General features: G+C 37.5%; 2 protein-coding genes across 9 annotated transcripts in view; one reads left to right on the forward strand and one right to left on the reverse strand.

Annotated features, from left to right (window-relative positions):
• The window catches only part of BLZF1 (basic leucine zipper nuclear factor 1), a 30,977-nt gene extending 3,475 nt beyond the window's left edge, over positions 1-27,502 (forward strand). The window contains exons 1-6 of one of the 3 annotated variants that reach the window (XM_029934988.1): positions 1,517-1,594; positions 7,256-7,695; positions 10,092-10,291; positions 12,333-12,461; positions 15,225-15,444; positions 26,160-27,502. In XM_029934988.1, coding sequence (XP_029790848.1) covers positions 7,297-7,695; positions 10,092-10,291; positions 12,333-12,461; positions 15,225-15,444; positions 26,160-26,345 — 1,134 coding nt within the window. In that variant the 5' untranslated portion in view covers positions 1,517-1,594; positions 7,256-7,296 and the 3' untranslated portion in view covers positions 26,346-27,502. Of the gene's footprint in view, positions 1-1,516; positions 1,595-7,255; positions 7,696-10,091; positions 10,292-12,332; positions 12,462-15,224; positions 15,445-26,159 lie in introns of those variants that run through there. The other 2 variants (XM_029934989.1, XM_029934987.1) reach the window with 2 other exon arrangements.
• A 3,727-nt stretch (positions 27,503-31,229) lies between these two features.
• Positions 31,230-59,610, reverse strand: CCDC181 (coiled-coil domain containing 181). Of its 6 annotated transcripts, none has more exons than XM_029933058.1 (7): positions 59,506-59,610; positions 54,659-54,798; positions 50,916-51,857; positions 50,306-50,446; positions 38,861-39,007; positions 33,546-33,697; positions 31,230-31,578 (listed from the first exon to the last, which is right to left on the reverse strand). In XM_029933058.1, exons 2-7 carry the CDS (start codon positions 54,773-54,775, stop codon positions 31,419-31,421), a joined length of 1,659 nt encoding a protein of 552 aa, XP_029788918.1. In that variant the 5' UTR covers positions 54,776-54,798; positions 59,506-59,610; the 3' UTR covers positions 31,230-31,418. The 6 variants fall into 6 exon arrangements, with proteins under 6 accessions (XP_029788918.1, XP_029788916.1, XP_029788917.1 ...); XM_029933056.1 differs by having other exon boundaries at positions 33,546-33,700; XM_029933057.1 differs by lacking the exon at positions 59,506-59,610 and adding an exon at positions 59,318-59,401 and having other exon boundaries at positions 33,546-33,700.
• Positions 59,611-72,089: the final 12,479 nt, after the last annotated feature.

Raw genomic sequence — 72,089 nt, forward strand, 5'->3', positions numbered from 1 at the left:
ACAAGAAAGCATTGGAATAAGCAAACCAGAGAACATAATGAAAGTAAAGAGGTGTAGAGCAATTAAATGGTAGCTAAGGTGAAAGTCATTAGCATGGTGCATGTCAAAAAGCAAAACCTGAATGTAATATTATCATCAGATTAAAAGTTAGTTATTGCAAGGCCTCTGTGAAAGTAAATTATTTATTATTTGTTTTTACCTGGCTGTATTGAGCATCAGAGTTACAAAACACTTTCACATACACTATTTCATTTGATCTTCGTTTTACCTTCATTTTACAAGGTAATACCTAGTTCAGCTATTACATAATTCAGCTGTTGGCTTTATTCCTACTTCATGTAATGTTAACTGGTGTTAGTGAACAAAAGTTACTTGTATGCATGGCCTAGAAACAGGTGCGTTTACATGGTTGATATTTGTCAGTTGCCTGCACTTCCTGTAACTGCCTCACAAGAGAAGCAGCATTGGTTCATAGAGTCAACTTCCTCGCATCGGATGTTTGAGCGATACCATTGTCAGGAGAGGGGTTGCTGCTAGGGCCTCATTTGAACGAGAAACACACAATAAAGCGAGACTATTTGAAAATTAGAATTTGAATCCAAAACTTCCTGGAGAGCAAGATTAAAATTAAGAGTATTAAAACCAGAGTGTTTAGTACAAGTAAATCAAGTAGGAAAATCTGAGACATTTAAACACTTGCAATTCCATCAGATAGTCTAACTTTAACACTCATTTTGTAGAATAACAGGTATTAGGTGAAAAAGGAACCCACGGGCAGATGAATTAGGGAAGTTCTGGATTAAAGGAGCGATTATGCTAGAGGGCCTCCCAGAGCCTTTAACATCCGTGCGCGATGTGAACCTGCAGAGAGAGTACACGGCATGGCCCGCACTTCTTTGATCAGAAAACTCTTTGTTCCTGGAGTCTGTGACAAAGAGAATGATTCCTTGTCAATAAAATGTGGCCTAACCCTTAAGTCCACTGTCTATAACGTAGACATTTTAATTTAATTGTAACTAAACCTTATTAAATGATACTGGTGACATTTAAAAAGAATATTGATTTAAAATTAGTGAGACACCTGGGTGGCTCAGTTAGTTAAGCATCGGACTTCGGCTCAGGTCATAATCTCACAGTCCATGGGTTTGAGCCCCACATCAGGCTCTGTGCTGACAGCTCAGAGCCTAGAGCCTGCTTCGGATTCTGCGTGTCCCTTTCTCTCTGCCCCTCCCCAGCTCACTCTCTGTCTCTCTGTCTCAAAAAAATAAAGACATAAAAAATTTTGTTTTAAATTACTGAGTGACAATCCCTAATTTATTTAACAGTTTGGTAGCTGAATCTGTGTATATTCTGAAACATCTGTCAGATTATAAGTGAGTTTAGGAATTAATGCTTTAGGGTAGAGGGGAAAAAAAGTAGGCGGTTTTTCAGTGAGTTAGTTATTGGCTGTTAAAATGAAATCTCAGTGGCGGGTTAACACTGATGAACTTAAGTGCTTACACATCTTTTCTACGTCAAGCACCGTTTTGTTAAGCTGACCGAACAAAGATTAAGAGGCAGACCCTGCCCTGAGGAGCTCCCAACAGTCCAGTCGGTGAGAGAAACAAATTATGTTAAAACACTCCCGATATTTGCCCCATTCTGAGAGCACCGAGGGGTGAGAGGAGAGTCAGGGTAAGCGATCTGCCCAAAGTCACAGGCATGTGGCAGGAGGGGCTTCAGGTATTTGGACCCAGAGTCTGCTGTTCTTTCTATCACGCCATCCCACAGACTTGGAGTATCTGTCTTCTTGGACTTATGGTTTTATGGGAAAAGGGGAAATGTATAATGACAGACCATAAAATCCTTTTTTCTCAGCATTTTAGAGCAAGGGTTGGCAAGTTCTGGCCCTCAGCCTCCTAAGAATATTTACAAATCCGTTTGATGACAGGGAACACTGACTTTGAATCCCACTTGGGCCAAGCGTTATCCAAATAAAAAAGAGTTCTGTGCTTCTCATTATCAGACCTATATTATGTGGGGGGAACAACTTAATTTTTTATTAAAGTTTCATCTTTGAAATTTGGTTTTTTTTCCTTCCTTGTAGAAGTACCTATATAGTATCCTCAATTTTGCCTCATGGTCCATAAACCTAAAATATTTCTCATCTGGCCCTTTATGGAAAAAGTTTGCCAACTCCTATTGTAGAATATTATTTATTCTTTGCCTACACTTCAGTGATCTTTGGGTAAGGCATTAAGGAAGAGCCATGAACTAGAGATACGTTTTCATTCTTTGATAGCTGATCACAAGCAGAAACAATGTTGATGAGTAACTGAAGAATCATTCTGTTGGTTCCCTTAGAGAGTAGAGCAGAGGGAAGGATGTTTTGCTTCACATAAACATTACTCATAATTATGGAGCTCATACCACAGATCCTTGTCTTCCCACCTGAGAGAAGAGAATTGCTCACGAATGTGTCCTGAATTGTGCTTAGTATGTATGTAATAAAGGTTTCAATGTGTGTCATAAGGGAAGGTAGAATTATGAAAAGTACCTCACCAGGTGAGAAAATGAAGAGCCCGGACTCCCGCCTGGCTCCGTGCCCGAGCACATTAGCAACAAGCATAGTTTTCACAGAGCCGTTCTAGCTGCCATGTCACATTAGTGCACAGCTCTCGTTCACATAAATGCTTCAGTAAGAAAAACAGTTTAAGTAAAACTAAGTAAACTGAGGCTGAACCAAGTTGATACAACTTCTTGATTGGAATTTTTGATAGATTTTGTTTGAAAAAAAGATTTAAATACCCGTTAATGTTCCTTTGCCTTTCAGATTTAGCAGTTATTATTTATGATTGTTTCTTGAATCTCCATGACCTACAATACCACCTCTAAAATGTTAAGACTTGCCTAAAAGTCCTATTTCCTCACAGCAGGTGTCACACCTGCTTCTTGTTTCTTCAGCTTCGGGGGACCTGAATGGTATAGCTCTAGTTTGTCTTTTTGTTGTTTTGTTAATTAAGCCATAGTTAATTCATGATTCTACAGAACTTCTTCAATGACACAGTGTCTTAGAGACAAAATTAAAATTTACATTAGGAAAAGTTAGGACTTTCTGAAAGCAGATTTTAAGAACACAGGAGCAGGCCTTTACTTTGCAAGCAAGCCATTGGAAGGTCTCCTGAGTGCTCAGGCGCTCCAGCCTGACCTGAGATAAGAACTCTTCCATTCTCGTTCTGAAATCTACTTTGTTCGTCTTTTGGAACGTTGAGTTAGTCCTAAGGCCTACCTTGACATACAATATAGAAATGACAAAATATTTTATTCTTGAAAAATGTTTTGTAAAATGGAATACATTATACACCAGATGCCTTTCCACCTCCTCTAACATAACTCAAGATTCCCAGTACATTGATACATCTATAGGGAAAATTCCCCCAAAAAGTCTGTTAAATGAAAACAGTTTTAAAGTCTAGTGACAAACTTTTCTACGACTTGAACATAAGAAAATAAAAGTTAGAATTGTATTTCATGACATGACTTAAGCTCTCTTTCTCCCCTGAATCAAGATCCAAAGTTTATTATTCGTTTTTTTAAAGAGTAACAACAAAGGCAACCGAAGCTAACATTTAGTGAGTGCTTACTGTGCCAAACACCGTGCTAAACACGTCACATGTGTTCTTAGTTAAGTATTGCATTAAATCATCGGTGGTGGGCATGCAAAAAAATAAATAAATAAGATGAAATAAGAACATAAGATATAGATCTCCTGACACTTTGCTAGAGTTATTTGGTGAAGCAGTTTGACTTTACAGATCTTCACCTAGCACATTAATTCCATTCTTGGGAGTTATTCAAAAGAAATAATTGAGAAGTTGAGAAAAATCTGTAGGCATTATTCACTAAAGCATTACTATAGAGAAAAATTAGAAAAAGTCCAAATATCCAACAATAGAATAATAAGTAAGTAATGCTATATTAATTTGAAGGAATAATATAGCCATAAAATGAACAATATGAAGAATATAGCAAAATAGAAAAACAACTTAAGCTTCTAAAGTTAATTATGAGTACAGTCATATTAAAATAGTGAAGAAATTTGAAGTAATGAAAAATTATTTTAGAGTGATGAGAATATAGATATTTTTTCTTCTTAATAGCTTTTAATACTCTAATGTTAAAAACCAGAAGATATGTGTATGACTGTATTTGAACTACTCCGGAGCTTCTGTATCTATGTAACAAAGTTTATGAAGAAGAAAACCATGCTCATTAAAAATAGAAACCTAATAAATAAACCTAAGGAGAGCATTCTTGTTAGGTATTTCCCTTCCTGTAAAATGACTTTATAGGTATATTTTTGTGTATTTTTTTTAAACATTATCCTGAGCAAGCTTACCATTTCCTATAGCTCTTTGCTGGAGAATTCCATTTCTAGGATGAGAAATTGGGAATCAAGGTGACAAGTCATTGTTTGATAGAATGTATGTATATTATGTAATTCTTTTTTTAAATATGGCTTTGTACCTCAGAAACTCTTAAGAAAGCTTTGGTTTTAATAAGACCTTACTGTTGCTCTTACCAAATTGTTTTCCTAACTTCCTGGGTTATAGTGAAAAGTGATTAATATTTAAGTAATAATAATTAAAGATTAATATTTAACTGATCAAGATGTACAGATATCTAAAAGTAATTGAAGCTGAGGACATACTTTGGTTTTTTTTTTTGTTTGGTTTTAACTAAGAATTCTGTTTCCTGTCTTTGCCTTAGAAGGTATAAATATAAAAATATAATAGTAATGAATTCATTCAAGACTGGTCCATGATTATTCTTAGTTAACATTTCTATAGAAATAAAATTTCAGTAGAACTACTTCTGCACCACTGATTGCACTCTTATTATATATTACTTTGTAATATATGTTCTCTTTTTATAATACAATATCCTAAACTAGATAGTAATTTCTTGAACATAGTAGTCCCCACTACCTCATACAATATCTGGTCAATATTAGGCACCAGCAGTATTCATTTATTGTTTATCCACTAAAGAATACTGGGAGCAAGGCCATTACTGAAAATATAGTGGTAAACAAGAGACACAGAGTCCCTACACTCATGGGACTTATATCCTAGAGGAAGGCACAGACATTATATAACTAGTTACACTGAAAAAAAGTCAATTTACTACTTTGATAAATAGAGAAAAGAAGAAATGCAGAGTCTGTTGCAGGTGCATAAAAAAGGAACCCAGTTTCATCCGGAAAAGTTAGAGAAAGGCTTCCCTTAGGAAAGGTTGTAACTAAGATTAGGAGGATGAGAAGTAATTAGCTAAAGGGAAGAGAGTCAGGAAGAATATCCTCGGCAGAGAAATCCACAGAGGAAGGAGTTTTTAAGGCACTGAAACAAAACAAGTAAGGCAGGCATAGAGTGTGAAGAAGTAAATGCCGGAAGTTGAGACCCAGGAGACAGGGGGGCCTGAACGCCATAGTAGAGATCTGGGTCTTCATTCTTCCTGATGGGAAACCGTGCACGCACGCGTTTGCTGCAGATGAGAGCTGCTTTTAACTTAATGCTCACTAGGACTGTTATGTAAATTCCCTGGGCTTTTGCGGCCTGACAAAAAGCCCTGTTAGCAGAGGCAATACTTCAGATTGATGAGGCAATATTTCTGGTTTGTGGAAAGCTTCCCAGACTAATTAACAGCTCAGCTCCGGAGTCAGCTTTGGACTCAAATCCCAGTTTGACACTGATGATTTGGACAAGCTATTAAACTTGTCAAAGCCTCTGCCTTTCTAAAAAAAGTGGGTAGTATCATGCTTACCTCCATGAGACAGTTGTAAAGATTAAATAGAATGCATCTGAAGGACTTAGAGGAATCCTTGGCACATGACAAATTTAATACAAATTCATTATTACCATGCATAGGCTGTGGCTTCCACTTTCTCAAATGTATGCTGGACTTTGGACTTGTAAAGTGTCAAGAAATATAACGTGTAGCTCAAAGGGATGTTACTGGATGTACTAATTCAAGAACTCCGTGTAGCTTAAGTATCCTCTCAGCTGCCTCCTTCTGCCTCTTCTACTTACCTACCAGGACAAGTTCCTGGACCACTTTGTGCCTCATTTTCTTCATCTATAAAATAGAACTAATCATACCTACCTCGAGAGGTGAGTTATATGTAAAGCATTTAGAATAGTGTTTGGCACATGGTAAGTCTTTTGTAAGTGTTGGTTGTTACTTAAAATTTTCTCATTGAAGACATAAGATATGGGTATAGATATCTATTAAATTCATCTTGTGGAGGTTAAAACCGAGGCTGAGATAACTACAGGATTTTGTCCATGTTGCACAGGTAGTAATGTGGAAATAAGATTCAAAACCACATCTGGTTGATCGCAGAGTTCACAGCATTTCTCTAATACCATGCTCCTTCCACCTGTTTGGCGCCTGCTGCCTGCCCTTGTGTGCTTATCAGACTCAGGGGGAAAGTGAATTAGCATGTGCAAAATCCATAAAATGATAATTAAAGTTCATGATTAAGTTTTGAACTAAATATTTGAAATAGTAAGTGCTTTAGGCATTCAGAGAGTGCACTGGGACAATTGGGAGGATTTAATGCAAAGGGTGGACCTAAAGGTAACTTCTTACGGGCAAGTTAGCATCACAAATCACAGTGAGTGGCAAAAGAAGCCATTTAAGAGAATAAGAAGTGGCAGGAACAAGGGTCTGTCAGGGCCTAGAGGAAAGGGTATTGGGTAGTCCAGTTAGGTAGCTTGCCAGGGGTTCACAAGAAGATGAATCTGTTTTGAGGTAGATGGCCCAAGAGTGCACATCTATAGCTTGTGATTATGTTTATATTTAACTAACGTTATCAAGTGCCTACAGTGTGCGAGGTGCTTGACCTTAGTATATTCTTTCTTGCCACACCCTGTAGCATTGTTGTTATTTCCATTTGGCAGAATATGAATTAGAGATTCATGGAGGGTTAAATTATTTACCCAGGGTCATTCTAGGAAATAGAAGTCAGAACCAAATACCCTGATTCCAAATCTGCATTTTCTACCAAGAGAAACCATTTATGTAGGAAAGTTTTATCCCGTAAGACTTTCCTCATCTTCTATTGACACCTGATTGTTTTTGAAACAATATTTACTCTGAATTTTTTGTGTTCTTTTTACTGTCAGTAATTCTGAATGCAGGATAAAGCGTGTCTTGGCATTTTTGTGGCATTTCTTTTTAGCAAGTAGCTTACGTTCTGTTTTCCCTTTTATAGTCACCCCTACTCCAGCCCCAATCCGAGGAGCAGGAGATGGAATGGAAACTGAGGAGCCACCTAAAGCTGTCGAAGTTACGTCTGGAATCCAACCCATAAAGCATCACATCCTTCAGAGTCCACGAAAGAAAGCAGCTCCAGGAGAGAGCCCAGGAGTTCTTCAGCTGGGGAAGATTCTCACTGACAAGGCAGTGGAAGTCGAAGCCGTAAGAATATTAGTTCCCAAAGCTGCTATAACCCATGATATACCCCACAAAAATGCAAAGGCTAAGTCTCTGGGACATCATAGAGGAGAATTCCTTGGTCAGTCAGAGGGAGTTGTAGAACCCAGAAAGGAACTATCAGAGGTAAAGAGTATACTGGAAAAGCTCAAGAACTCTGAAAGAAGGTTACTGCAGGACAAAGAAGGTCTCTCAAACCAGCTCAGAGTACAGACAGAGGTAAGAACAAACAGATTTCATGAGCACTGCCCGTTATACCTGGATCTTCCAAGCCTGCGTGTTAGAAAACTATACTTCCTCTTGGAATGCCATTTATTCTGGCTTGTCTTTGCCTTAAAAAGTTTTCTTTTAAATTTCTCTTTCTCGGCCCCTCTAGTAAACTAGTATATGTTGGGAACTTCTACTCTAAACCTGGTTGAAGATACGAAGGTGAGGTACCTTGGACAGGACCACCTATAAGGTGTAAAGGAAGTCACAGTTATAAAATTCCAGACCCAAAACTGACTGAGTTAGACTTTGAAATTGACTAGGTAACAATTTCTGTTTTAAGAATCCACTAAGTTCCAAGTGTTTTTGTTTATGCATACCTAATACTTGGGATGAAGAGAATGGTGGGGTAAGCATTGGTATCCTCGTTGTAATTGGAAAAGCAATCGATTGTGTTTCTTTAGCCTTGACACCGCCTTACTCCTCAGTCTTTGTTTCCCTGTTGTACTCTTAATCTTTTTGCTAGATGTTGTTAGTCTTTGTAAGTGACGCTACGATTAATGGTTCTTATCCAAATATATCTTTAATATTTTTAATATAACTAATTTCTAATTACAAAAGTAGTACATACTTATTTGTAAATATTTTAGAAAATACAAAACAGTGAAAATAGCACCAACTATAATTATACCATCCAGCTATATAAATGCATAATTACACATATTGAGTTCATTTTTGCCTTAGAACCCCCAGTTTTCATTATATTTTCCAGTGTCCAGAATATTCTATTACAGTGTCACTTTTTTTCATTATAGTATACTCTTTTACTTACATATTCAAAACTGAAAAACAAGTCCTGTCCCCTGTCCTTGACTAATTTAATGGAACAGGAAGTTACAGAAAATAAACATGTTTTTAATTATTTGTTTTTCTATATCCCATACCTATGATGGATGGTGCAACACAAGAATGTCTTACAAATCACACATAAATTAATAGTAGAAGAAATTTTGCATTAATCATCTTCAAAAATAGCTGGTTACAGTTATCTAGTACCTCCCCCCCCCACCCCCCTTTCAACTTCCCGTGTATTTCAGTCCTACTTAAAGCAAGACTGATGTGACAGAGAAAAACCACAGCTGTGCCTGCGGCAGGATTTTTCAAATGGTGGCAGCAAAGAATAAAACTTTAATTTTCTGAATATTCTTTATTTCAACCACCTACCTGTACAGTTCTCTTGTGAGTTCTAGGATTCTTCTCCTAGAAGATTGCTTCTAGGAGATTCTAGGAGATGCTGCTTCTCCCTCACAACTTCTGGAAATAAATTCCACATGAAACCAGAAGTCTTTACCCTCCTACCCGGCAGACACTTAAAAACCAAGGGTAGAGAAAAAATTCAATTATGTAAAAAAAATGTAAGGAAATCCATAAAAGCTGAATATCTCAGCAGATAACTATGCTTGAAGTACACATTTGTCTTTACAAATGTATCTCTACACATGTCCTCTGTATTTCTCCGTCACCCAACTCCTCTAGCCCCCACTTAAATGAAAACCACCAGCCAAACAATTCAAAATGTGTACCTCTCATTGATTCCTTGTCTTGGTCAAAGCATCTCTATTTACCTAGTTACGTGCATTTTGGATTTATCCTGAACCACTTCCTTTCACCCCCTGTGCCAGTATCCATGTCCTCTGAGTCAGACAGTAAGCTCTTGGTTTCCCTCCTGACGAACAAATTTTAGGATCTTTTTCTCTATTCTCTAGTATTAGGTACTCAGAATAGTTTTCCCCTGGCCTGCTGCCCCAGCTCCCTGACCTGACTCACTTCCTAGAACCTTGTCTCCCGTCATACAATATCATTTTTAGTAGTAACACTGTTCTTCCATTGCTGTACTATATAGATCAGTACCTACTGTTGGACATTTATGCTTTAACTTTTCACATTTTAGATAAAGTGAAGAACATGCTTATAAATATTCTGAATTGCTTTCTTTGCTTAAATTCCTTAAAATCCTATGACACAAAGAAATTGATTTTTAAACACTGAAAGAGATTTTTAAAAAGACATAAAACATTGTCATTTTTTGGCAAAATTTATTGATTTAGTTTTCTAATATTTTGCCTTTAAATGTTAACTGGAAACAGTGTAATTTTTATGATAATGATTGGTACTCTCATTAGAAGAGGCTTAGTTTATAATCACTTGGACTATAGATACACATATATAGAGATAGATATGGTTTGTATGGATTATGAAACTTAAATATTTAATCAATGCTTTTTGATATACACTTTAAGTAATAGAAGTCCAAATACATGAAACCCGGCTTCTCTTTTTTCATTTTGCTACACTGAATGTCAGGGAAGTTACTTTGAGCTCATTGTAACAGTCATGTTTTCTTCTAGGTTAATCGTGAGTTAAAAAAGCTGCTAGTGGCTTCTGTTGGGGATGATCTTCAGTATCATTTTGAACGTCTAGCCCGTGAGAAAAATCAGCTTATTTTAGAAAATGAAGTCCTAGCTCAAAACACAGCTCAACTTTCTGAACAATTAGAGCGTATGTCAATACAGTGTGATGTATGGCGAAGTAAATTCCTTGCAAGCAGGTATTTTCTGTTTTAAATAGTATTTCATTTCCTAGTGTTTGCTCTGTCAGACTCTTTACCTCTAACCTAAGAAAGTAGTTTAGAGTGTGAGAATCTCTGACGCAGACTGTCAGAGTACTTCATGTATTTAAAGAGATGGCCTCCCTTTCCCTGGGTGGTCTCACAGTCTCCCTAAACGGAAAAGTGGTATCATAGGATTCTCCCTCCTTCCGAATTCTAGGTATCTCGTGAGAGTGGAAATCATTCCTCAGACAGTGTTTAAGAACCAAAACAAAAGTGTAAACTCAGATATCTGATAAATAAAATAAAATCACACACACATACAAGAAACTATTTCTCCCCACCTTATATCTGGAAAATTCACATATTATTTCTCTCCTGTGCTGTGTCCTCATAGCTCTTTTGACTGTATAAACTATATAAGAGAGCTTCCCAACCTTTTTCTCTCTGTGCACAAACAAAATCTTTTGCATCGCATACTGACTGAGGCCACTCTCCAACAGAGCTGAAACCCCCAGGCCCACGGACAGTTGGGAATCTCTGCTGTCTGTTGTGATTCTTTGTCTTAACCCCCTCCTCCCAGCTCCCAGCTCCGAGTGACTGGAGAACAGGGTAGGGGGGTTATCCACATGTGCATTTCCAGTGCTTGCCCACGTGCCTCATACATAACATGTTAATAACTGGTGATGTATATTCCGTCCTCTGGAGATTTCACACATAATACCAGACATTTCCAGGCTGTACTATAAGAATCACTGGTTGTGATACAGAAATTTGTGGGGAAGTGTTTCTTCATGGCTTAATATATGTGATAATTTCCATTAATTGATTATTCTCTCTTTTTTTTTCCTTTGGTAAGTTCTTATTAGGAAAATTTTATTTTTTACTTTATTTTATTTTATGTAATTTATTGTCAAATTGGCTAACATACAGTGTGTACAGTGTGCTCTTGATTATTCTCTTCAAGTCCTTACTTTGTTTCCTAATTGTGCTTGTATAGGATGGTGTCTGGGAAATGCATGTACTATTTATTGATTTACAATGAAAGATCATTCTCATTGAACACGTAAAGAGGCAATCACACATGCGTCATACAGGTTATTGCCATATGCAACTTTCTTAACATCCTTATGTTAGTAACATCCTAAGGGCAATTAAACTTAAACTTGACTTTATTGATATTTTAACTGATTTAATCTTTGGTCAGTAGCCACTATGGTCCAAGACTTTAGTTTTAGTTTTAAGATTTTTTAGCTGAATGAGCAAGCATACTTTAAAATTTTTACTTCAATTCCATTAATAGACAACCGGTTAAATAAATTTTGGTACATCCAATCATGAAGCTGTTGCTTTTTAAAAAGGGAAAGTGATGTGTACTATATGCACTAATATGAAAAAAAAAATCACCACGATAAATTATTAGGTTGAAAAAAAAACAAAGCATAGAAAAGTTTGTATTATATAATCCCCTTTTTTGTAAATAAAGTGGATGTATTTATTTTTCGACATAGTCTTTTATGTTGACATATACATAAATTTTTTTTCCCAGAGAAACATGTAAGAAACTTTATTGGTTATAAAAGAAAGATGAGGATGTTGGACAAGAGGAAAGACTCACTTCCCCTTGTCCATAAGCCTTTGTATCTTATTTGAATATTTTTCTAAAGACAATCAGGTAACTGAATGATAGGAAAAGAACTCATTTTTGTTTTCCTCTAAAATTTTCATTAATTTTTTTTTAATTTGGTCTATCTGGAATAAGATTGAGGTACATTCCAAGGAGTCACTCTATAGGAAAGTTAAATAACTTTTCTTTTGTCATTCTGTAAACATATTTTTAAAATCTCTTTAATGAGTTCTAAGATCATGTATATTTTGAATGCTTTTTAAAAAGTGAAGATATAAAAACTGAGAAGTAACTTGACAGTGTTAAATTTGTAAGCTTTTGAAAATGACAGTTACAAAGATAGTACGTGAACTTCTATAGAGTCAGAGAATTTATTATCAGAGAATTTTTATGTGATATTTTCATCTTTTCCAGAGTGATGGCAGATGAATTAACCAACTCCAGGGCAGGATTACAGCGTCAAAACCGTGATGCCCAGAGTGCTATTCAAGATCTCCTGAGCGAACGGGAACAGTTTCGTCAGGAAATGATAGCTACCGAGAAGTATGGCGCTTGTTTCCACTCTGAACTCTTCTTCCTTCTCTTGCAATTTTTGTTATTGTGATAGCTCTCACGTTTAGTAACTTACTGAGCCTGTACTTTGAATAGCATTTTTAAATAGATGCCCAGAGGGAGGAAGGTTGAGGAAGGCTAAAAAACTAAGACCACTTGCGTCTTACATCCTTAGTTAGGAGAGAATTAATTATAGCTATAATAGAAGTAATCTTTAGCTTTAAAAGTGGCTTTTCTTTATAGTTATAGAAGTTTTGTATAATTTTTGATAGCGGCCAAAAAGTGCACCTGTCTCTTCTTTGGAAGATCTTTTTGAGGACTGTTCTTCAGCATTAGAGTTTTTTTCAGGTCCATATGCTCCAGAACTATCAAAATTGATGGTCTTCCTCAAAAGCACTTCGTACTCTATACACACATCTTCCTCAACTTAAAGTGGGGTTATGTCCCAGTAAACTCATCACAAGTTGAACATATGTCAAAAATTAATTTAATACACCCAATCTACTGAACATCACGACTTAGACTCGGCTACCTTAAACATGCACAGAACACTTACACTAGCCTATAGTTGGGCAAACTTATCTAATACAAAGTCCATTGTCATAAAGTGTTGAAAATCTCAGGATTTGAGCACAACAGTGAGAATAAGAAACGGAATGCTTGTTCAGGCACAGAATTTTGTAAGTGATTGGTTATTTACCCCACAATCACGTACCTTGCTGGGAGCTGTGACTCACTACTGCCCAGCAAATGAGAAAGTATGGTGCTGCCTACTGCTAGACCAGGAATAGATGAAGATTCAAAATTCTAAGTACAGTTTTTGTTAAATGTTACTGCTTTTGCACCATCATATAGTCAAAAAATCATTCATCAAACCATTGTAAATCACGGACTATAATTGGTATATTACAAATCAAATCAGTAAGGATTAAAGAAGAAATCACAGGGGAAATTGTAAGAATGAAAATGTAATACATATGACCCTTGAACAACATGAGGAGAGGGAGACTGACTCCCCCACACAGGTTAAAATCCATGTATAACTTTTGACTCCTCAAAAATGTAACTACTTATAGCCTACTCTTGATCAGAAGCCTTCCCAATAACATACATTGTTAATACATAGTTAATATTTTATATGTTGTATGTATATATATGTGTGTGTGTGTGTATGTGTGTGTTCTTCTAATAAAGTAGAAAGTCATTGTAATCTTTAAAGTAAGCTAGAGAAAAGAAACTATTATTAAAAATTATAAGGAAGAGAAAATACATCTACAGTACTATACTGTATTTACTGGGGAAAAAAATGAGCATATTAGTTGACCTGCATAGTTCAAACCCATGTTGTCCAAGGGTAAACCATATATCAAAATACCACTTTTGTGGGAGGCAACTAAAGCAATGTTTAGAGGGAAATTTATAGCTTTAAACACTTATTTTAGAAAAGGAGAAAGGTCCTGTCAGTATTTTAGGCTTCTTCTTTAAGAATTACAAAGAGCAAATTAAGCAGAAGGAAGAAAATAATAAGAATGAGACCAGAAATAAATGCAATGGCAAAATTCTAGTTTTTGAAGAGATAAATTTAAGAAACGTCTAGGCAGTATAATCAGGAAGGGGCCGGGGGGGGGGCGGGGGGAGAGAAAGAAACATATTGCCAGTCTCAGGAATTAGGAAGGGCATACATTACCTAAATTTGATAAACAAGATGATATGGGGATGTTGTGAACAACCATATGCCAATAAATTCAACAACTCAATGAAATGGTCAAAGTCCTTAAAAGACACAAAATAACCAAAGGGTACTCACTCAAGAACAAATAATCTGAATAGCCTTAACCTAGTAAAGCAATTAAATTTTCCGTTAAAAACCTTCTAATAAAGGAAACTCCAGGCCTAGATGAATTTACTGATAAATACCAGCAAACAACTAAGAAAGAAAGAAAGCCAAATTTACACAAACTCTTCTCGAAAACAGAAGTAGGGAACACTTTCCAACTCACTTTTTAGGCCAGCATTACCTTGATAACCAAAACCAGAGGTATTATAAGAAAACTACAGACCAGTATCTCCAATGAACATAGATGCCAAAGACCTAACCAGAATTTTAGTGAATCAAATCCAATAATATAGAAAAAGGTTTATACGTCATAGCCAAGTACATTTCATCCTAGGAATTATAAGTTGGTTTATCATTCAAAAATCAATTAATGTAACTCATGAAAAAAGAAATAATGGGTATAGGTAGTCTGTACTACTAGATGAGTGTAATAGTATATTGTATCTATACTAAAATATGAGAAATAAAAAAGTACTTCTTGTTGAATGACTTCCAGATAATAACCAATATATAAATGCTTTCTGTAGTCTTATTTTTTATTAATTTTTTTTAGTGTTTTATTTATTCTTGAGAGAGAGAGAAAATGAGTGGGGGAGGGGCAGAGCAAGAGAGGGACACAGAATCTGAAGCAGGCTCCAGGCTCTGAGCTATCAGCACAGAGCCTGACGTGGGGCTTGAACTCACAAGCCATGAGATCATGACCTGAGCCGAAGCCGGATGCCTAACTGACTGAGCACCTAGGCACCCCTCTGTAGTCTTATTTTAACTAGAATTTCCAATTTATTGAACTCTGAGAAAAAGATATAGAAGAAAGATACTATATGATTTCAGAAGAATGTGTCACATTTCTTTAGTCTTCTTGATTTTTATGTTTTATCCGCTTATTAATATTCAGTGTTCCTGTGTGTTCTATGCAGATTATTGGAGGAGCTCTTGGTCTCCTTGCAGTGGGGGAGAGAGCAAACCTACTACCCAAGTACACAACCTCACACCACAGCAGAACTGGCATTAACAAATCACAAGTTGGCAAAAGCAGTCAATGCTCATCTTCTGGGAAATGTAGGCTCTAACAGCCAAAAAAAGATTCCATCACCAGTTGAATTCTGCAGCACCCCAGCAGAAAAAATGGCTGAAACGGTAAAATATTTACCTCTTGTGTGACTGTGGATCTTCTAAGACTGTCCCCTTACTGAAAGGTGATATGTTATAATGCAAAAGGGATTTAAACCTGATTCTCATGCTAATGAGCTTGTTATCTTGGAAAAAAACTTGTTTCTTCCTTTGTGCTTTAATTTCTTAAACATTATTACTCTGTCCTTCAAGAGAAAAATGTGATTGTTCTGAAAGGGCCTATCTTTTAGCTACTGAATCACTTTGATCTGAAAACAAGTGTAGAATTTTTAACTCAGTAGTCATGAGCTGATAATAGATTACTTCTGACATCAGAAGTTATTTCATTCCCATGTATAGAAATGAATGTGGCAAATACTGTGTAATCAAATAGTGTAGACCTGGTACCTACAGGCCTGCTTAAATTCAGGGTTCATGCAGATGAGCTGTCAAATACTGTGGTCTCACAGTTCTGTCCCAACCAAGGTCACGTCCATTGCATTTCAGTATCTGACTCTTATGTCCCTATCCTAGGCCTTGTCATTAACCAGAACTGTTACACTTTGAAAATCAACTCAACACCTCTCTCCGTGATCTGCGATCTCAATGCTTCTTTCCAAGCCCTGATTCTTTCATTCTGATCACCCCTGTTCCTCGATCCCATAATTTTTATTCCCTTGATCCCTATGTTTTTTATTTCATATCATCAGCTCACTCCCCTGGGCTTCTTTTCCTTCCATAACTTGTCTACATTTCATTGTTAAGTATCTTTCCTTTATCAGCCTTCAGGTACCCTGAGGTACATTTCAGGTACCCTGAAAATGTCAGTCCTTTGTCAGTTCAGCTGCTTGCCTTCTTTGTTTCTGTACCTATCAAATTATTACCTCACATTCAGTTGATGACTGACATTTGGTTCTTAGGGCACAAAAAAAGAAGGCACAGGCAGAAAATCCCTTCAAGGTCTCACCATCCAACCTTCCATGCATTTCTCTCCCTGGAAGAAGTGCCCCTCTTCTCCAGAGCACAGCTTCCCTCCGGGCTCAACAGCCCTCCCCAAATTTGTCCCTTCTCTCTATTGGCCCTTTCTTCTTTGGCTCATAAGATGCCCAGGTGTCTTCCATCTATCTTAAAAAAGAAAAATCTTCCATCTGTCTTAAATCCTCTGATATGGCCTTATCACCTTTACAAGCAAGAACCTTGGACAAACCTGTCCATACTAGTTTGCACTCATGTACCATCCATGCCTCAGTTCCTGCCGTAACTGATCCTAATAGGCTTCCAGCTCTACGCTTCTGAAAATATCATGAATGTTTAAATACTTTTTTACCATATTTTTTCTTTTCAAATTTTTATTTAAATTCTAGTTAGTTGACATGCAGTGCAATATTGGTTTCAGTAGAATTCAGTGATTCATCCTTTACATGCAACAGCCAAGTGCTCATAACAAGTGCCCTTCATAGTACCTACCCACTATCCATCTAGCCTGTCCCCCACCTTTCTCCCTCCATCAGCCCTCAGTTCATTCTCTGTAGTTAAGAGTCTCTTATAGTTGGTTTCCCTCTTTTTCCCCCTCCCATATGTTTATCTGCTTTGTTTCTTAAATTACATATGAGTGAAATCATATGGTATTTATCTTTCTCTGACTGACATTCTGCTTAGCAGAATACACTCTAGTTCAATCCACATCATTCCAAATGGCAAAGTTCCATTCTTTTTGATGGCTAAGTAATATTCCAGTGTGTGTGTGTGTGTGTGTGTGTGTGTGTGTGTGTGTGTGTGTATAAATTCTTTATAGGTTTTGGATACTAACCCTTTATCCGATATGTCATCTGAAAATATCTTCTCCCATTCCATAGGCTGCCTTCTACTCCTGTCAGTTGTTATCTTTGTGGTGCAAAACCTTTTTATCTTGATGAAGTCCCAATAGTTCATTTTTGCTTTTGTTTCTCTCACCTCCAGTGACATGTCTAGTAAGAAGTTGCTGTGGCCAAGGTCAAAGAAGCTGCTGCCTGTGTTTTCCTCTAAGATTCTGATGGTTTCCCATCTCACATTCAGGTCTTTCATCCACTTTAAATTTATTTTTGCATATGGTATAAAAAAACTGCTCCAGGTTCATTCTGCATGTCACTGTCCAGTTTTCCTAATGCCATTTGTGGAAAAGACTGTCTTTTTTCCATTGGATATTCTTTCCTACTTGCTTGAGGATTACTAGACCATATAGTCATGAGTCCATGTCTGGGTTTTCTCTTCTGTTCCATTAACTTCTATGTCTGTTTTTGTGCCAGGACCATGCTGTCTTGATGATTGCAGCTTTGTAGACAAGTTTAAACTCCAGAATCATGATGCTTTCAGCTTTGCTTTTCTTTTTTCAGGATTGCTTTGGCTATTCAGGGTCTTTTGTGTTTCCATACAAATTTTAGGATTGTTCTAGCTCTGTGAAAAATGCTAGTGGCATTTCGATAGGGATTGCATTAAATGTGTATATTGCTCTGGGCAGTATAGACTTTTTAACAATATTTTCTCTTCCAGTCCATAAGCATGGAATGTTTTTCCATTGCTTTGTGTCCTCTTCAATTTCCTTCATAAATTTTCTATAGTTTTCACAGTATAGATTCTTTACCTCTTTGGTTAGGTTTATTCCAGTATATCTTACAGTGTTTGGTGCCATTGTAATTGGGATCAATTCCTTGATTTCTTTTTCTTCTGCTTCATTATTGGTATGTAGAAATGCAGCTGATTTCTGCACATTTATCTTATATCTTGCAACTTTACTGAATTCATGTATTAGTCCTAGCAATTTTTTGGTGGAGTCTTTCAGGTTTTCTACATAGAGTATCATGTAATCTGCACATAGTGAAAGTTTTACTTCTTCCTTGCCAATTTGGATGCCTTTTATTTTTTTGTTGTTGTCTAAATACTGAGGCTAAGACTCCCAGTACTGTGTTAAAAAATGATGGTGAGAGTGGACATCTCTGTCTTGTTCCTGACTGTAGAGGAAGAGCTCTCAGTTTTTCCCCACTGAGGATGATATTAGCTGTGGGTCTTTTGAATATGGCCTTTTTGATGTTGAGGTATTTTCCATCAATCCCTACTTTGTTAAGAATGGATGCTATATTTTGTCAAATGGTGTTTATGAGTCTATGAGAGGATCCTATGGTTCTTATCCTTTATTAATTTGGGATATATGTTGATTGATTTGCAAATATTGAACCATCCCCGCAGCCCAGGGATAAATCCCTCTGATCATGGTGAATAATCTTTTTAGTGTATTGCTGGGTTGAGTTTGCTAATGTCTTGTTGAAATTTTTACATCCATGTTCATCAGGTATATTGGCTTATGATTCTCCTTTTTAGTGGAGTCTTTGTCTAGTTTTAGAATCAAGGTAATGCTAACCTCACAGAAGTTTGGAAGTTTACCTTCTCTTTCTGTTTTTTGGAACAGTGTGAGAAAAATAGGTATTAACTCTTCTTTAAATGTCTGGTAGAATTCCCCAGGAAGACATCTGGCCCTGGACTTTTGTTTGTTGGGAGACTTTTGATTAATGAATTAATTTCTTTGTTGCTGGTTATGGGTTTGTTCAAATTTTCTGTTTCTTCCTGTTTCAGTTTTGGTAACTTGTATGTTTCTGAGAATTTGTCCCTTTCTTCACATTGCCCAGTTTGTGGGCATATAATATTTCATAATATTGTCTTATGATTATTTGTATTTCTGTGGTGTAGGTTACAATCTCTCCTCTTTTTCTCTTTTCTTTTTGATAAGTCCAGCTAGGGGGTTATCAGTTTTATTAATTCTTTCAGAGAACCAGTTCTTAGGTTTGTTGATCTGATGTATCGAGGTTTTTTTTCCCTAGATTGTTTATTTCTGCTTTAATCTTTATTATCTCCCTTTTGCTGGCTTTAGGCTTTATTTGCTCTTCCTTTTCTAGCTTCTTTAAGTGTAAGATTAGGTTGTATATTTGAGACTTTTCTTGCTTCTTGAGGTAGCTTCCCTCTTTAAGACTCCCTTTGCCTCATCCCAAAGGGTTTGGAGTATTGTGTTTTCATTTTCATTGGCTTCCATGTACTTTTTTATTTCTTCTGTAATTTCCTGGTTAGCCCATTCATTCTTTGGAAGGATGTTCTTTAACCTCTATGTATTTGTGGTCTTTCTAAATTTTTTCTTGCAGTTGCTCTCAAGTTTCATAGTGCTGTAATATAAAAATATGCATGGAATGATCTCAATCTTTTTGTTCTTGTTTAGGACTAATTTGTGACCAGTATGTGATCTATTCTGAAGAATGGTACATGTGCACTTGAAAAGAATGTGTATTCTGCTGCTTTAGGATGAAACGTTCTGAATATATCTGTTAAGTCCATCTGGTCCAGTGTGTCGTCCAAAGCCATTATTTTCTTGTTGACTTTCTGTGTAGATGACTTGTCTCTTGCAGTAGGTGGGGTGTTAAAGTCTCTTACTGCTATTGCATTACTGTCAGTGAGGGTTTTTTTATATTTTTTTAATTGATCTATATATTTGGGTGCTATCAGGTTGGGGGCATAAATATTTAAAACTTGTTAGACCCTCTTGATGGTCTAGCTTGATGGATAGACCCCTTAATTATGACATAATGCCTTCTTCATCTCTTGTTACAGTCTTTGTTTTAAAATGTAGTTTGTTGGTGCACCTGGGTGCCTCAGTCAGTTAAGTGTCTGACTCTTGATTTCGGTTCAGGTCATGATCTTACAGTTTGTGAGATCAAGCCCCACATCAGGCTCTGCCCTGACAGTGCAGAGCCTGCTTGGGATTCTCTCTCTCCCTCCCTCTCTCTCTCTCAAAATAAACAGTTAAAATAAAATCTAGTCTGTCTAAGTATGGCTACTCAAACTTTGTTTTGACATCCATTAGCATGATAGATGGTTCTCCATCCCCTCACTTTCAATCTGCAGGTGCCTTTAGGTCTAAAATGAGTTTCTTGTAGGTAGTATTTAGATGGATCTTTTTTTTTATCCGTTCTAATACCCTGTTTTTTTATTAGAGCATTTAATCCATTTACATTCAGAGTCATTATTGAAAGGTATGAATTAAGTGCCATTGTGTTACCTGTAAAGCTGGTGTTTCTAGTGATGTTGTCTGTCCCCTTCTAGTCTTTGTTGCTTTTGATCTCCCCCCTCCCATTCAAAATGCCCCCTTTAATATATCCGTGGGGCTGGTTTAGTGGTCGTGAACTCCTTTAGTTTTTGTTTATCTGGTAAACTCTTTATCTGTCTATTCTGAATGACAGCCTTGCTGGATAAAGTATTCTTGGCTACCTATTTTTCCCATTCAGCACATTGAATATATCCTGCCATTACTTCTAGTCTGCCAACCTTCCATGGCCATATCTACTGAGAACCTGATCTGTCTTCCCTTGTAGGTTAAGGACTTTTTTCCCTTGCTGCTTTCAGGATTCTTTTCTTATATATTTTGTGATATGTCTAGGTGATGGCTGACTTTTGTTGAATTTAATGTGATTTCTCGGTGCTTCTTGAATTTCAATGTCTGTGTCCTTCTCCAAATTAGGTAAGTTTTCAGCTATAATTTGCACAAATAAATTTTCTCCCCCCTTTTCTCTCCCTCCATCTTCTGAGACTCCTATGATACAAATGTTACTACATTTTAGTAAGTCACTGAGCTCTCTAAGTCTGCCTTCATGAGCTAATACCTTTCTTTCCCTCTTCTCAGCTTCAGTATTTTCTATAATTTTATTATCTATATCTCTGATTTGTTCCTCTGCTTTCTTCACCATCGTTGTTATGGCAATCATTCAGGTTTCCATCTCAGTTATAGCACTTTTCATTTCAGCCTGACCAGATTTTATTTATTTTATCTGTGCAGTAAGGAAGTTTCTAGTGTCTTTTATGCTTTTTGCAAGCCCAGCCAATATCTTTATAATTGTTGTTTTAAATTCTGGTTCATGCATCTGACTTATATCTGTACTGATTCATTCCTTGGCCATTACTTCTAATTCCTATTTTCTTTTGGGGTGAAGTCCTCTGTCTTGTCATTTTGTCGAGGGAAAAAAGGCTACAACCTATGTGTGTTTTGTACTGCTTGTTAAAAGAAGCCAGATCCAAAAAATAAAAGTAAAATGTATGTACAAAAAAAAGAAAGAAAAAATATTTTAAAGATTAAAAGAAAGGAAATTAGAGCCTATTTCCCCTAGGGCTGAAGCTCTACAGCACTCTATGATCAGTAGACTTGGTGCATGCAAGGGGTTTGTGCTGGTCTTCCAGAGAAAGGGCCTATTCCCCTGATTTTTCAGGCCAACTTGCCTTCTAGAGGTGCACCTGCATCAGTGCAGGCAGGTGGGTCTTGGTGGAAGCCGCTCCGGTCTCTACTTGGCTGCGTTGTTTAGCTCCCTGAGGTGGATCAGTGCTGATGGGCAGGCAGACTGGTGTTACCCTGTTCTCTCATCCCCCAAGCGGAGAACTCACGCCTGCCACTCTTCAGAAATCCCTCACAGAAGAGCAAACAGTCCTTACTTTTGTGTCCCTGGATTCCGTCAGATTCTTACCTTCACCCTGTCTGTGTCTGAGCTGCTCTGTCTCAGGCACCCAGCTAGGTTTCTAAACTCAAAATTTTAGGGACTCACACAGCATGGCCCTGTGCTGAACTTTTGGGGAAGGGTCATGCATAGCTTTTGCCATCTCCCGGCCTGTGCCAGGAAAGCAGTTGCACAACCACAGACTGGTTCAGAGGCTCACTGCCCTCAGCCAATGTCCCCAGTCCTGTGCCTGCGAACAGTGAAGCACGCTGGCACCACCTGTTCTTCTGTCCCCAGGAGGCCTTGCCACCACTCCCAAAAACAAGGGAACCATTTCTCCTCATGCCACCCAAGGGATCCTCAGACCATGCTGTCCACTCTTGGGTCTCTACTCTCTTGCTCTATAGGATCACCACTAAGCTAAGCAGCCGTGGCCGACTTGTAAAACAGCAGATTTTGTACTCCGCTGCTTATAATACCTTGTGTCTTCATAAGCAGGACTCCCTCCCCTCCCCAGCACCCACGGTTCTTATCTCCCCCATGTCAGCTCTCTGTAGCTCCTACCTTCCAGGATTCTACTTGCAGACTTGCCATTTTGTTCTCTCAGTCCTCACTTTGATTTCTTGGGTGTTCAGAAAAATTTGATATTTATGTAGCTGTGTTCCAGGGACGAGGCAAGCTTAGGGTCCCCCTACTCCTCTGCCATCTTAACTTCTCCTCACTTTATTTCCATATTTTACGTGTCAGCACTCCTTCCTTGACAGTCTCTTGATTCTGTGACCTCACTCTTTCTTGACCTCATACTCCCTCTCAGAAGGCCTCTTAATCACCTTTTTTCCTCCTTTAAATGTTGAGTTCCGTAAGAATCTGTTCCCTATGCTTTTCAGACACCCTTAGTTTCTGAAACACCATACCCCTCCCAACTCCTCGCTACTCTGTGGCCATTCTTTTTCAGTATTTTGCAGGGATGTGAGGCATCCTCCTCCTGCGCCCACTCTTGAGCCTTTCCTCTCATACTTTCTGTATTCTGTATTCACATAGCTTCATGCATGGGACCTCAATGGAGATATTTTTTTCTGGGTTCAAGAGACCTAGCCAGCTTGGCATCTCCATATGTGCTGGAACTAGAACAACGTCCTTTCTCCTTGCTTTTGCATTTGTATTTCCCCCTCCCCCCAAAAAAGAAAAAGAATCCACCTTTCCCTGTACTCCCTCTTAGTGAACTATACCACTAAATAGATGTTTTTAAGTATTTCATAAAATAACACATATAAAGCTCATAAAAGATTACAAAATGTAGTAATTTCTCAACAAATGGTAGATACCACTTTTATTACTTTCTTCATCCCCCTAATCCTGTTGGTATTACAAATCCAGCAGTTCCTTCCATTTTATCCCCTCTTCCAAGTTCAAATACCTATCCTCCAGCCTCAGTTATTGCAGTAGCCTTTTTACCAATACCCCTTGCTTTTTACCTGCCTCCAGGCCATCCTCTACTGCAATTAGAGTCTCTCTCTGCAGAGAGTTATTTTTAAAATGCAAACAAAAAAACAAAAAACAAAAAAAAGGAAAAAGTCAATCCACTTGTGTTGATCCTCCTGTTCAGACAACTCCCAGTCTCCCTCATTACTGAGTCTCAATTATTCCCTATTATATAGAAGGCTTTTTGAAATCTTTATTTCATCTCTTCTTCTCAAGGATTAGTAGCCAGGTGTACCCACACGCTGCTCTTCAAATCCTAGCAGCCTTGACCACTTTTCATTGCACAGACATGCCGTTGTACTGCAAGCCTCTGTACGTGTTTTCTTTCTGCCCAGACTGTCCTCACAGCCCCTCTCCACCTTTAAGAATCAGCCCCCGCTGAATCTCACTGGCAAACTTGGATGGACCTTCCCCCAGGCTTCCACTGGGTTTTGTGCATTTATCTATGATAGCTCTTGACCATGACCAATTGCAGTTGTTTGCTGCACGCCCTCTCTCCCTAACTCTAAGTTCTGTAAGGGTGAGGACTCAAGATCTGGCACAGCAATCCTGTATCATCGTGCTCAGCTGTTTATGGATTGCATCCATACCCAAAACTAAATTCATCAGCCGTTTTTTTTGTTTGTTTGTTTGTTTGTTTGTTTGGTTTTTTTTGAGAGAGAGACAGAGACAGTGTGAGTGGGGAAGGTGCAGAGAGAGGGAGAGGGAGAATTCCAAGCAGGCCCCATGCTTGCCTGCACAGAGCCCGATGCGGAGCTCAAATTCATGACCTGAGCTGAAATCAAGAGTCAGATGCTTGATTGACTGAGCCACCCAGTTGCCCCTAAATTCATCATCTTGATCTTTCTATTCTTACTGGGAAAGTGTGTCACTGCCCATTCAGTTGCTGCCAGTAGCATGTGGTAGAACTAATCACCCCTCCTTCCTTGAAACGCTCACTTCCCTTGGCTTATGTAACTGCACACCCTCCTGGCTTTTCTCTTTTCTCTGACCATTCTGTTTTACTATATGATTTTAGGTATCCAGAGGGCTTGGTCTAGATCCCCGTTTTCTCATATTTTATCTACCACATTCTCTTGTTAACATACCTGACAGTCCTCCTTTCTTAGTGTCTCTTGAACCTTTCAGCGCCATTGCTTCAAGGTCATCATTTCTTGGTTAGCTTACTGCAGCAAACGCCTTTCTTTGTTCTTCCCATGTCTACTTTTAATGCTCACCCTTTCTCCTCTCTTTCAGCTGTGTATATAACATGTTTGTCTGAAAGGTATCCTGCTTAAAATCCTTCCACGTCACCCTCAGGCTAAAATCCAGAAACCTATCCGTATTGGTATCACAGTCTCCTTCTACTGAACTGCTTTGTTATGTTGTTTCTCTCTCTACACACAGAAATTAATAACAGTATTTCAATGCTTTTCTTATTTATTTTCCCTTCCAAATGTATAAGCAACTTTTAGGTAAGTCCTTCATCTTTACTTGTCCTATAGCACCTAACCAAATTTTACAAAAATAGGATCTCAAAAACTCAGTGGAAAAACCATCAATCTTGTTGAAAAATAAAGGTCCTAAAATAGAATGGTGGCTCTTAAATGGTGCCAGGACCGTCTTAAATTATCTCTAGTCCTTTGGGGTTGTTGGTAACTTAGAAGGAAAAAACCTGCTGGACAACATGGGAGAGAGAAAGGCACATCCAACCATATCTGGAAGTTCTAAGGAGCCAGGCTTCTACAAGAAAGCAAGAGAGTTCTTCTGCGTCCCCTCCCCCCCGCTCTGTTTTTCACAGTTCCTTCCCAGCTGCAGTGCCTGTCTCGTTCACACCATAACCCATCCTCCTCAGGTGAGGATGGCTGGGAGAATATAAGCATGACAAATGGGAGCTATGAACTAAACATGCTATCCTTGCCCGTAATTAGAGAATTTTATTCACCCTAATGGTTCCTCCTGCCATGGGTCTCGTAGAGGAAACAGAACAGGACATGTCCAAGCAGAAGAATTCAGAGAGCATAGTTCTGTGCCATCCAAGACACACACATGATTGTTAGCATAAAATATTGCATATGAACTAGAAATAGAGGCATGAAAAGCCATTGATTTTACAAGTAACTGATTAAAAACCTTGAAATAGGATTTCAATAGAGGAAAAAGAATCCTAATTCCAGGCAGTTGAGTGAAAAGATCATAGAAGGAAGGTGGTGGGTGCTTTTTGATTAAGGGTAAAAGTTGGTATCACTTGGGGCGCCTGGGTGGCTCAGTCGGTTAAGCCTCCGACTTCGGCTCAGGTCAGATCTCACATTCGTGGGTTCGAGCCCTGCGCCGGGCTCTGTGCTGACAGCTAGCTCAGAGCCTGGAGCCTGCTTCTGGTTCTGTGTCTCCTTCTCTCTCTGCCCCTCCCTCTCTCATGCTCTGTCTTCTCTGTATCAAAAATAAATAAAACATTGAAAAAAAAAGTTGGTATCACTTAAATTGATACAACCGTCATATTTTCTTCTGTGTTTTCATGCTTTTTCACCAATATCCATTAAAGAACATTAATTTCATATTTAAAAAGATAGGTAACTAGGTAATATAATTAGACATCATTAATCATTTAGAGCTTTTTGAAAAAGGGTAAGTTCTCTAACCAGATTCATCATTCAGATGCTATTTTTTCTGGTGTTACATATTAATGAAATGGGGTTTTATAAGTACTTATCTTATCAATAAAACCAAGAGCTTTTACAGTCCCTAATGCATTCATCTGACATTACTTCTTATTTTCCCTAGGTTCTACGCATTTTGGATCCAGTTACCTGTACAGAAAGCTCACCTGATAATCCTTTTTCTGAGTCTTCACCAACCACCTTACTTGCTACAAAGAAAAATATTGGACGATTTCACCCCTACACTAGATATGAAAATATAACTTTCAATTGCTGCAATCACTGCCAGGGAGAACTTATTGTCCTTTAACATTCAGGATGTTGGAGGCATGCCACAGGCGCTTGCTTCTCACCTGAGAGTCATTATCTGGGAGCTGGAGTTCTTACAATGGTAGAAATAATATCACTTTCTATTTAAGTAATCTATATCCCCAAAGATGTTTCATGTATGGATCACAGATTACCCTTTCTTACTAAGTATCTCAGGGTAAGAGAAGAATGAAACTGTGTAGCTGTATTTAAAGTAGATGATACTTTCCAGGCATTATATGATGCTTTTCCTAAAGGACTCTGAAAAAAAAAAGATTCCACCTTTATTTTAGGCCCTATCCTGCTCTGTATTTAGTGTGAGCAGATTTACTTTTGGTACTCTTGATGCAAGGTGGGTCATATGCAGCCACACCCATTTATTTACTGTTGTCTATGGTTATTTTCTGGGGGGTCCCCCCCACACACACACACTACAACAGTACAACTGAATAGATGCTTGGGCTTGTATGGCCTACAAAGCTTAAAATATTTCCTATCAGGTCCTTTACAGAAAGAGTTTTTTGGCCCCTACTCTCAAGGAGTAACAGCCAGGAGGTTGGGTGGAGTGAGTGTCTATTCCCTTTTTGGTGGTTTTCTGGGGGCTACAAAGGAGGCTTATGGAAATACTGTGGGTGAAGGGACTAGTATTTTAAAACTAAATGCTCTATGTTAGGAAAGTTAAAAGTATTTTACAAGCATATTAGCAAGTGGTTCAGCAAAACATACTATGTTGGTTTTGTGTGAGGCACGCCATAGTGTGAATTGACATATATAAAGAAAACAGACTCCATTCAGCTCATTCTGACAAATGCAACACAATAGGAATATCCAATTTGATATAAAATATGGTGGAGAAAGTAGGCTCTTTCTGGAACATTGTACAAAATGAAAAATGAAATCAATTTATATTCATCTATAATATGAGCATATAATTATTGTTTATGATGAACCATTGTAAAACACCCTTTTCATAGGTCTTTAAAAATATCCACAATGTTTATACCAGATTACACCATACTAGGTGCAGAACTATCAAAAGACAAATCTTCTGAAGACAAATCTGGTCAAATAACATATTTTAATGTCAACTTAATCTTTTTGTCAGACTCATCAGAATTATACTTTAAAATGGCAATAAATTTCTCTACATTCTTTTAATGTGCTTGTCAAGTCATCTAATTTATACTATTTATAGTTGATTCTTCAGCCTTTCCTTTAGGTCTACTTAGCATACAACTTGAAGAAAACATAGAGGAAAAGCTTCATGACATTGGATTTGGCAGTGATTTCTTGGATAGGACACCAGAAGCACAGACAAGAAAAGAAAAAATAAAGTGAACTTCATCAAAATTAAAAACTCTTTAATCATAGGACAATATTTACAAAATGAAAAGGTGATCTATAGAACCAAAGAAAATATTTGCAAATCATATGGCTAATAAGGGTGTAGTGTCCAGAATAAAGATCTACAACTCAGTAACCAAAAAACGAACCTGATTAAAAATTGAGCAAAGTACATGAAGAGATATTTCTCTGAAAAAAAGATATACAAAATGCCAATAAGCATATCACAAAGATTCTCAACATCACTAATCAATAAGGAAATGCAAATAGATATCACTTCATGCTCATTAAATAGCCACATATCAAAGAAGGAAAATAACAAGTGTTGACAAGGATGTGGAGAAATTGTAACCCTTGCAAGTCCATTGCATGTGAGAATGTAAAATGGTGCAACCACTGTTGAAGATAGTATGGTAGTTCCTCAAAAATGTAAACACGGGCACCTGGGTAGCTCGATCCGTTGAGCATCAGACTCTTGATTTCGGTCAGGCCGTGGGATGGAGCCTTGAGTCTTGGGATTCTCTCTCTCCCTCCGCCTGTCTCTCAGCTCATGTTCTCTTTCTAAAATTTTTAAAAAGTCAAACATAGAATTGCCATATGATCCATCAATTCACTTCTAGGGAGACACCCAAAGGAACTGAAAGCAAGGACCCAAAAAGATAATTGTATCCCAGTGTTACAGCAGCATCCTTCACGATAGCCAGAAGGAAGGTGGAAGTAATGTAGGTGTCCTTTGACGGATGCATTCATCCTTATCCATTTGCTTACCTATTGATAAGCAAAAGGTGGTATATACACGCAGTGGAATATTAGCCTTAAAAAGGACTGAAAATCTGATATATGCTACAGCATAAACTTTTAATACATTACACTAAGTGAAATAAAAAAACGAAGTGTAGGTACATGAAGTAAGCAAATTCATAGTGACAGATAGTAGAATAGTGGTTATGGGAAGTCAAGGGAAGGGAGAACAGGGAGTTTTTAACTGATACAGACTTGACATTGGGATGATGAAAAATTCTGAAGATGGAAAGTTGCAGTGGTTGTACAATATGAATATGCTTAATGCCCCTAAATTATGCAATTTAAAAATGGCCAAAATGGTAAGCTTTGTTATACTTCCTCTCCCTCTCCCTCTCTCTCTCTCTCTCTCTCTCTCTCTCTCTCTCTCTCTCTCTCACACACACACACACACACACACACACAATTGTGCATATACTCTTATTACCACAAACCAATAAGCACTTCTGCAATGGTTGGTTGAAGAATGTCAATAATTGTAACAATAATAAATATAACAGTTAACTGAGCTAAACAAAAAAAAAAGAAATGGAAAAAGGAAAATGATCTCAAATCACCAACCTAACATTACACATAAGGAACTAGAAAAAGAAGAGCAAATAAGCCTAAAGCTGGCAGAGGGAAGGAAATCAAAACTAGAGCAGAGATAACGGAGAACATAAAAATAGCATCAAGGAAATAGAAAATTGGTTCTTTGAAAAGATCCCCAAAATTGACAATCCTACAGCCAGACTAAGAAAAACAGAAGATGCAAATAACTAAAATCAGAAATGAAAGTGGGGAAATTATTGCCAACCTCAGAAGTAAAACAAAAAGGAGTAATAGTACTTCAACAAATAAACTATTCATGAAATGGATAAATCATCAAAACTGACTCAAGAAATAGAAAATGTGCAGGCCTATAACAAAGAGATTAAATTGATAAGTAAAGTTTCCAATGCCATATATTCTTCTGAATATAGATTTAAAAGTTCTTCAACAAATTCCCAGCAAACTGCAACAGCACAATAAAGGGATTACACACCATAACCAAGTGGTATTTATCTCAGGAATGCAAGGTTTCAAAATAAAACCAATATAGTATATCATACATACACACAATGTATATATGATATACACATACCATAGAAAAGGACAGAAAAAACCACATGATCATTTCACTTGATGCAGAAAGAGCTTTTGATAAAATCCAACATCCTTTTATGATAAAAGCACTCAGAAAAATTGGGATCAAAGAACAGGAATAAGTAGAATAGAGGAATAAGAACTTCCTCAACTTAATAAGCATTTATGGAAAACCCCACAGCTAACATCATGCTCAATAATGTATGATTAAAAGCTTTCTTTTTAAGATCAAGAATGCCCACTTTCACCACTACTACTCTACATTATACTGGAAGTCTTAGCCAAAGTAATCAGTCATGAAAAAGAAAGAAAAGGAATCCAATTTGGAAAAGAAGAAGTAAAACTATCTCTATTCACATGTGATGTTATCCTATATATAGAAAATGCCAAGCAATCTATAAGAACACTAGTGCTGATAAATTCAGAAACATTGCACAGTATATCAATGAAAAATTCATCTGTGTTTGAATATACAACTCAAAAGCAAGAAAACAGTTCCATTTTCAGTGGAATCCAGAAGAATAAAATACCTGTAAATAAATTTATCCAAGAAGATGAAAGACTTGTACAGTGAAAACTGCAAAACATCGCTGCACTAGATGAAAAGACATGTGTTATTATGGGTTGGAAGGTAATTTTATTAAAATGGCAGTACTACCAAAAACAATCTACAGATTCACTGTGATCTCCATCAAAATTCCAACAGCCTTTTCTGCAAAACTGTTGTGGAATATTCAAATGTCAAATTGGTTCTTATCATTAACAATAACTTTAAACAACACTAGTTACAATGAAATGTTAAAGTATCTGGTGTATGCTGAAAGTGCTGTAGGTTGAGACAGGATTGAATGATTCTGTGTTTTCTCATTTGGGGTCGAGTGATTAAAGTACAAATCCCCAGCTGATAAGGACCATGTCTTCTGAAGCTTAACAGAACCCCTGTGCTGATTCTCCGGTCTCCATCACACATGTATGCGTGCCTTTGTCTTCCACCCTCTGAATGCTCTTACATATCAAGTACTGTTCCTCCACATGTCAGATTCCTATATAGTCTTAATCTTAAATACTTCACAATATCTACCAAGGTATGGAAACTTTATAATATGCCTAAGAGAAAAGATTTTGCTATCAGGCAGATCAGAGCCTGTAAGCAAACTGCTCCCTCTATACTTTAGTTTCCTCATCTGCAAAACAAGACCAATAAGGTTGTTACAAGGATCAAATCACATTATTTACGTAAAGCATCTACAACAACACCATGTAGACCATAAACTAAATAAGAGCCAGCTAATTTGGTAATATACCAAAATTGGATGCATAATTACTATCTTCATTTTTTAAAGAACATGAGGAAGGAAGCCTACCTTATTTCTTAGCTTGCCACAGCTATTCAAATTCAAAGTTGTCATAGATAGGATTTTGTATAAGGCCTTGAATCAGGCTTGCTGGAGAGACCACTACAGATTTGCGATTGTTTTTTAATAATAAGAGAAACTAAGAATAGAAATTTGTCCTTTTCTTGTGTCCTTTCCAGCTAGAAATGCTGACAATTTACAAGTAAAAGAATCTAGAGCTCACTCATTGCTCAGTTTGTTGCATGGACTACAAGATGGTATAACGATACAACAAGGCGAGAGAAGAAATTTATTTTGTTGTGTTAAAAACAGATAAAGTCGCTGTCAATATCACCAAAAGATAAATGGCATCTCCATAATTTAGAGTATGAACAAAGCACACAAGCCATCAGAAATGATATACAGAATTCTGAGGGCAGCAGCTTCCAAATGAAATAGTTAAGATACTTTCAGTTATAATGATCAGTAAAACGAAAAGCTTTGGCTTCGGACATGTATAGGTGGCTCTGCAGCTGTCTCGAGTGCTTCGCTTCTAGTCGGAGCTGTCTAGTTCTTTCTCTGACAGCCTGTTGCTCGGCTAGCTTTTCTATCCGTTTCCTTCGCAGCCATCTGTAGAAAAAGACATGATCAGAACTGGTGAGGATAAACCTATTTTTGTTATAAAGTTATAACTACGGGCTATTAAAGGAAATTGAATTTCTTTACACTGAAATACTACAGTCACAACAAAAATTATTAAACTGCTAACTGGAAAATTTCAGGCTTATCCCGTATGCTCACACAGGAAAGCACATTCACATTTGTAATCAAATACTTAAAATTAAGTTTCTCTTTTAATGAAACTGCCAACTAAAAAAACTGGGTTTTTAGTAATAAATACAATATCTCACATGTGATATCTTTTTTTAATACGATTTTCTAAGCAATCAAGTATTTGATAGATTCCAAATAACTTAGTTTTTGCAATTAGCTGTATTCTGAAGCTTGGCTCAGTTAGGTTATGAATGCCAACACACAGAAAAGCTGCCTTGCCACCAGGGATGCGCACTGGGTGTTGTATGTGAGTGATGAATCACTGAATTCTCCTCCTGAAACCAATATTGCACCGAATGTTAACTAAAATTTAAGTTAAAAAAAGAAAAGAGAAAAGAAAAGGAAGGAAGGTGACTTTGCTCTTCTGGTGGATATTAACATGCTCTAAGGTGAAGGAGGAGTCCACGTTCTAACCAGTCTGAATCTAAGAACCTCGCTGAGGTAAAGTAACCCCAAAACAACTGTATACACACATACAAAAGTGGGTGTGTGGGGGGTGTGTGTATATACACACTTATTTTCAGAAATAACCCTAAACAACCAAGTAACTGTCAGAATATAGAATAGACTTAAAAAGCATATAAGCCAATGTTGTGTGGTCTTGTAATTTGAGCAAATTAACTATAGTCACTTAGGAATCAATTGGGAAAAAATATGATTCTGGACTGGATATTAGATGAGATTATTAATAAAAATAAGCAGATTACAGAACAGTATAACTAGTATGATCTCAATATATATTTTAAAATTATAAATCTATGTATAGAGAAAAAGATATGCACTAAAGTACTAACAGTGATCTCTGGGTGATGAAAAATGTGACTTTTCTGCCTCCACTTCCACAATGCACATTTACTGCTTCTGTTATGATAAGGAACAATATATGTTTTTCCAAAAAAAGGAAAGGAAAAAAGAAGCACAGAAACAAAGAAAAAGAGAGCAAAAAAAAAAAAACCAGGAAAGAAAGGAACTTCAAACACCTGGAGACCTCCCCTCTCCAGGCCTGCCGGCAAACTTCTGAAACCAGGTCCGTTTCCTCACAATGAGTCAGGCCATGCAAAGTCTCGACCAAGGAACTGGAAAGGTCAGGGTTCCCTTACATTACCAAAGCATGTGTCCTAATCTCTTTTTTTTATTTGGCTTGTACAGATCTTCCTCCTCAGCCTGACTGTCTTTCTTTACAGAGAAATATTTCTTGGGAAACACAACTCTTTATTCAGTTATTCTGAAGAGTATGTAAGAGAAGCTGTAAACAATCTTTGGTCCATTTCTCTAAGAACTGAATAAATAAATAAATGGTAGGCTATCAAAGGTTATCAGACTGGTGAAATATAAAATAATTTTGGTATTGAAAACATCTTGAAGAAGGGCTCCTGGGTGGCTCAGTCAGTTAGCCTCCCACTCTTGGTATTGGCTCAGGCCATGACATCACGATTCGGGAGATTGAGCCCCATGTCAAGCTCTGTGCTGACAGCCCAGAGGCTACTTGGGATTCTGTCTCCCTCTCACTCTGCTCCCTCCCCCCCTCCAAAACTAAATAAACATTAAAAAAATAGAAAATATCTTGAAGAAAGAAAGAATGGTATATTGATACAATGCATAGTACGGATCTAAAAAAATTTTCCCAGTTATAGAAGTGCAGACATAAAATTTAATAGATATGTAATATAACTGATGAAATATTTTGTGGTGTTTTTTTCTTGACTATATAACTCTCTAAATGACTGTGAGGAAAGGGGAAACACACCCTGCCTGTGACTTACTGTTTAAAGGCCCTTTCACGGCCTTCCGTCCCTTTAAGAAAGAATAAGCATTCCTCCTGCTTTCGTAGTTCTTCTGTCTTTCTTTCTCTCAACTGCTCTTCATGCTTTTTTTTAAGCCATAATCGAAAAGCTTGCTGTGGATCTCTGATTTCCTGCTGATTACAAAAATAAGCTTTATTTAATCTTAAATACACCAAAACTACTTTTTTGAGGCCCTGTCCATAGGACCACACAAGTCTATGTGCTCCACTCATCAATTTTTCTTAATAATGCCAGCCTCTCTACCTGCACTCCTAGCATCCAAACAAAATACATCGCCTTGGAGTCAGCAACACCGATTGCCCTCTGCCAGAAAATCCAGCACGATTCACTGGCATCTGGCACCTTTCAAAAGCTTTACTGAGGTAATCAATAAATGAAGAAGGTTTAAATGCAGTGATTCACAAACTTTTCAATGATGAGTCCCTTTGACAAAATTAATTTTTCACAATGGCACAAAAAATAAAACAGGGTTGAAGAAAGAACTGGGATAGGCCATATGTGTGGAGTTGAGGTCTTTGTAGGATTCCTGAAGGAGCTCCCTGGAATGCAGATTGAAAACAATGATCCAACACTTCCGTTATTCATCCTTTCTTTTAAATTCTGTCTTTGTTTTTAAGGTCTAAGAGCATCTAACTACCAAGCCCATCTCCAAACTGTAATTACTCTTATGCAGTGTGGCCACAACGATTTGCAACTATAAGATTTTTCTCATCAGGATAACAGCCATGATGATTCTGTCAGAAGTAAAAGCCAGTGGGAGTAGCCTATTGTACAGGTCCTCAGACTTCAAGATGGACACTATTTCCAGGGAATTTTCAAAAGTTGAAAGAGCTCTTCTGTGGGAGGATAAAGACAGCAAAGGGACAGATTTGGTGCAAGGGGAAAGCATGTCTCATCATATGGCTGCCTGGCTAAAACGCAAAGGATCTTTCCTTTATGCATTCATTTAATACTTTCCCCAAAGATGAGCTCTGTGATAGAGGGGACCACTTCCTTCATCTTGTACTTCCCTCTATCACTCCCGTTGCCAAGTATGTTCCATTTTAATTTATACAATTTATGTAACCTAGGATCCTTGATGTGCAATGCTGAAGTTTGTGAGGATGACCCCTGGACCTAAGGATCATAGCTGAACACCTAGAAGTCTGGGAAGGGCTGGAGATGACTAAAAGAGGTTCATTCTGGAATTCGAGATCAAAAGTCAAGGATTTATTGGTATCTCTGTTCATTTATTCATTCAGCAGACATTTACAGAGTGTCTACCACATAGAGGTCATATAGGCACACTGGTACAGGGCTGCATGAATGGAAAAAACACGGCTCCCTCTGTCATACATTCTATGATTGCACTGTGTAATACAGAGGTCCTAGTCACACGTAGCTACTTGAATAATATTTAAAATTCAGTACTTTGCTCACATTCGCTACATTTCAAGTGCTTAATAGCCACATTGTGGCTGGGGGCTACTTTATGGGACAGCACGGATATACAGCATTTCTATCATCACAGAAAGCCGTACTGGCAGGGTTATTCTAGATGAGGAGATGAAAACAGATGACTGGTTGATTGGTATGTCAGATTCAAGAGAGAAGTATGGTAAGGAGAGAGAGAAATATGGGGGAAGGTGAGGAGAAAGACGGGATGTGGACAGAAAGAGGAGGAGTAAGTGACTGGCTACCTGGGGGAAGAGTGTGTCAAGCGGTGGTAACAGTAAGAGCAAAGGACCTAGGAAGAGGCTGTGTTTGGTATGTTCAATAAATAGCAAAGGAGGCAAAGTGAAGCTATGGCAAAGTGGCTGGAGAGTGGTAGGAGATGAAGTCAGAGTAGGCTGTGGGAGGCAATGGCAGGAACACTGGATTTTATTTTGAGATGAGAAGCCACCGGAGGTTTCTAAGCACACCTGACAGAATCTCATCTGCGGATCTTCTCTCTCCCTCTTGCTGTCTGCCCCTCCCCCACTGGTGCTTGCTCTCCCTCTCTCACAATCAATCAAGATTTTTTTTAAAAAGAATCTCTGAATTGTATTCTTTAAAACCATGAACCATGCTGAACATAATTTATTTCAAGAAATTTTCACATTAAAAGGCATCATGGTTATGTATTTCCCTTTGGAATGTTTATTATTTTCTTTATTTGTAGTCTCTCTCAAAAATTAACTTTAATGAGAAACTATATCATAAATGAATAGTATTCTGAAGAACTTTTGTGAATTTTGTCACTTTGAATTTGGACGCTTAACTGACTGAGCCACCCAGGCACCCCCAATTCAAAGTTTCTGTTTATTGTCCCCAAATAGGACACAATAGAACACCGAAGCATACCTTTATTTTTACAAATGCCCGATAAAAATATTACGTTAGGCCGAATGCCATGAAGCCTGAGGCCCACCATCCCCTGGGACACTAGTAGCAGTGTGCTCACAGCTGTGTTTTTCTTGGTCACTGAAATGTCCGCTCCCCTTGCATCCACGGCTTCTCAACATTCCATCAACATGCTGTGCCTCTCCCTTCCCAAGCCTGAATTCCCTGCTCCCCTCACAAACTTTTCTAGTTTATCCCTTGTAATTCCCAAAGATATAAAAACTCCTAAACATGCCCATTCTCACAAGAAACTGAAAGGGCTTGGACTTAAACCTCCTGTTTTACCCAAATCCTGATTCTCCCCTAAGACACAGTTTTCCTCTCCCAATAGAGTCTGCATTTCCTGCCACACTTAAGTACCTCACAGGCCAGGTGAAGAAGTTAGTACACACTCCTGCATACTCTTCATAACTCTATTCCTCTACTCTTTTGAATAAAGCCACACTCATCTGACATTCACCCTATTTGGCACCCTTAATGTCACAACATCCAGCCTCACAGATTTCTCCTTTTCTCATCTTCTGGGACTTTCTCCAGGGCACTTGGTTCCCAGTCCTACAGCCACAGCCACATCCCCACAAACTACTTGATCTTTGAAATCACTAATCTTCTCATTCTCAACACTAACCATAAAATACATCTCTCCAGTCAGTTTTCAACACCTTCACCTGGATATTTCTTAGGTACCCCAAACTCCGCCAGTGAAAAACTTCAGTAAGAGTGTCCTCCATCAGTGTGTTATTCTCTCCTGCTCCAGTGAGGGGCACCATCTTCCAGCAAGTTGCTCAGAAGAGAAACCTGGTATATTCTCTTTCCACCTCATTCTCCCTCACACACATATCTAATTACAAAATTCCTACAGTCAGTACTTCAAAACATCTTAGATGACGCACATCTCTCTCCCTCCCTTCCTCCCCCCTTCTCTCTCTCCTGTTACAATTCTAGCCCAAGTCACTATCATTTCTCCCTCATACACCACTACATCTGCGTTTTAATTGCTCTCCTCACATCTGCTCTTGCCCCCTTCAACCCATTCAGTCATAATAATTCAGTGAACACTGTAAACAAAATTCACAGAGTATACACATGGTCACACGTACTCATGTACATATTATTAACCTGAAGAAAAATTAAGGAGATAAACCACATAAAGTGTTAGTCAGGATGCGGTAAAAACTCACTCTTACACACTGTTGGAGGGGCTATAAATTGATACAACCTTTTGGGAGGTTAATTTTTGTACATTTAACTAAAAATTTCACTGGACACCCAGTAAGTCACAAGTTCCACTCTTCAGGAACTCTCCTACAGAATGAACATGCTCACGACAGCACCGTCAATGACTAGAACAATACTGGAGCCAAGCTGAATACCCACAATTGAGGATTTAATAAACTATCTCTGAACAGAACACTACAGAGATACCTGAAAAGAAGTATCTAAATGTGGGGCGACTGGGTGGCTCAGTTGAGCGTCCAACTTCGGCTCAGGTCATGATCTCACGGTCTGTGAGTTTGAGCCTGGCATCGGGCTCTGTGCTGGCAGCTCAGGGCCTGGAGCCTGCCTCGGATTCTGTGTCTCCCTTGTCTCTCTCTGCCCCTCCCCTGCTCACACTCTGTCTCTTAAAAATGAATAAATGTTAAAAAAATTTTTTTAAGAAATATCTAGATGTAATGACCTAAAAATATTTCCATAACGAATTAAATGGGGGGAAAAAAGCAAAGTACATAATAAAATTTTTTATTTGTAAAACCGTAAATATAAATAAGACTCAGAAGACTTGCACCACACGCTTATCACTAACTGGGAGAAGAGTGAGAATAGGGCATAGGACTGAATTTTCAATTTTTTATTTATATGCTTTTTAGAAAAAAACAGTAGGGATATGGATGACTTTTTTCTTTGTCTTTGGTTTCCTGTAATGTTTCAAATTTTTAAAAACTAAATAATTTGGTGTCTTTAATTTGTTAGCTTTCATATAAAATTTATATATATCTATTCTTCTAAAAATTTTGAGTATAGTTGACATGCAACAATGTGACATTAGTTTCAGGTTTATAACACAGTGATTCACCCTCCGCTAAGCTCACCACAAGGGTAGCTACCATCTGTTGCCACACAGCACTATTACAATATCATTTACTGTGTTCCTCATGCTGACCCTTTTATTGCAATGACTTATTCATTCCATAACAGGAAGCCCGTACTTCCCATTCCCCTTCACCCGTTTTGCCCATCCCTTTACCCCCACCTCCAGGCCCTGGCAACGACCACTTTGTTCTCTGTATTTGTAGGTCTGACTCTCCTTTTTGTTTATTCATTTGTTTTGTTTTTCAGATTCTACATATGAGTTGAAATCATACGATATTTGTCTTTTCTCCATCTGTCTATATGTCCATTGTTTTTTATAGTTATTTATTTATTTATTTTGAGAGACAGAGAGCACAAGCATGGGAACGGCAAAGAGAGAGGCAGACAGAGAACCTCGGGGCTCCATCCCATGAACCGTGAGATCATGACAGGAGCTGAAATCAAGAATTGGGTGCTTAACTGACTGAGCCACCCAGGTGCCCCATATGTCTATTCTTAAGTAGACCCATTCTGTAGGGTTTGTGTGAGTGTACGTGTGTGCTCTCTTTGTCCTATTTGAATATCAAAGCTAAAATATCCTGAAAAAACATATTAGTAGTTTTCCATTTTCTGTACTATAGAAGTCTGAATAAAATAGGAATCATTTGATTTTCTTAGAATTTAATTGTAAAGTCATCTATATGTTGTGTCTTTTGCAAGGGTCATTCTTGGACCACTTTTCCTACTTTTTCCACAGGTCCTTATTCTGATATTCACATTTCTTCCTGTGACTCAGCTTTCATATCTGTATAAACTTATTTTCATAGAGAAGTTTTACTTACTCTGCTATTCATGTCTTCGATTTGCTTTGCTCGCTGAATTCTCCTCATTTCTAGGACCTGCTCTCTTTTCTTCTGCAACCATGCTTTAAATACCATGTCATTCTCTTTTTTCTTTTCTTTTTCTTCTTCTATTTTTCGTTGTTCTTCCTTGTGGAAAGAGTATCAAAAGACATTCATGGAAAAATTAATAAAATTGTTTATGAGTTATCAGAGTAGAGAGAGAGATTTTGAAATCTGAAATTAGCATTTGCTGCTCCTAAAACTTTCCTTCTGAAAATTGGCCTTCTCTAAACAATAAACAAGGACTCTAATTTGCTTAGGAAGAAAATGAAGATTTATCAGATAAATTATAGAGATAAATTCTACAATTACATAATGTACAATATATGCATGCTGTTCAGGAATTCCTTGAATCTCTCCTTCATTTCCTGGTTTACTATTGGAATTAAACCTCTCAAAAATTGTAGCTTTGCAAAATTTAAAGGAAAAAAGGCCACAACACTAGAAGCACTATATGGTGTCTATAGGAGCACCATAAACTTTTGAAACATTTTTACATTATTCTTAGATTTGTTAATTGTGATAAATGACATTGTGGTCATGAAAGAAAATGCTAAAATCATCATTTAGAAAGACATACTAAAATCTACAAGTGAGCAATAATGTGCTACCTAGGATTTGCTTTAACAATACATCAGTCAAGAAACAGAAGAGATGAAGCAAATATGCCAAAATCTCAATGACTTTTAAATCTGGGTGATTGACACAAGGATTAGCTGTACCTTCATATGTGTTTGAAATTTTTTATTACAATGTTTAAACATATTTTTCAACTAGCACCTATTCACAAAATAAATCTTTATCGGAAAAATATTTAGACAGTTAACTATAAGTACAAAATGATTTTTATATGAATTATTCAATTAATGTTATAGAAGGAAGTTTCTTAAACTTGAGAGGTACTTAAACCCGCTGTACAGAGCTGTAACACAGTGACCAGGAGCACAGTGGAGCGTGCCAGGGCCATATCACAGTGGAAACGGTACTGAGCCGAAAGTTAGGAGGGCTGAGTGACAATCACGCTGCCATCATCCTATGTCAGTTCGGGCAAAGCACTTACCTCCGTATTCTCATCTGCAAGACGGAATGAAATTAAAGAGCTCTCAAGTCTCTTCCAATATTAAAATTTTAGCACTTAAGTGAACTGAATTGTACAATTCATGCTTTAATTTTCTTCAGATGATGGAATTCAGAGTTCTTTCTTTACATTTAACAATATAGCAAGCCTTTCTAATTCCTTTTGATTGAACAAAATGTAAGAAGGAAAGAAAAAATTCTATCCAACTGACAGCACAGAATGTCTTTTAAAATATCGATATACTGGAAGGGTGCATATAATTTTGTGACAGAATCCTGGTGATACTCTCCTTTTAAAAACCATCACCTGATGAATGGATCAAGAAGATGTGGTATATATGTACAATGGAGTACTTCATGGCAATGAGAAAGAGTGAAATTTGGCCATTTGTAGGAAAGTGGATGGACCCTTGAGGGTGTCATGCTAAGTGAAATAAGTCAGGCAGAGAAGGACAGATACCATATGGTTGCACTCATAGGTCTAACAGGAGAACAGGAGAAATCTAATGGAGGACCAGGGGAGGGGAAGAGGGAAAGAGAGTTGGGGAGAGAGAGGGACGCAAAACTTGAGAGACTATTGAATACTGAAAACGAACTGAGGGTTAAAGGAGGAGGTGGGGAAAGAGGTGGTGGTGATGGAGGAGGGCACTTGTGGGGAGGAGCACGGGGTGTTGTATGGAAACCAATTTGATAATAAACTATTTAAAAATACACACACACAGGGTGGCTCAGTCAGCTGAGTGTCCGACTTCAGCTCAGGTCATGATCTCACAGTTCGTGAGTTCAAGCCCTGTGTTGGACTCTCTGCTGACAGCTCAGAGCCTGGAGCCTGCTTCAGATTCTGTGTCTCTCTCTCTCTCTGTCCCTACCCACCCCTTGCACTCTTGTGTGTGTGTCTCTCTCTCTCAAAAGTAAACATTAAAATTTTTTAAAGAAAAAGATATGCATATATGTGAATAAAAACTAGAGCTTTCTATTTAGAAATACCTATATACTATTTTCTAAGCCCTAAAAATGCTTACATAAAATGTGGATTTATCAAAGATTAAAATTTACATTTACTTGTAAGTTTCTTTTTACAAAAAGGAACTTGGGTAATGTGAAAGCTGAAATAAAATGGATTCACCTTATGTCAAGGAATTTTAAACTGGAGTCAGGGGCCATTAGGGTGTGGGCCTTATCCAAGTCCTCACTGAGTGTAATCATAAACATTTGAATTGGGCCAAACTACCAATATAACAAGGACTCAACCAGTACCTGCAACCTTCTACAGCAACAGACTTTTTCTTAGCCATAGCCTTAGCAACCAATTATGTGTAGCCAAGGTTAATTTTCTGCTGTCAACACCAAACAAAATTCTTTGTAAATAACATATATACAAGCATTCTTTTTTGCCTCTTGATTTTTGTGCTCTAGTGGAAATAATTTGGGTTGCTATCCAAATCTCTACTCCTCAAACTGCAATTCTGAAACCTCAAATAAATGCTTTTGTTTCAGTTCTGCCTCTTTTCTCATTTGGCAATACCTTGTAAATACAGACAGTGTGGTAAGATGATTATCTTTCTGGAGGAACATGTAGATATTACACAGAAGATATCAGCCAAAGTACAGATAACGTAGTTGCCAAGGAAAACAATGAAATGATGCACTCAGAATAGATACAGTAGAGCAGCTCAACCCTGCAAATATTTTGTTGGGCATAAACAAAGAAAGCCTTCTCCTGAAACCAACTAAAAAATATGAAAAAGTCTTAGCATTTACATACAGTCTTGAGCAAGTATATAAGTAATAAAGACCATGTCTTCAGCAAGTGCATAAGCAAAGGGAAATTAGTTCTGAGGATCCTGACATGAGAAAAGTGCATCTCAGCACCAAAACTAAGTGACACCCAGAAAAGAGGATCAAGATAAAAGCAAAACTACTTCTGAGTCACACCAGTTCAAGATTACTCAGTTCACTAGTGAAAAGACCCAGAAATTTTAAAAAACCTCTTATATAATATTTATAGAAATATGCAAGTACACTTATACATGCATGAGTGTGTACAACAAACATTATATAGTTCATTCTCAAATGTTATTTTTTATTGTCATAAAGTTCTGCATTAGCAGATCCTTTTAAGTATTGTTATATACCTGAACCAAGTAGACTAAGTCTGCCTCTTACAGTTTGATATTAGTGGCCAAGCAAGCTAAACTTTATTTAGTATGCATTTTTTCATATTCCTGCCTGAGTGTTCTATAGGTTATAAACCCTTACTTTGTTTTTCACCTGTTTCTGCTAATATTGGCTCCTTATTTAAACACTAGAAATTCCCTTGATTCTTTTCTATATAATTCCTACACCATTTCTCAAAAGATGCCAAGAAAACAAGATTCTGGCTCCTATTTTGCTATAAACAAGTTGAGTGATTTGGGTAAAGTTATTTAAACTTCCAGACTATAGATTTCTTATCTGTAAAAGGATCTTTAGGGATTCTTCTAATTGTAAAATTCTATCTACCTGTGATCCTGCTGAGGTTTAGCATTTACAATCAGACATTTTGTTGTTCAGCTTAATATCATTAGATATCCAGTAAAAAAGAGAACTGGGGCACTGATATAAGTAATTTAGAGAAAATTCACCAGTTTTAGGACCTGGAGTTTTCATGAATAAAACACAGTTTTATTCAAGAGCTATGAAAAAAGATTCCAAATGAAGTAAGCACTGCTAAGAGAGTCACCCAAAATGGAGTTGAAAGGACTTGAGGAAAGAGGACCAATGCAGGTCTACCCCTGCAGTTCTCTGTTCTCAGAACAAGGGCAACTTTTGACTCTTGTCAATTGCATCCAGAACTCCTCTTCTACTTTGGACCAAAATAGAGAGAATATAATATCTGTTAGCTAAATAGTCAATTGTGTATTTGATAGTTTAAACTCTGCCCCCAACAACCATAATTCTTTCAAAAATCTTGTGAGTTTTGTCTTTATAATCCTGCACTCCCCACTCATAATTCAAAGCACTGTCAATTTTGGTTGATCTGTGTTTCCCGGATTGCAATCCCTAAGACTCCAAATAAATGTTCTGGTTTCTTCACAGCCTCTTCTTAATTGATATTACTTGGCATAGCTGTTAGGATCTCAAGTACCTGACCTCTGTCTCCAGTGTTGCCATGGATTTGAGTAAGGTGCCAAAAGGTCATTGCACTCCTACATATCCTTGGTGGTTTTGAGTCACAGTGATAAATCCTCTTGGTCCTGAAACCCCCTCCCCTCATCTTGGTCAAGGTTCAGGCCTTTATTTGGATGTCCTCTCTTACTGGCTTCTGACCTCACTCATTTTTGAGGGGAAGATTCCATCTTCACTCATTCTGAATGGAACATTTGGGTTTTGGGTTCTTGATAAGTACTCAATTGTGGGAAATAATTCTAGGGAGCTTCTAATAAGCAGCCCCCTATTGTAACTCCTGCGGTATTTGTGTTAAATAAAATGGCCCTTCTTGCTGTGAATTTTTGCCCCATTGGATTATATTACCCAAGATTATTTAAAAACTTCTTTGGTCAAAATGGCACTTTTGATATCCTAAAATTAGTTTATTTGCATGCACATATGGAAAAGGGTTATAAAGACAATCAAATGGGATGCCTATTTCAATTGGTACCTGGGAGGTGTGCAACATATTCAGGATTCTAAAAATCTCCTCTTTACAAAATGCCACTTCTAAATTAACTGAAGCAAACAATTTTAAGAAGACCCATCCTCCTTGTCTCGGGCACCATCTTGTTCCCTTCCTTCTTCTTTGTCTCTGGGTATGCAACAGCCCTCTTGCACCAAGGAACTGCTTCTGGGGCATCTTCCGCTTTCTCTCTGCACCATCTCCACCTCCTCAGTACCCTCCTCAGTACCACTTCCTCATTCCAATCTTCTTGCCAGAATTCTGGGGATAGCTCTGTAAGGTTCTTCACAGCATGCAAATAAAAATCCTTAGTAAAAGACTCTGGTCATCTGAGCAGTTAACCTTAACTTGGTCCATCTGCCAGAAATACAATTTGGATCCAGCTATTCTTTTGAGAAGAGCTGAATCATGCCTGAATCATGGTATGAAATCTTAAAATAAAACTGTAGGTTTCTGTCTATATCTATCTATATATTACGTATGTCTACATATGTATGTTACAGTGATGTGCTATTTCCTATCTCTGATGGCATTGCCAAAGCTAATTTATAAAAGAGGTCCATTTAATTGGACTAAACAATTAAAAACAATTAAGTGCTTACATAAATTAAGTATTCAAAAGATTCCTAGAAATACAAAAACCGTTAACCCATGTATTTTTCAAGTTCACATGATCTGAGATAATCCTTGATAAATAAATGCTAGTATAATGGAGAACAAACTGATGGTTACCAGAGGGGAGGTGAGTCAGGTGATGGGTGATATAGGTGATGGGGATTAAGGAGTGCCCTTGTGATGAGCACAGGGTGTTGTATGGAAGTGTTAAATCACTATACTGTACATCTGAAACTAATATTACACCGTATGCTAACTAATTGGAATTTGAATAAAACCTTTAGTAAAAATAAAAGTAAATTAAAAATGCAAGTTTAAGTTTGCTGGTTTAATAAAAATAGGAAATGTCTTCAGAGTTACCAGCATCAGAGGCAATAGAGATAAACAACTTTTTCTACCTAGGTTTACTAATCATAAAAGCTCATGCTATCTGTTTCAAAATTTGTCAATAAAAGAAATAACTTAAGATTGATGATTAGCTGTTTAGTGTTCTAATCCAAGTGTAATTACTAAAGGCAAGCAATTTAAGTAAATATAAATGAGATCAAAGTTTATGCTGAATTAAACTAGATAACAAATGTTCGTTAACTATCTAAATAATTTCAAAATATATAACATACTGATATTGATTGCTAAACCTAAGTTTATTTAGTTTTGGCTTTTAAATTTTTTTATAGAAAGACAAAAATATATATAATATTTAGGCCTATGTAATAAACAAACCTATGCAAAAAAAATTAAAATGACCATGCGGGGGAATACTAGAAATTATGAAATGATGGGGGGCCCCTGGGTAGCTCAGCTGGTTAAGTGTCTGACTCTTGATTTCATTTCAGCCCAGGTCATGATCTCAGGGTTTGGGGATTCGAGCTCCTTGTCGGACCCCATTGTGGTGCCTGCTTGGGATTCACTCTTTCTTTACCTCTCCCCTGTTCTCTCTCTCTCTCAAAATAAATGAACTAAAAACAAAGTGACTTGTAAAAATGATGAAATGATGAAACATATGTATAAACGTACCAGTCCAAAATTGTTTCTTAATTTTTACTAAGAATTAAGATGCTAAGAGTTAAAAATTCTATTTAGTATTTTTGAAAGTAAAACTACTAAAATTCAACAAGGATGTAAGAAAATGACTGCATATGGAAATGGAAAGTAGGAGAGGAAAGCAGGGTGTATGTTTTTGGTAAAAGAAGGTGTGAGGAAGAAATGCATTTTGTTGAGGGAAATGAAAGTGATTTTGTCATAAAGTAAGGCTAGTTATTGCAGAAAGAGAAAGAAGAAGAGACAAACTAAAATAGACAGAAAGTTGTAGAAGGTTTATAGGAAAGAAATCTTGGAAAAGGAACTTCACATGTAATCAAGTTGGCCAAGATCAAAACAAATGTATTTATTTATTTTTTTAATTTTTTTTAAATGTTTTATTTATTTTTGATAGAGAGAGAGAGAGACAGAGCATGAAAGGGGGAGGGGCAGAGAGAGAAGGTAACACAGAACCGGAAGCAGGCTCCAGGCTCTGAGCTGTCAGCACAGAGCCGGACGAGGGGCTCGAACCCACCAATGTGAGATCTGACCTGAGCTGAAGTCGGAGGCTTAACCGACTGAGCCACCCAGGCGCCCAAAACGAATGTATTTAAAGTTCAGTTTCAATATCAAAAGTACACTAGTGCGAAATTTTGGTTTTCTCTCTTGATAGGACAAAATTTTCTCAGATTGTTGGCCTGCTATAAATAAGAGATTGTACACAAAGTATCTTTACTTTCAATGTAATCCGCCTAGGAAATAGGTTCTATGTTATGTCTTTATCATGTCTTTGATTACTTGGGAAAGCTGAGTCTTCTCTATTAAGACCAGCAAAGGCTTTTGTAACTAACTGTAATCTTCTGTATTTGTCCCTGAAAATTCATTTGATTAAATGGATAATTAAAGATTGCTTTATAATTTTCTGTTATCCTACTGGGTCAGGTGTCCAAACCTTTTGATATTTTTTTTATAAACTCCCCCAAATCAACTTCTAAATGAAGTCTTTTTGAACTGGAAAATTCCATAGGACCTATTAGGTTCATCTGCTATGTTAAATCACACGGGAAGCACTGTCAAATAAGAAATAATACAAAACTTTCTTTATGTAACATCTATACAGTGTTCCTAATACTGTGTGAAATTCCTAGACATCTGATTATTTCCTGATATAATGTTGTCAGTCATCATTTAAACATGTATGACAGGGGCACCTGGGTGGGGGCTCCGTCAGCTAAGAGTCTCCCGGTTTGGGAGTTCGAGCCCCACATCGAGCTCTGTGCTGGCAGCTCAGAGCCTGGAGACTGTGTCAGATTCTGTGTCTCCCTCTCTCTCTGCCCCTCCCCTATCTCTCAAAAATAAACATTTTTTAAATTTAAAAACAAATAAAAAATAAAATGTATGTCATGAGAGCACCTGGGCCACTCAGTCGGTTGAGCGTCTGACTCTTGATTTCAGCTCAGGTCATGATGTCAATGGTTCTTGAGATTGAGCCCCCTGTCAGGCTCCACCTGTCTGCTTATGGTTCTCTTTCTCCCTCCCTCTCTGCTTCTCCCTCCCACACCTCTGTCAACATAACTAAACTTTAAATAAATAAATAATAAAATGTATGTCATAAAAATAAGCACCCCCCATTGAAAACTCCATTATCATGAGAACGAGATTCATTATACTCAGCATCTGTCTTCCAGTAGATTAACTTTTTATGAAACCCTCTTGCTGTCTCCCCCTATGTCATCATTTCAACTATCATTCTCTAAACACTGCCATCTAAACCCTTACCTTCTGAGGGCAGAGATATCTTCTCTTACCCTCTGGGCCCTTTGAAATATGGCAGTTGGATTTTATCCAGCCGCCACCATCTCAAAGACACAAATATGTTCTAGTAATGGCTTGTATGTTTTCTCCCTGTGCAAGAGCCTTTCCTAGTCATGGAGTATAGGCCTCAGCTCCATGGTAAAAATTATTGGAGAAAATAATTCCAAACTGAGGTACACCCCCCAGAACTTCACAATGACTGAGGGAGCTATGTCATAAAACAAATATTATAGGCCATTTGCCACATCTGGCCAACGTTACAACATTTTCATTGCACATACCATCCCCAATACTCTGCCACTATAGAACAAATGGAATAATTAAGACCCAACTGGCAAATCTTACTGTATCTTTCAGTCTGCTTTGGTCTAAAGCCCTTCCCTTGACATTATTTAACCTAAGATCCACTCTGTTTGGTAAACACAAATTATTTCCCTTTGAAATTATTACCAGAACACCTATAAGGATGGCCTAACTACTGAAAGGAAATCCATTAATCTATTGCAAAGATCTTGTCAAGGTACTTGAAACTAACACCAAGCTCAAACAGCAATCCTTTCCCAGCACACTTCAGGGAGATAAACGTCTTCAACATCATAAACCCCCACCTGGAAATTTGTTTACTAGAAATGTCACCCTCACAAGGATGACCTCCAACCTCACTGGTAAGGGCCATTATCAAATATTGTTAACTAACCCCTATGCTGCTAAACTTAAAGGTATTGACCCATGGATACATAGTTCTTATTAAAAAAAAAAAAAGGCATCCTCACCTGACTGGACATCCCCACCCACAAGAGATCTCAAACCAAAAATATCCAGACCCACTCAAAAGCAACAATCTGGAGGAGAAGCAGACAGTACCTGAAGTAGACAGACAGCTTTCCCAAGAGTCATGACCAGGCTTGTATAATCTCACAACAGACTCTTACTAATGCCTAATGTTCATGAAATATTTGGAAAAATCCTTGTAGCAGCACTTTAGCGCTCTTGTTAATCATACTTGTACTCAGCTATTTTGGTTACTTGAGTTTGTTTGTTTTTAAAACATGAGATACTTTCTGATCCTGCTTATTTCCACCCAAATTAGAGGAACTAAATAGTAGACAAAGCCATAATTCAAACACCCTAAGCTATAGCAAGCTCTACTGGGTAACTCTTCTGGCTACTGAGAACGTCATTCCCAGCTTCGTGCGGAGGATAAGGAGACTCTTGGGCATCTCATTTATAATTTCACTCTTTTCCCTAATTTCTCTGTAAACTAGATTGTCCCCTCTGACCTCAACTTTCAAGTTCAAATAACTTGGCCTCCCAGGGAAGAAAATCTCCTCTGCTTCACTTTAACCACTCCAAAACGCTGGCGGAAAACACATGTAGCAGTCCAACAATTTATCAGGAGCCAGAAGCCTCCTATACTTGGCTCTTGCAGACATGCCAAGGCACAATCAACAAGTGTTCCCCAACAGACACCTGTAGCTGCAAGACCCTCCCCATCCCATCTTACAAAAGATTCTTTAGGCTAAGATCTGAATGACACAGCCGCCCTCTTTCTGTCTGCTCAAATAAAATAGAACCCTGGTTTTCTCTTATCATGTCCTCCATCCCAACAAAGGAGTCCATAACCAGATCCAAGCAGAGATGCTTTGCACCGCTACAGGATACATTTTCGTCTGCACTTTCAGGGGACAATCTTGGGCATCTGCTTGCCTAGACAGCTGGAGAATGGCAGAGCAATGTCACCAGGGATATCTAACTTCCCTTTTTTCTATCCCTGAGTTAATTACTAAAGGATAACCACACAGGAACTAGTCATAGAACTAAAAGAAGTCTCTCCCCACTGAAAAAAAAAAACTGAAAGAAGATGGTTATCCAGTTGACAACCCCCCTGAATATAAAGATAATAGTCGTGGATGTTCTCAAGGCTGTGGTCTCCCAGGAGAGAAGAACCTTAGTAAAGGGGCCTAATTTGGGAGGATCTTCAGCTGCTGGCTTGGAATGAGTCCATGACTAGAAATCTTTCTTGAACCATCAGCAGAACTTCCAGGTCCATTGCCCAAGCTATCTGAGCTATTAGTAAACTCTAGCTCATGTTCTCCTCAATAATAGCAGAGCATTAGGTTATTTACTTGTGACCCAAGGTAGGGTCTGCCATCACTAAAACTTCTTGCTGTATGTGGATAAGGACTTCCTGTCACTTGGAATTAGAAACTGCTAAGATTTTCAAGCTTGCTAAATTTCTAAGGGGAATCTCACCCTCTAAAACCTTTGGGTGATTAGATTTCAGATTCTCAGATATTTTTAGTTGACTCCTGATCAGAACTGGGACCTGGGCTACAAGTTATCCTATCATTGTTTAAATTTGTTCTATACTTATTATTATCCCACTGTCAATGCTTTTCACAGCCAATGTTACAAATCCTGTCAGAACCCAGATAATGTTGGTTCAAAGACTCAAAACCATTAATCACATGTACCCTTTTACTTAAAGAAAGGAAAATCTAATTGACTTCTAGGTCTTATTTCCTCAAACCTCCTTGTTACTCCAATGTGGCTGGAAGACTCTCACCTCTCATGCTTGTTGAACATATCAAGCAACAAGCACTAGGAGATTCCAACCTCTAAGGCACATGAGGGGCCCAGAGCAAATTCCAGGTTGCCAACCACTCCAATAATGAAATAGGGCTGCATGATCATCAAAATTTGTCATTGATGTTTACCTGCCAGAAAGATCTTGATCAGAAGGGGGAAATGTGAAAGAAGATACAAAATGAAGTAAGCATTGCAAAGAGAGTCACTCAAAATAGAGTTGAAAGGACATTGAAGAAGTGGAGCCTATGCATTGTCTATTTCAAGTCTCCTGTTTCGATTCTCAGTCCACCATGATCTTTTGACTTTAGTCAACTGCACCTTGTCAGTTGCAACCCTAACCACCCGATGAGACATATTCTTTTACTTTGGATGGAAACAGAGATAATGTAACACCTGCTGGCCAAATAACCTATGTGTATTAGCTAGTCAGTTTACGCTCTGCCATCATCAATCATAATTCTTTCAAAACAAGTTATGTAACCTTGTGGATTTTACCTTTATAGGCCTTCACCCCCTGCTCACTAGCTCAGTGTTCAGAGCACATTTTTTATTTAGGTTGATGCTCTGTTTCCTGCATTGCAATCCCTAAGACCCCAAAGAATTGCTTTGGTTACTTCACAGCCTTTTCTTGATAGACAGAACAAAATCATCATCATCATCATCATCATCATCATCATCATCATCATCATCATCTGGGATTCCACATGGCATTTCGGAAATACTTTGTTGAGGTTATTAGGCTCTATTCTTAATCCCTGAAATCAAGGAATTATAGGCATGGAATAATACGTGAAAACACATACACACATAAGTCAGAGAATTAAAATCCAAATCAACCTGTTGCCTCCTATACTCAAATTTGTGACTTCATTTTTCTACATGACACGTGAGTTTGACCTGCTCACATCAAGATTACTTTCAGCAGGCACTTCTCTGAGTTTCACCTTTAAAATAAAAGGATCCAATGACATCATCACTGAGATCTCTACCTCTAACACAAGTCATTCACTACTGTGCTCTGTGATCCTTCCAAGAAAGGACCAAGATAATCATGGTGTTTACTCCATAGATCTGCATTCTTAATATTTAACCACTTTAACAAAAGAAAAACAAAAAAGCAAGCACATATATCCAATACTTTGAGGGACCATTTCAATTCCCACTGCATATATAAAACATGAAAATATATTCTGCTTTCAATATGATGCCCACTTATGTTCTCACCTCCCTCTTTAATTTCTCTCTCTTTTCTTCTAGCCGTTTTTGCAGTTCTTTCTGTCGAGGGGAAAGACAATATGTTGAGGTCACTGGAGATGTATTTGCAGACTGTGTCCTGTGATTGGGTTTCCCGTTCCCCTTACTTCGATCTGAGTTGGCAGCAGAGCTTGGACGTGTCTTGGGGTTGGCTGGTGGCTGAGGGATATAAGCCAGTGGCTCTTCTGTTGATGAATGAGCGACAGCATAAATCTTTGCTATAGGCTCTTCTTTCTTGACATCACTGACATTTGAGTTTGAAGATCTGGATGACAACTGGAGAGGTTCATTTTCTGTACTATTAGTATTAATGGGGGGCAAAAACCCCTGACTCTCAATGTCTTGTAAATTCAGAAGTTCAAACTTTCCATCTCTCTCAACTAGTATTTTTCTATCTTTGTTCTCTTCACAATTTCCATCAGTGAGTGACAGGAGCACATTTTCTTGTCCAAATTCATTGGAAATACATAACTGTGACAGTTTTCCAGACATTCTACTTTCATTTTCAAGATGATTTTTGTAAGTATCAGCGTCTTCCAGTGGAGGAACTTCCAGGTCAACTAATTTGTCTTTGAACTTTAGTTTTCGTTCCCTTTTATCATTCACAGGTTCCTGATTCTGGAGAATCTTGTTGGCTTCTATAATCTTTTCCATAATATATCTCCTTACTTCCTCATCCTCTTCCTCCTCCAGGTCTTTCTGGCTCTCCACTTTGGATTCCTGGAAAGAGTTTTCACTATCTGAATCAGATATGAGATCCGAAGTTTGAAGACTTGGTACAGAAATGAAGTCATTTCTTCTTGGTGAAATTTCATTCTTCAAAGATTTGTCAGGATCAGAATTCTGTTCCATGTGTTCTGTTTCATGGTCTTTCAATTCTTGGTTAATATTCTCTTCATTCCCACAAGCCATCTAAAAAAAAAACAATATGAGGTTCTCTTTGTCCATTTATATGTAGATAATCCAAAATGCATTTCCATAGTTGTGCAATATATGTAATGAATGGGAAAATTTACATGCTTCTTACTTTTACTGTGTTCATAATATTCTAACTCATATTTATGAGTACCCCAAGGGAAATACATGTGACAACAGCACTTTAGGAAAAATTTAATGCTAAATCTGAATTGGATGTTATTAGGGGTTATATTAATATTTAAAATTTTTTATGCTAATGAATAAAAAGGTAACTACAAATAGTACAGTATTATGTTAATACGCCTCCTCTATAAAATAATCCTCACTTCAAATTTTCAGAAGAAACATTTTTTTGTTTTCTCCTTATAATATTTGTATTCTTCAAAAAAACTATCTTTCTCCCCAGGACCATTACAACCTCAGTCTTTAGTCAAGTTCTAATCATTCTGAGATTCTTATAATCTTTTCAGATTATTATTGCTGCCATTTTCTGCAGGATCTGTATCTAAATTCCAGTCAATTTTTATCTCCAGATGACATTTTCCTTCCTCATCTATCCTCCAAGGCTCCAGCAATCTATGCTAACACCATCATAAACTTAGTTTTATATTTAAAAAGCCTAATTCCACATGAACCATAGATCAATATTATCACATCACCAAACCCTGCTCTACACCTGCTGTTTCTAATTAAAGGCTTCTTATCTAACATCTTTCCTACATACATACATATTCACCGACCAAATAGAAACACTTTCCCCCTACAATAGTTTTTCTTTTTTCCAGACAGTTCTCTCACTCCTGAAACAATTTTACAGGAGTTACTACTTGCTGCTCTCTTCGACCTCGTAAAATTTCCTTCCTCTTAAATTTCATGCTTAAAGTTCATCTCTTCTGATAGCCACCCCTTCCTAACCTGCACAGCATTGCTAAATGTCTGATATGCAAATAAACCTGGCCCATTAAAATATCTAACAAATAAGTAAGATTAAACTAAGATTTCTGCATTGTAATTGGGTTTTTCGTTAAGCTATATTTGATTTTCCTGTTCATTCCAACAGTATCTGCTTTCTAATTTTCTTTGGTTTTCATTTTTTTTAAACCCACTGCAAAAGAAGCCAAACAAACAAACAAACAAACCCATTGCAATAAAACGACCACTTTTTACAGTGAGATTTCACCCCGCAGGCCTCATCCCTGTCTCTATCTCTGTCATCCATTTTTCCTGGAAGCCTCCCAGGAAGAAGTGATTATAACCACCCACAAGAATGAGTAAGATTGACGAGAGCCCTTTGTTTCGACCACTACTGTATCCCCAGCACCCACAACAGCCTCTGATACATGGTAGGTGATCATTAATATTTTCTGAATGAATTAAGAAGTGGAACAATGAATCATCATTATCTCTTTTCTAATTCTAGCACTCTGTGCTTTGGATCTCACACCCTTCCAGTCATGAGACTTTGGTTCAAACTTACCACTCTGGAGTATCTCTGCCTCTACTCATTCTTACTATTTTTCTGTTAAAGATGCATAAAACTCCCATTTAAAGGCCATCTCAAAAAAATCTTTACTTTTCACTCTGTTGTCTTTTTCAAATATTATCCCATTTCTCCTCTCCAATGCATAAGAAAGCAAAATGGAACTAAGAGAAGTTTGTGATGTAAAACTTCTTGTCTTCTTTTCTCATATTATTTTCCTTAACCTTCTTAATCTGACTTCTGTTGCAATTACTTAGATCACTGTCCCTCTAAAGTCCCTATTCCTATAGGAGTCTTACATCTTTTCTTCATTACTTCCCTATTTATTGACTCTAATTTCATATATATATGCATATGAATACATACATGTATGAATAGATATGCACATGTATACACACAAATTATATATAGACACACACACTACACATACATAAACATATATATATATACATATGTACATATATATATATGAAAAGAAAGAAAGAGCTGTCCATGATCCAGGAACAGGTTCATTTTCCCGGATTTCCCTTCTGTCTGATAAATAGGGTATGATCATGTTTAATGGTTCCACTTTTTTCTACAGTATTCCTATGGTTCAATTTTGACTCTCTACATATTTTTCTCTATATACATTCCCATGAAGAGCTAATTCAGTCTTAAGGTTTCAAATATTAGCCAAAAGACCATGTTTTTTGAGGATTTGCTTTATTTTCACTTATATTAAAAGTAGAACTCCATGCTTTTCCCCAAGTTTATACAGAGTAGAAATTAATTGTACTTGTTTTTATTTTTGATGCAATAAATCATTTATTTATATTCTACAAATTATAATTTTTAATTATAATTTTAGTTTTTCTAAACACTTATTTAGTTTTGAGAGACAGCATGAGCGAGAGAGGGTCACAGAGAGAGAGGGAGACACAGAATACAAGGCAGGCTCCAGGCTCTGAGCTGTCAGCACAGAGCCCAATGCAGGGATTGAACTCATGAATAGCGAAATCATGACCTGAGCTGAAGTCAGAAGTTCAACTGACTGAGACACCCAGGTACTCCTATTTTTAACTATAATTTAAACTTTACTAAGTGCTAACTTAATCCCTGTTCTCTTGCTAATTATCTCTCACCATAGGATACAACATATAAACTCTTAATGTCTCAATTTCTCATCTCTAAGGTAGAAATAATGGTACTTGTTCTGTGCATATTAAAGGAATTTGGGGAGGTTTAGAGGACATAATATATGCAAAACTCTTAAAAAATTACAAAGCAGTTTGTTAATGTATCATTATGAATACTTTTGGTAATTTATATTTACCTCTATTATGCTGGCACCACTTTTTTCTTTTTCATTGATTAACCATTCCAGGTCCTTTTCAAAGTCATCTTCATATTCTCCACTTTCTTTTGAGTCCATATCTTTATTTTCATCCATTTTCTGTTTGTTGAAGAATAATGCTGTAAGATTTAAAAAGATAAGGTATGTTATGTCCATTTTAGGGGTAGAGTGGAGAATGGAAATTAATGTAATAAGCTAACCAGCACACAGAAACACAAAGCATGAGATGTTCCAAATAAACATATATCTGTATACCTTGAGAGACCTTCAATGGCTAGACATTGACATTTAGACATCCACTCTGAAAACCATCCCCCTCCACCCAATTCCTGAAACCCTCATTTACAAGGAGACTAAAAAAGGTGGATAAGAAGACTATCTGAGGCTTAGGGAAGGATTTTCCACATCCCCTGCCAATCATTAAAACTCCTTGCTCAGGTCAGAGCAGATGACCCAGCTTTTAAGTCATACTCATTAACATTTTCTTATGTTGAAATTAAAACAAATACAGGTTTCCACTGCTCTTTAAAAGCAGAGCATTCCAATGAAACCTTTTGAAAGTCAACATGGCTTAAAGCAAAGAAGCAATTACCGTTTCATAAAAGCAAAAATCCTCTTCAGATTTCATTCAGTGAACAAAAACAGGTACAAATGTGGGTCTTTTGTAAAAGAAGCATAAAGCAAACTTTCAAATAGTGAGGGGAACCTGAATATTACTTCCTATCCTCAATTTTTCAATCTTTCTACTGGTTTATAGGGTATAGTTATAATTTGTGATCTGAGAACTTTCAATTAAGTGACATTTGACTTTCAACTATGGTAAATATTAATTTCCACAGAAGTCAAACTGTTTTCAACTCTATGAACTATATTTTTCATTAAAAAAAATGTGATGCCTAATACTATCCAGTAACAGTGACAAATAAATAGGGAGGTCTGGTGAAAGTTAGTGTTTATGAAAATGGTGTATAAATTCAGTCATTTTTAAGAGAACAAAGCTAAAGATTGAGGTCAGTTCCTAGCCCTGCCAATTGTTTTGTCTATAATTTTTCAAATAAAAGGAGATAAATCTTCACCTATAATGTGTCCATATATGCATGTGAGCATACCGTATATATGTGTATATATGTACAGTTTTGATGAACCTTTGTTGACCACCTATAATATTCCTATATACATTCCCAAGAAGATTAGGGTAGACCTATGCCCCTGAGGTGTGTCCAGTGTGGTACAGAATACAAACACAAACAAAACCCAAAAATTTTTAATGTAGATAAAAAAAGAAATTTAAAAATGTATGTAAATGGAATAAAGATAGATAGGTAGATAGATACAGGTATAGATATAAAGAACTATGAAAAGAAAAATAAAGCAATTAACTCTGTCTAAAACTGGAAATACCAAATTCAAGCTGAGACAGGCTTGGAATACGGAGTACTAGAGTTTTAGTTATTTCAGACAAAGAACAACATGAGAAAAAGGAAACAAACATGGAAGTACACAAAATTGTCCAGTGTGACCTGAACATAATGTGTTTCTGGAGAAGAATCTGGAAGGAGAAGGGGACAGTCTGATGTCAGATTATCTGTTCAAAAAACAGGGTTGTGGGAAAACTTTATGTAGATCTAATGGTCATAAATATGGAAATATATAATAATCTGCACATTTTCCACTATTAAGCAAAAACAGAAAGAACAGTGCTCTCTAAATGTACATAGAATTTTAGGTCCAGTTTCAAAAGAACTATAGAAATCTCATCGTCAAGTGTTTGGGACCCTGTCTGTATACCTGTTTCTATACCTAGGAGCCATCTCTTGTGCCTTCAGTAAGAACAAGTTGCCTAAAACCCTTTTTGGAGGTCAAGAACCTATTTCTTTAGGATATAAAATGAGAGAGATTTTGTCTGAATTAATAAACTATCCACAAGCTTTGTTTTGGCCACTGGCTTCACTTTACTATCTGTGAACCTATGACTAGACTACCTAACCTGGTGCCAATTTTACTAGAGGGAGATGTACATTATTTTCCTTCCATGGTTTGCCATCTAATAAGAGTGAAAGCACATGAGAGAACACCTTCCCATTAGTTGCAGGAGCACTAGCAAAGTGAAGAGGTGAGGCTTTTCAATACTGTGTGTAAGAAACCTTTTAGTAGGTTTTAGTGAGCAGTCGGTTCCAGTGAGTTAAAAGGATGATGACGACACTGAAAACGTACATAAACTGCAAGGCTGAGACTGTGGGTGAGACATACAGAAAGCATGAAGCACCGCATCCAGTTTCCTGGGCTGCACTGTAAAGACAGAAGACAAGCTGAACACATTCAGAGGCTAGCAAAACAGGAGGAAGGAGGAAACAAGAGAAGGAAGGGAAAAAGGGTAGCTTTGCGAGTAAAACGCCTGAAAACCAGACTCGGAGGAGGAGGAATTCCCTAGGAATATTATTCTAGAGAAGACAAAACATGAGAATCCTGACACGTGCTTTGCATTATTCAAATGGTTTCCGGCTAAAGGAAGATTGGACTTAGTTAATTTCAAATAGAAAAACTACAGTCAAGGGAAACACAGGGACAAATTTTTGGCAATTTAAAACAGAATTTACATTGCAAACCTGTCCTGAAGTGAGCTGCCTGTTAGAAGTGTTGCATTCCCTGTCAATGACAAAGACCTTTAGCAAAAACTGTAAAGCTGGAGGACCCCTAAGATTTATTTTCAACTTTTAATAGGCTGCAAATTAGCAAATAACTGCCAAGTCATGAAAAGCCAGAGAATTTAAAAGGAAATGCATAATATCATGATAAACTTAATCTAAAACATATGATCGGGGCCTTTTAAATCTAAGACTTAAAAAATTCTGGTCTGTTTCATTTAAATGTCATCTTTCCTTAGCGTGGTGTTTGGTATTGGTACCCTTCCCCTTCTCAAGACAAAGTTAGTTTTATGTACATGAATGCAAATCATTCCATCTAATTTATCAACTTGATAATTATAACGATTTCCAATGTATTCATTGGATTACAATTTTTCTTTTAAACTAAGAATACAAAGTAGACTTTCTTAAAGAACTCAAAGTAAGGTTTCAGTAATTTGTAAAGCAAAGCTTGAGAGCAATAATATTTTGATGTAACCTAGAGAAACCAAACCAATACTTCAGAGTGAGTTTATTTACCACTGCCTGGCTACAAGACAGGCTAAACCACATCAACTGTTATGTCTAACTATCTACTAATTAAAAGTAAGGGCGCCACAGATGATAAGAACACCCCGAAACTCACTGTGACCCAAAATACTTTGAGCAACAATACTGGTTTTCACAGTCCCAAGTGCCTTAGCATAATCAGCTTTCTTTTCAGAACAGGGATCTTGGAATTTATTGATTAAGATGTTTAGGTTACATAACTAATTGTGAGAATAAGATGTCAATGGAAATCTTCAGTGCTCTCCTTTAATTTTATAATAAACATAGTTCTGAGTTTGTAAGCAAATCGTTGCCTGAGGACTTCCGTAGTTGTGCTTTTTTATTTACAAAGAATCTCACCCATGTGAAAGCTCAAATTTAAAACTAAAAGATAGAATCAGCATAATCAATAAAAATAAAATGAAAAAATTAAACATACTAGGTGTTATTAAGTCATACTGTAATGCAATCATTAAAAAGACAATAAGCCACAGTTTGAAGTGACTCTAAATAAAGGAAGATGAATTAAATTTGTACCGCCATTCGTTTCCTGTCCCTTCAAAAATTTCATGGCTGGTTGCCAAGTAAACAAAGAACATAAATCATAAACTCTTGTTACCAAGTCCCTTAAGCCTTTTTCAAATGAGTCACAGGATATCCAATCCCTTTCAGTTCTTTTAATCATCGTCCCCAGGGTACTGGCCATATGGCGCACAGTCAACATACTGGAACAAAAACACATTTTACACAAACTGAATCCCTACCACTTACTCCTTGTGAGTTTCACACATTTAAATTTCAGTGTTTATCAGCAGTAAAAAAATCTATGTAAGTGGCTTGGATAAGAACCACCCTCTTAATAGGTTAACTATAATGAGAGAGAGAAATTAATTCCTTCCTCCTGGGTGTCTGCTAAATCCCATGTGGGTATGTGACTGCAGATGTTTTAGTGTGAGTCTAAGCTAAGCCTGTATGTGGACGCTTTTGTCAACTTTCTGTCAGGATTCAGGCATTCGGAAATAGTTTCCTCTCTTTCATGGACCCCACTCTTACATAGCCTTTTGAACATACGCTTGTTTAAAATCGAAGAGAATCGAAAGAACGTCCAAGACACGCTGTTTTAACACAAAATAAGTACTTGAGCAAAAGCTAATCCCTAAGACATCATGAGACCACCTTGCCCATTCTTCCTGCTGCATCCTTCCAAACTGTAATCCCATAAGAAAAAAAAAACTGTCACAAAGTATGACAATAAATAATATTTCACAAACATTAGGTGATAATTCTAATCTGTATCCAGGGTTCCCAGGTCTCATCGCCTAAATGAATACCTAAGCCTCTTCATGGAAGCTACCACCTCAGGAATGCCTTTTTTTTCTCCCAGGGATGAGAACTTTGGGACGGGAAAGAAAATGACAAAAATGAGGTTTTCCCTCATACAAAGCCAAGCGAGGTGTTGCCAGACCTCCCCCGCAGGGTCGCTGGCCCCGGGACTCGCCGGAAACAGACGCCCACGTCTTCGCTCTCTTCTTCTAAGCACTTTTCCTCCCAGATGTCGCAGACGTCTGACCCCCGTCCCCTCTATAAATACCCTCCACCACGCATATCTGCACACATCATCCTTCCCTTCTCTCCCTCTGTATCCCCTCCTGCCTGTGTAAGATGCAGCGGCTGGGGTCACAGAGATGGCCTGGGGAGTTCTCCTCTCCTTCTCTTTCTAAGCTCTGACAGTGAGGCGAGGGAGACCCCAACACCTGCTCCCTCGGCGGCCAGGACCCAGGTGCCATAGCAACGGCGCGTCTCCGCGTCCTCCATCCGGGCCTCCACGAGGGCGCGGTGGGCCGGCGCAGGCGCAGACGCCTGCCTGAGAACACCTGCGCCTCCCGGCGCTCTTCCAGGTGCCTGCCAAGGACCTATCGGGCTGCGGTTGCCAAGGAGACAGGCAATAAATGCACGCTTCACGCGCAAGTTTCGAGGGAGCGAGGCAGAATTAGCGAAGAATCACTTTCTTGGTTGTGAATTTTTCCGCGTGTAGTTGTTTCTCGCCAGATACGGAATTTTTTAGAACGGATTCTGGATGTACAGGTCTGTTATGTTACTTTCTTCGCGTGTATCCAAGGCCTTTCCGTTTTCGCTACTCGTTAAGCAAATTGCTAATTAGTTACCAGACTCTTTTACTGGAAGCTTCCCTCACCCCACCGCGAATGAAAAATAAATCCTTTTGCACCCCAAAGGGTGGTCAAAGGATGCTTGCTCCAGGTTTCAGGAATGTTAAAATGGTCAAGTAGGATATTCTCAAATCCTCCTTAAAGATCTACTTTATGTATAAAAGGGAGGCAAAGAGAATTCTTTTTTTTTTTTTTTAAGGTTTTTATTTTTGAGAGACAGAGGCAGCGCAAGCAGGGGAGGGTCGAAGAGAGAGGGAGACACAGAATCTGAAGCAGGCTCCAGGCTCGGAGCTAGCTGTCAGCACAGAGCCTGACGCGGGGCTCGAACCCACTAACAGTGAGATCATGACCTGAACCCACTAACCCTGAGATCGTGACCTGAGCCGAAGCCAAACGCGCAACCGACTGAGGCACCCAGGCGCCCCAGCAAAGAGAATTCTTGATTGCGGTGACAAATGACAAGATTTTAGAAAGTGTTCCATTCCCTGCCAGAAACAAAAACAAACAAAAAATAGGGAGACATGAAAATAGTTACTCAGTACACTCCATAATTTTCAGATTCTTTATTATTAGAATTTTTAATGTATATTTATTTTTTAATATTTATTTATTTCTGAGAGATAGTGGACAAGCAGGGGAGGCAGAGAGAGAGGGACAGAAGGCCTGAAGCCCCACTGACAATAGCAAGCCCAAAGTGGGCTTGAACTCACAAACCAGGAGATCATGACCTGAGCAGAAATCAGGTGCTCAACCGACTGAGGCACCCAGGTGCCCCTAATATTTATTTATTTTGAGAGAGTGCCTGCGTGAGAAAAGAAGAGACAGAGAGAGAAAATTCCAAGCAGGCTCCATGCTGCCAGCCCAGAACCAGTCATGGTGCTTGACCTCATAAACCCAAGAGATAGTGACCTGAGCCAAAATCAAGAAGCAGAAACTTCATGGACTTAGCCACCCAGGCACCTCTGTTTATTATTAGAATTTTTATCACTTGGTGTGATGGAGAGCATCTTTTCTTCAAAGAGGGGCCATGTAAAATTGAGTTTTAAAGTATTCTCCATATTTTAAACTAAGTAAAAAATAAAAAAGATTTTAAGGTTAAATTGGATTGCAATATTGACTGCATTTCCTAGCTGTAATGCATAACTTATAGTTCTAGATTTAATGTTTCTTGTGCTGCAGGACTTAGATCGTAGGCCAAACACATGAAAAAGATAAAATATAAAATTTTTGACTGTTTAAAGTAGGAGTTTAGTTAAATCTCCTTTAATAAAAGGACACCTGGGTGGCTCAGTCCATTAAGCAGTGAACTTTGGCTCAGGTCATAATCTCACTGTTTGTGGGTTTGACACCCCCCCCCACCCCCTCCCCCACTGTCAGGCTCTGTGCTGACAGCTGAGAACCTGGAACCTGCTTTGGAGTCTGTATCTCCCTCTTGCTCTGCCCCTCCCCTGCTCAGCTTTGCTTCTCTCTCTCTCTCTCTAAAGAATAAATAAACATTTTTTAAAAAATCTCCTTTAATAAGCATGGAATTACTACCAAAGCTACTGTAACATCCAGGTTTCGGAACTAATTTAATGTTTTTTCCACTGATCTTCCTAAATATTTGTACATGTTTTTACAAATGTAATCGGATATAGCACCCCAAAAGAAGAAATAACTCAAGTGTCTATCAAATGGTGACAGCATAAATAAAGTGTGGTATGCCCATACAATGCAGTATTTTCAGCAATACAAAGGAATGAAGTATGATAAATACTACAGCAGGATAAACCTTGAAAACCTAAACATTATGTTAAGTGAAGACAGCTAGCAACAAAAGGCCACGTATCATAGGATTCCATGTAGATGAAATGTCTGAAAGAAGCAAATTTATAGAGACAGGAAGTAGATGAGTGGTTGTCTAGGGATGGGGTTGGCCTGCCGTTGGGGGAAAATGGGTGGATGACTGTTAAGGGTGAATTGTACAGCATTAACTTCTATGCTAACAATAAAGATGTCCCCCCCACTTAATATTACTGGAATTGTGGGAAAATTATAACTAGAGAGATGAAAATATTTTTAAGTGGGTTTTCAAGATTGATTAACATACAGTTTCTGTCTCCTGTGCTTAACTAGCCAATAGAAGATTTTAATATTTAAGTCTAGTTGTCCCTTCTATAAAATAATGAGAGAGTAACATTTGCCTTTGGATAATGGTGATTAAATGAGATCATCAGTATGCTTAGCACAGTGCCTGATGTATACAAAGTATTCAGTAAGTGGTGCCTATTATCATTACATAGTTCTTATTATCATTACAACATTACATCCAAAAGGATGAAAGTAGGTTGTATAGTATCTTTCAATGTTCAAAACACAAATAAGAGAAATTTTAAATTATGTGCAGAATTCTATTTTTAAAAAATCTCCCTACATCATCGGTTTTCTATTTTACGAAAGATCTAGATGTTAATATATCAGTATCAAAGAAATGCACGTGAAATATGACAGGCGTAGAACCCTTGTGTTACGTACCTGAATGAGATTTAAAAGTGGGATGGATAGAGGGGCACCTGGCTGGCTCAGTTCATCGTGGGGTTTTGAGTTCAAGCCCACTTTGCGTGTAGAGATTACTAAGCAAATTAAATTTTAAAAAATAATAGAAGTGGGATGAATCGCTGTAAAAATTCAGAAACCCGTCACACTTAGATTGAAGCCAGAGTTCCACTTACCTCAACCACTCAGGACCCGGTTGCAAGCAAAACAAAAACAAAAATTGTAAAAATAATAATAAAAACTTGTTAAAGGGTCTCTTGGCTGGCTCAGTCAGAAGAGCATGCGACTCTTGATCTTGGGGTCATGAGTTAGTGCCCCACGTTGGGGGTAAAGATTACCAAAATAAACAAAACTTTAGGGGGAAAAAAAAGGTGTTACAAATTTTGTGAGCTAAAACCAAGCCATTCGTCGGATAGTCTGTCTGTCCTGTCACAGTCCTTTCCTTTCCTCTATTCTCCAAATCAGAATGTGTATGGAGCTCCAAGTAGCAGTCCAAATCAGAATGTCATCCTTGGACAGGAAGGGAAAGAGAAGAGGCGGCTGTTGAAAGCAGATACACTGACACCAGAAAGAACTAGAGAGGTGATCCACTGCCATGCAGGAAGAGAAATAAAAAGACTTGAAAGCAGAGACTAGCATAAAACAAAAATCTCTGATCATCTTTTTTAACGGCAAGCAGAGACAAACACTACATTTCAACATTGTACAATAATGACTCACAATCTGTGGTGATAAACCTGAGATACTAAAAATGACTTATTTCACTAGCACCTCTTTAAGAAAGCAGAAAAATAATGGGTTTTCAATAATTTCATTCAGTTTTTCCTATCAAGTGCCTTACTTTAAAGTCTGTCTGGGAAGTGAATAATTCCTAATCTATGCAGGCAGGAGCTCATGGTCTAAAAAAAAGGAGATAGGCTTTAAACAAAGGGAACACAGTATGACATACAAGGTACAGCTATAGCTCAAAGCTGGAGATCAGTTAGGAAAAGGTGACGATAAAAAGTCCTTTGCAAAGTACTGACATTAGAGCTGACTTTTGAAGAATGAAAAGAATTGCACAAGGGTGAGGCATTATACACAGAGAAGTTAGCGTTTGCCAGGCCATGCAGGCATCAACATGGTTATTCCAGGATCGTTATGTAATTCACAATTGCTGGTAGCATAAGATGAAAACTGTTCTTCATTGCCTATGACAGCTTCTGAGATACTTCAAGCCTGTTATGAAAATAACCAAAGTATGATCCGTGAACAAGCATTTCCATTAAAATTAATAGCATTCTTTGGTAAGTTAAGTAAGTTCATTTCTTCTAACTGTGAGTTCCTTAAAGAAGAGACTGAGTTTTAGATATTTCTCTTTTTTTATGTTTATTTATTTTTGAGAGAGAGATCGCGAGCGAGAGAAGGGCAGAGAGAGAGAGGGAGACACAGAATCGGAAGGAGGCTCCAGGCTCTGAGCTGTCAGCAAGCTGTGACATCATGACCTGAGTCAAAGTCAGGAAGTCGGACACTTAACCGACTGAGCCACCCAGGCACCCCGAGTTTTAGATATTTCTGTATACTTAGCAGAACTGGCATTTAAATGTCTAATAAATATTTATTGAGTTGACATCACTGAATAAATGAACTAATTTTATTGTGAATAACCTTAATTATATAACTGAATTCATAACTGAATTCATAATTTCTTCCTAATACTTTATCAGTTTAGAGGTCATTGAAGGAATAACCTTGATGATCAAGGAGAAGGGAAGAATAAATTTCTAAAATGGGGCATTTTAGAAAGTGCAGAACTTTGGTAGATTAGGATAATCAGAGATACCATGAGACTATGAGAGTGAAGGATTGGCATATTAAGTGAGAAAGGAATGATTGAGGAATGCTAATGACACATTTGGCAGTTTATTTTTGGCGTTTATTCATTTTTGAGAGACAGACAGAGCAGGAGTGGTGGAGGGGCAGAGAGAGGAGATACAGAATTTGGAGCAGGCTCCAGGCTCTGAGCTGTCAGCACAGAGCCTGACACGGGGCTCAAATTCAGGAAAGGTGAGATCATGACCTGAGCAGAAGTCGGTCACTTAACCGAATGAGCCACCCAGGTGTGCCACATTTGGCAACTTTATATAGAGTTCAGCAGGTCACTGTGCTCGCTCGCTCCCTCTTTCTCTCTCTCTCTCTCCATACACATTTAAACAATCCCATTTACTATAGCACCAAAAAGAATAAAATACTTAAGAAGCTACCAAGAAAATGAAAGATCTGTATACTAAAAACTATAAGATATTGATGACAGAAATCGAAGAAAACACAAATAAATAGAAAGATCTTTCATGTTTGTGGATTGGAAGAATATTGCTAACATGTTCATACTACCCATACAGACTCAATACAATCCCTATCAAAATTCCAGTAGGATTTTTAAAAAAAAAATTTAAAAAACCCTAAAATTTGCATGAAACCACACAGAATCCCAAATAGCCAAAACAATCTTGAGAAAAAACAAAGCTATCGTAATTGAAACAGTATGGTAATGGCACAAAAACAGAACCATTCATCACTGGAACAGAATAGAGAGCCCAGAAATAAATCCCTGCCATATGTTCAACCAATCTTTGACCATGATGCCAAGAATACACAAGAGAGAAAGGACTGTCTTTTCAATAAAGAGCTTTGGGTAAACTGGATATCAATATGCAACAGAATAAAACTGGATCCTCATCTTACATCATATACAAAAATTAACCTGGAATGGATTGAAGACTTAAGTGTAAACTCTGAAACTGTGAAATTCCCAGAAAAAAAAAAACATAGTGAATAAGCTCTTTGAAGCTGGTCTTGGCAATAATTTTTTGGGGGCATAACACCAAAAAAGGATAGACAATGAAAGCAGAAATTAAAAAGTGGGACTACATTAGACCAAAAACTTCTGCACATCAAAGGAAAACATCAACAAAATGAAAAGACAACCTGTGGAATGAAAGAAAATATTTGCAAACCACATATCTGATGAGGCTAATCCCAAAATGTATAAGGAAATCATACAATGAAATAGCAAAAATAATAATAAATAATCCAATTTTTAAATGGGCAAAGGATCTATATAGACATTATTGTCTGTAGACAATGACTAATAGGTACAGAAAAAGGTACTCAACATCACTAATCATCAATGCAAATCAAAACCATGATGGGCTGTCACCTCACATCTGTTAGAACAGCTGTTATCAAAAAGGCAAGGACTACTATAGGATCCAGCAAAACCACATCTAGGAAATGAAATCAGGATCTCAACAAGATAGCTGCACTCCTATGTTCACTGCAGCATTATTCATAACAGCCAAGACATGGACACGATCTAAGAGTCCATGGGTGAATACTCAATACAATCCCTATGGGTGAATAAGGAAGGAAAATGTGCCACATACACATACATATCGCTGGAATATTTTTCAGCGATAGAAAGAAGGAAATTCTGCCATTTGTGACAACGTGGATGTATCTGGAGGATATGCTGAGTGAAATAAGCCAAACACAGAAAGACAAATTCTGTCTGATCTCACATATATGTGGATTCTAACAAAGTTGCACCCGTGGAACTAAAAAGTAGAACAATGGTTGCCAGGGGCAGGAGGGTGATGGAGAAATGGGGAGATAGTGGTCAAAAGGGCACAGTCAGCTATATGATGAATAAGTTCTTGGGAGCTGTATGGCATGATAACTGTAGTTAATAATACTATATCGTATAGTTGAAATTTGCTAAAAGAGTAGATTTTAGGAATTATCATAAAAACCAAAAAAAAATGTAACTACATGAGGTGATGGATGTGTTAATTAACTTGATTGAGGTAATCACTTTTCTCTCTCTCCATGTGTGTGTATATATATATGTACACATACATAAAATCATCACACCATACACCTTAAAAATCATGCTGTGCAAACTAAATATGTACCATTTTTGTCAATTATATCCCAATACAGCTGGAAAAATAAATACAATCCTCTCCCTCTCCTCTCTGATATAACTGCCCTCAGTCTGTCAGTGACTGCACAAGAAAGGAGAATTAAGGAAAAGTAGGAACAGTATGATTCTGGAAGAACCACGTAGACAAAGAAAACAAGCTGTCTGATATCCAGGGCCTTTCACTTAACGTGCCTTATGCTTCTTAATGTCTGAAAACATTAAATATCAATGAATAATTGTATTTTCATTATAGAAAGTATAAATGTGTTCGAAATTTATGATTCATTAAAGCCTATGGGATTCTATAGATATAAGATCCCTGTATGTGACCAGTGCCATATGTTTTCCTCTCCATTTCTAATTTAATATAGTTATAAGTTTAAGTTTTAAGTGTATATTCTGAAAAAAATCCCAGAAGTGGATAATACTCCTGCAGTTTTCTGTTGGTTGGTCATCACACAATGGCAAAGAAGTAATTAGCACACACCATGAGCAAAAGAGGAGAATCAAGTTGAGCAACTCTGTTTAAATAAATGGACATTTTGAAGGAAGGCTTTAACTTAGATAACCTTGCCAAAGAAAGGAGATTAAATAAGAGTCATTCCACATATGTCTCATATAAAACTGTTTCAAGTAGTATACTTCACATACAATACTCAGATTTGGCATAATCATATTTTAAATCATTCAACAAATAATTATTGAGCATTTATGCACCAAACACAGTTCTATGTACTTGTAATATTTCAATAACTATTACATTCCCTGGAAGTCAGAGTGCCAATGACCTCAACCACCTAAAACCCAGATACCAAAAAATAAATAAATAAATAAATAAATAAATAAATAAATAAATAAAAAGAAGAAGGAAAGTGCTAGGGCACCTAGGAGGCTCAGTCAGTTAAGCATCTGACTCTTGATTTCCTCTCAGATCATGATCTCATGATTCATGAGTTCAAGTCCTGCATCAGGCTCTGTGCTGACAGTGCAGATCCTGTTTGGGATTCTCTTTCTCTTCCTCTCTTTCTATCTCTCTCTGTCTCTCTCTCAAAATAAATAAAAATTAAAAATAAAAAAATTGAAAAGGAAAGTGCAAAAAGCTTGAAAGCAAAAATATAAAGCTATTAGAAAGTTTGTGAACTAAGTGTGAACAGTTTATAGAAGAGTCTCTCCCAGTGAGTGGGATATTTTTCTGAATTTTATACCTCTACATTCCATTGCTAATGCTACTCACTTGCGGAATGCTTTATAATTGTAATGTTTAACATGCATGTCTTTGAAATTGATATGTCAACATCTAGATCTTTTTTAAATTAAAAACTATTTGATAATGTGGGGAATATTTTATTTAGAGAGTCAAAAATTCACTGTCTTCATGGAGCTCACTTTCTAGTAAAAAGGAAACAATAAGAAATATACTAAATAAGTAAATCTTATTATATGCTAGAAGGTGATAAATGGTATATAAACAAGAGAGGATCAGAAGTATAGGGGTGCATTCTGAAAGTGGGGTTGAACTTTCACATAAAGTAGTCCAATAAGCCTTATTGAGGTGACATTTGAGACTTTTATTAGAATTACTTACAGAGGGGCTCCTGGGTGGCTCAGTTGGTTAATCGTCTGACTTTGGCTCAGATCATGATCTCACCGTTCATGGGTTCGAGCCCCATGTCAGGCTCTGTGCTGAACACTTGCTCAGAGCCTGGAGCCTGCTTCAGATTCTGTGTCTCCTTCTCTCTCTGACCCTCCCCCACTCATGCTCTGTCTCACTGTCACTCAAAAATAAATGAATGTAAAAAAAAATTTTTTTTAAAGAATTACTTACAGATTTGGCATATAGTGACATCTATCTACACACAAATGTATTACATATCAGCTATATCACTTAACTAGAAATAGCTATAATGAAAATATGACACCTATCCCCAAAAATCAAGACTTTCTTTCTATAATTTACTGCGATGAGTGTGTCACACTCAGGACTGGAGGACTTGAGTTTGCTTGTGACCTTTAGCATCAGGGCAAACCCACTTTTAGCTTGTACACCAGCAATACATTTCTTAAACAAACATTCTAGTCTTTTTTTTCTCTTTTATCAAATTTTTATTTAAATTCTAGTTTGTTAACATGTAGTGTAATATTAACTATATATGATATATTATATTTTAACATATAGTGTAATAGGAGTAGAATTTAGTGCTTCATTACTTGCATATAATATCCAGTGCTCAACACAATAAGTTCCCTCCTTTATACCCATCACCCATTTAGCCCATCCCCCACCCACTTCCCTCCATCAACACTCAATTTAGGGGTCTCTTATGGTTTGTTTCCCTCTCTCTTTCCACATCCCCTTCCTATGTGTTCATCTGTTTTGTTTCTTAAATTCCACATATGAATGAAATCATTTGTATTTGTCTTTCTTTACTTGACTTATTTCACTTAGCATAATACACTCTAGCTCCATCCATGTCATTGCAAGTAGCAAGATTTCATTCCTTTTGATGGCTGAGTAATATACCATTGCCACACACACACACACACACACACACACACACACACACACATCTTCTTTATCCATTCATCTGTTGATGAACATTTGGGCTTTCCCCATAGTTTGGCTATTGTTGATAGTGCTGCTATAAACATCAGGGTGCGTGCATTCCTTTGAATCAGTATTTTTGTATCCTTTGGATAAATACCTAGTAGTAGTGCAACTGCTGGATCACAGGGTAGTTCTATTTCTAACTTTGTGAGGAACCTCCACACTGTTTTCCAGAGTGGCTGCACCAGTTTGCATTCCCACCAGGAGTGCAAGAGGGTTCCCCTTTCTCCACATCCTCGCCAACACGTGTAGCTTCTTGTGTTGTTAATTTTAGCCATTTTGACAGGTGTAAGGTGGTAACTCATCATGGTTTGGACTTGTATTTCCCTGATGATGAGTGATGTTGAGCATTTTTTTCATGTGTCTGTTAGCCATCTGGATGTCTTCTTTGGAAAAATGTCTATTCATGTGTTCTGCCATTTCTTAACTGGATTATTTGTTTTTGGGGTATTGAGTTTGATAAGTTCTTTAGAGATTTTGGATCCTAACCCTTTATCAATGTCATTTGCAAATATCTTCTCCCATCCATCCTTTAGGCTGCCTTCACATTGTGTTGAGTGTTTCCTTCATCGTGCAGAAGCTTTTTATCTTGATGAGGTCCCAATAGTTCATGTTTACTTTTGATTCTCTTGCCTCCAGGGACATTTTAGTAAGAAGTTGCTCTGGCCAAGGTCAAAGAGGCTGATGGTTTCCCATCTCACATTCAGGCCTTTCATCCACTTTAAATTTATTTTTGCATATGATGTAAAAAAAAAAAAAAGTGGTCCAGATTCATTCTTCTGCATGTTGCTGTACAGTTTTGCCAACACCATTTGTGGAAGAGACTGTCTTTTTTCCATTGGATATTCTTTCCTGTTTTGTCTAAGATTAGTTGACTATACTGTTGTGGGACGACTCCTGTGTTTTCTATTCTGTTCCACTGATCTATGTGTCTATTTTTGTGCCAGTTCCATACTGTCTTGATGACTGCAGCTTTGTAATATAACTTGAAGTCCCAAATCTAGATGCCTCCAGCTTTGCTTTTCTTTTTCAGGATTGCTTTGTCTGTTCGGGGTCTTTTGTGGTTCCGTGCAAATTTTAATGAAATGAAAAAATCATTTGCCCTGTCCTTATTTTTATTTGTTCAGCAGCTTTGTTTAGCCCTTGCTTCATGTGTTCAGCATGTTGATGTATGCCCACCCCCCGTCAGGCAGAAGGCTCAAGGACCTCCTGCTGTAAAGCTCTAGCTTACTCAGTACATGACTGAGAATCTTGTAATCAACCCCTAACTGGAGAAGGATATGAGCAATAAATTATCATGGAAAAGAAAATGAATCAGAGGTTGGCCTGGGAGAAAAGCAACAAATATAATTTACCTTTTAAATCATTGACTGGAAACCCCTCCTGTTATAAGTGGTGTTTCATAGTCTTAGGAATAATTATCATTTGAAACCATCTACCCATAAACGTTTGAACGTCAGTGCCATTACTAAGTTATGCTTTTGGTCTCACTCTTTTTAATGCAGTTTTACAGTAAATGTTTCACTTCCTTGACTCCCAGACATACATATTTAGTATAAAAAGCAAAAAGCAATGTTTTAAAACAAGGAAGCTCAACTGCAAAGGCTCTATTTAAGGCATACACGTGGCGTTGATGACCAGCGACAGGAATGAGCCTGTCTTCTGCTGTGCTGTGCTAGAGCAAAGAACAACGGACTCATGTGAGGAGATGCATGTCAGTTCTCTGATTGTCATAAAAACACTTTTAAGTAAAGTCTCTGTTGTCCTCTGTATTCACTTATATTCTTTATTGTTAACATCACTCCATAAATTTATTCTCAAACTACACCGGATTTGCAGCTGCTTGCAATAAATAACGTCCTGAATACAATGGGTGGTGGATAGAGATAAGGAGAATGTCAAAAACGCTAACACTAAGAGTCAGTTCAGTTTCAGCTGAGTTTAAAATTTCAAGTATCCAGTGTAAAAAAAAAAAAAAGGAAATAAAGTATATTATTCAGTGCTTCTCAGAAAGAAATATTAACCCATGTTCTTCAGGAAAAACATGTTGTCCTGGCATTAGTTTTTAAAAGAACTTCTTAGGTAGGGTTTTTAGTAGGAGTAGTGAGTGATGTTAGAGACCAGACCTTCAATAGCATTTTTACAGCAAAGACATAGACAGGCTCCTTATGTCTGTTCATATTTTCTTGAGAATGCTAATCTAGAAAAATAACATTCAAAGCCACATACTTTAAAAATTGGCTTTGAATTTTTCCAACATTTTTCTCTTGGTCACCTATGCCTGGTGAACAACTCCTGCCTTATAATATCAATTCAAAAGCAGTGTTGGCTACATACTTGGGTTGACAATTTTGGTAAAGCTCATTACAAAACTTGGAGTACACTTAGCGTTAGCTGCTAACACACTCATTTTATCTTCTGAATCCAGATGCAGAGAGAACACCTCCCAAGAATATAGGTTGTCACAATTCATGTCAGCAACCAAAGCATTCTTAAAGATTTAAGTCCCATCATACCTCTCTCTAGCTTTCCAATGCCATTATCACAACATCTAAGCTCTTGACTTTGCTTTCAAGGGCCTCTTCTTGCTCCTGTAATGTCACCTCCTCCTATTTTCCTGCTTATGCTTCATACTCAAAGCACTCTAACTAACCTCCTCCCTGTTCCTCAAGAAGGTCTAGCTTGTTCCCATCTTTGCTATTGCCTCTACCTGGAATGTTCTTCCCCAGATATTTGCATTGCTGACTACTCCCCAACATTCATAAGAGTGGACATCCTTGCCTTGTTCCTGATCTTAGGAGGAAAGTGCATAATTTCTCACCACGAAGTATGATATTAGGGTTAGGTTTTTGTAAACGTTCTTTATCAAATTGCAAACATCCCCATCTTCGTATACTGAGAGTTTTTATCATGAATGGCTATTGAATTGTGTCACATGCTTTTTTGGCTTCAATTAATATGTTCA

The sequence above is a fragment of the Suricata suricatta genome, chromosome 3 (assembly GCF_006229205.1).
Source record: "Suricata suricatta isolate VVHF042 chromosome 3, meerkat_22Aug2017_6uvM2_HiC, whole genome shotgun sequence".
In the NCBI taxonomy this organism is placed as follows: domain Eukaryota; kingdom Metazoa; phylum Chordata; class Mammalia; order Carnivora; family Herpestidae; genus Suricata; species Suricata suricatta.

Coding starts and splice junctions, on each gene's coding strand:
- CCDC181 (XM_029933056.1), bottom strand. CDS start 54,775: ATGGATGAAAATAAAGATATGGACTCAAAAGAAAGTGGAGAATATGAA. Junction 51,858..54,658: donor GTGGTGCCAGCATAATAGAG/GTAAATATAAAT, acceptor TTTTTTTTTTAG/ATGGCTTGTGGGAATGAAGA. Junction 33,701..38,860: donor TCGAAGACATGAATAGCAGA/GTAAGTAAAACT, acceptor TTTTGTAATCAG/CAGGAAATCAGAGATCCACA.